This window comes from Salminus brasiliensis, chromosome 22 (assembly GCF_030463535.1).
Source record: "Salminus brasiliensis chromosome 22, fSalBra1.hap2, whole genome shotgun sequence".
NCBI classification, from domain to species: domain Eukaryota; kingdom Metazoa; phylum Chordata; class Actinopteri; order Characiformes; family Bryconidae; genus Salminus; species Salminus brasiliensis.
In genome coordinates, this window is record NC_132899.1 from 32376452 (window position 1) to 32448540 (window position 72089).

General features: G+C 44.0%; 1 protein-coding gene across 1 annotated transcript; it reads left to right on the forward strand.

Moving 5' to 3' along the window:
* Nucleotides 1-13667: 13667 nt before the first annotated feature.
* ngfrb (nerve growth factor receptor b) lies at nt 13668-54364 on the forward strand. Its single transcript, XM_072667257.1, has 6 exons — nt 13668-13812; nt 22112-22253; nt 31608-31979; nt 44992-45241; nt 49303-49466; nt 50850-54364. The coding sequence occupies exons 1-6, from the start codon at nt 13777-13779 to the stop codon at nt 51173-51175; spliced, it is 1290 nt and encodes a 429-aa protein (XP_072523358.1). The 5' UTR covers nt 13668-13776; the 3' UTR covers nt 51176-54364.
* The last annotated feature ends 17725 nt before the right edge of the window (nt 54365-72089 follow it).

Genomic DNA, 72089 nt, shown 5'->3' on the forward strand with positions numbered 1-72089 from the left:
TAGTGGCGAATAGACTGTAGTGGTGAATAGGGTTTAGTAGTGCATGGTGTAGTAGTGTATGGGGTGTAGTGGGTGGCGTATAGGTTGTGGTGGTCTATAGGGCTTAGTGGGTGGTATATAGGGTGTAGTGTTGTATATGGTTTAGTGGTGAATAGGGTGTAGTGGTGAATAGGATGTAGTGGTGAATTGGGTGTAGTGGTGAATAGGGTTTAGTGGGTGAGGTCTATGGTTTAGTGGGTGGTATATAGGTTGTAGTGGTAAAAAAGGGTGTAGTGGTGAATAGGGTTTAGTAGTGTATGGTGTAGTAGTGTATGGGGTGTAGTGGGTGGCATATAGGGTGTAGTGGGTGTATATGTTGTAGTGGTCTATATGGTTTAGTGGTTTATAAAGTGTCGTAGTGGATAGGGTTTAGTGGGTTAGGTCTATGGTTTAGTGGGTGGCATATAGGGTGTAGTGGTCTATAGGGTGTAGTGGGCGGTGTATAGTGGTGTATATGTTGTAGTGGTCTATAGGGTTTAGTGGTTTATAAAGTGTCGTAGTGGATAGGGTTTAGTGGGTTAGGTCTATGGTTTAGTGGGTGGTATATAGGGTGTAGTGGTGTATAGGGTGTAGTAGGTTTATAGTGTATAGTTTACATTGTACATTTACAGACAGGCTGATAGTTAGATATGACATAGGTAAAGGTGATATTAATAGTTATCAGAGTTATTAGCCTCCAAAAATGATGAATTAGCACACACACACACACACACACACAGTGTACAAACATGCTGTTCCATGCTCAGACCCATATCACTGTACATCGACACACACACACACACACATTCCTGTTCCTGGCTTCACCCATAATATTGATGCACTAAACAGCCGGCCTTGATAACTCTCGACTGGTCAGTGTGTGTGTGTGTGTGTGTGTGTGTGTGTGTGTGTGTGTGTGTCATCTCAATTATCGCTCCTGTTTAACCTAAACACACTTTCCTGTTACACAAAGCTTCACTCACCTTCAACTCCATCTCCACACCTGGCCCGTTTCTCCATCTGTCTCTCCATGACCCTCCAGACTGAGGCCTCTACCTTCAGATCAAGCTTCTGGAGCTCTCAGCTTGTCCAGAAATGCATGTCCACAGCTGTCCATGAGGGGGCGCTCGAAGCTTGATTTGTATTTACTGCAGCAATAGTGAAAATGGTTGCCTTGGTGTTGTTAAGCAGTTTCTATGGCATCCCAGGTTGTTGCTTTGAATGTCTAGGCGGTTGCTATGATATCCTAGGTGGTTGCTTTGGTATCTCACATGAATCAAAAGTTTATATTAGTAACCAAAAGAGGCCGTTCCAAATGGTTGCCCTGGTGTTGCTAAGCAGTTCCTATAGCATCCCAGGTTCTTGCTTTGGGATGTCTAGGTGGTTGCTATGATATCCTAGGTGGTTGCTTTGGTATCCCTCATGGATCATCAGTTTATATTGGTAACCAAAAGAGGCTGTTCCAAATGGTTGCCTTGACATTGCTAAGCAGTTCCTATAGCATCCCAGGTTGTTGCTTTGAGATATCTAAGTGGTTACTATGGTGTTCCAGGTGGTTCCTTTGGTAACCCACATGGTTACCAATATAATCTTGTGATCTAAGAGAAACTATAGGCTGTTCTGAATGGTTGCCTTGTCGTTACTAAGCAGTTCCTTTAGCATCCCAAGTTGCTGCTTTGAGATGTCTAGGTGGTTACTATGGTGTCCCAGGCGGTTACAGTGGGGTTGGTATGTAGTGATATCTAGAACTCTTTCTTGCTAAGAATGTAATAACGGGTTCTATAAATCCCTGAATGTTCACTGTAGTGGCACAGGAACTGTAGTGGTTCTCTTAGAACCCACAGGTTATTTATATGGCCTTGATAGGTGGATGCTGTGGTTTCCCAGATGGTTGCGTTGGTGTCCCACCTGGTTTTAATGGGGTTGCCAGTGTGCTAGCAGAACAATTATGTATCAGAGAACAATTTTACCAGACAAAGAACCATTTAAGCATCCAAATGGTTCTATGGATTGTCATGGTTTTACTTAGAACCCTGGTCTTTCCCATCAAATAACGTCAATTTGAATGCTTACATAGTTGCTCTCTATGATGGTACACCTTTTGTAGACGGTTCCTTCAAGCAATCTTTAAAATGAAACATGTATGCATGAAAACATGCATGTAAATGAATGTAGGACCATAAAAGGTTCCACGATTGTTATATAGTGATATATAGAACCTTTTCTCATAAGAAAGGTGTCACCTTAATGGTGTCAGAACCATTTGATAAAAATGTTCTCTATAGAACCATCTGTAAAAGTTCTTCCAGCAATCCGAAGAGCTCTTTAACCAGGCAAAGAACCTTTAAGTCCCAGTGCCTTTGCCATAGAACCCTTGAAGACCCTATTCTTATAGGAAGCATTGTGTTTCGTGCTTGGACCCCTTTGTTGCTACCGACCCTGCGGTGGACGCTGATTGAGGTACCGTAAGTCATCTCAGTTTGTTGACTTGCCACAACTCGCCAGACTGAACGGAAGCTCTGCTGTTGGTGCCGGCCTTCGAGAACTGGTGGAAGCAGCACTGTTCCACCTGAGAGAGATGGAACTACCAAAGAGGGAAAGTGGAGAACGGAACGGAAGTGTTCCAAAGCGGGAAGAGATCTTAAGACTTAAACCCTTTCTCCCACCTGTCAAATCCAATTACACACCCCATCTAACCTACCCCACCCCTACCACAGGTACTCGTGAATCCCACCTGACGTCCTCTGGGGTTTCCTGCATCTTAGCCACACTTCGACGCCACTCGATTGACAGATTTGGTCAGAACCCACTCCAAGACAAGCTGGGATATCCCGCCCAATGGCATGGCTGAGTCAGGCTGCTCCTAAACTGATCAAGATAAACCTCTTGATGCTAATGAGATCAAGCTCCAGTCCAGAGGTAGAGGTGCTATCATACTAAAACATCAGGCCCCAGGCAAGCTTAGCCAGACCCCAGCGAAGGGACCCCAAGGCGAGGGAGGGGACGCCATCTCTTATCTATGCACCACTATGCAGTTCTTCTTGAACCTCTAACTTGCCGTCTGATTGGTGGAGTTCAATTTATGTAGTGTGGCATGGCTAATCCTGGATGCCTGGTCTGAAGCAGGTCCTGGAGGCCTGGATTCCTCCACAGTGTTGCAAACCTGCTGCTCAAAGATCTCCAGTAGTTGTGGAAATCAGCAAACCTGGTCTAAAGGATAGAACTATAGAGGGTATGCCCTGACCTCACGTATCCGTGAGGCCCCCTTTAGTCGGCCTGACTGGCAAAACACATCACCTAGAGCTCTGCAATACCTCGCAAGCCCCCAACATATGTCTAGCAGGTTTAATATCTGGACTCTAAACCCTTTAAACTTGTTACTGTGAAAATTGTTGCGCTTGGGACTGGCTTCAGCCAATGAGAGCGCAAACCGATGGCGGAACACAACCAACCTGAAAAAAATAAAGGTCTCAGTACCCGACCTCACTGACGCTCTCATGGCTGAGCACCATCAAATCCTCATAGCAATGTTCCACAAACTCTCGGTCATTTCCCTTGATTTCGAAAGCAACTCTAGAGGAGCAGGTGTCTACAAACTTTTGGACACACAGTGTCCACTGTCGTCTGCAGCCTTGCTTGTGCCTCGGCTTCTCCTCCAGGCTTCCTTCACGTTGTTTGCAACTCTGGGGCTCTCTGTATCCTTTCTCTGGAGAGTGTTGGCACCACGGCGCTGGGCGGTTTACTGTAAACTGTGAACTAACATCATTGGCTCACTTAGGAAGCGATGAGGGCGCTGCAGGTTTCCTTCAGGCTTGAGTGGAGGTGGAGGACGCCGTCCTTACGACAGGGTGGGAACACTGGACGCTCTGTGCTCCTAGTTATTACAGCCCCTGTGAGCAACCCTTCATCTTCTTTAGCCAAGTTCTTTGAGCCGACCTGTGTGAGCCCAGGTGACGGGTGTGCTGTCAATATTTATGAAAGGGACACTTGCTGATAATAATAATAATTACCAAGTGCTTGCTATGGTATCCCTTATTATTGTTAACTTGCTGCTATGCAGTTGCTATGTTATTCCTGGTGGTTGCCAGGGTGTTGCTATCTATTTGCTATGAAATTTCAGGTGGGTTGCAGAGGTGCTGCAAAGGAGTGGTTGAGGTGACGCTAGGTTGGTTACTATGGTATCCCAAGTAGTTGCAATGGAGTTACTTTGTTGCTGCTAGGGGCTTTCTATGGTATCCCAAATGGTTGCTAGGGTGTTGCTATCTAGTTGCTATAGCATTTCAAGTGGTTTTAAGAGGTTCTGCAAAGTAGTGGTTAAGGTAATGCTAGGTGGTTGCTATGGTATCCCAGGTAGTTGCTTTGCTGTTGGTAAGTGGTTTCTAAATAGTTGCTTGGTCATTGATATGGAGTTACTTTGTTGCTGCTGGAGGCTTTCTACGGTATCCCAAGTGGTTGCTAGGGTGTTGCTATCTAGGTGCTTTAGAATTTCAGGTGGTTTGCAGAGGTCATGCAAAGTAGTGGTTGAGGTGATGCTAGGTTGGTTGCTATGGTGTTGGTAAGTGGTATCTAAGTAGTCTAAGTTCTTGCTGCTAGGTGCTTTCTAAAGTATCTTAAGTGGTTGCTAGGGTGTTGCCATCTAGTTGCTATAGAATTTCAGGTGGTTTGCAAAGGTGCTGCAAAGTAGTGGTTGAAGTAATACTAGGTGGTTGCTATGGTATGCCAGGTAGTGGCCGCGAACATGGATCAACCCCACTGTGGCACAAGGGCAGCGCAGTAACCCAGACAGTGAGAGTACACAAGGGCAAAGTGACCACTGACCACACCTTCTTCCACTGTCACACTGTGTAACAAACTCGACTGTCCAAAACAAGGACCATGAGGGCTCTCCAGGGCTCCAGGCCGGTGATTTTCCACAGTAAATACAGTCTCACCTTCAGCAGTGTTCTTCTCCCTGTGTTTCTATATACACCGATCAGCCATAACATTAGCACCACCACTGCCAGTGATGTACAGTGGTTCCCATCAAGGGCTGTCAGGGGGGTCTGGTATGCTGTGGTCAGTAACTATCAAAATTACTCCAAGGATGGCCGGTGAACCAGCAACCTAAAATTTGGTGATGCGACCCATGAAGGATACTATAGGACGGGCAGGTGGTGTTAATGTTATGACTGATCAGTGTATGTCACAATCGGTGTATATACACTAATGACCAAACTTTTACTGAAATCAAAAAACTTCAAAACGATCTGCCTTGAACGCTGATATGTACTTTATGTGTGTATAGAAATTTAAAAGTGATATTTGTTTTGTTTTTGATTTTGTATTTTTATTTTATTTCAAATGTGTATATATATATATATATATATATATATATATATATATATATATATATATATACACACACACACACATTTTATTTCTTATAAATTATCAATTATATATATTTAGATTATTCATTGATTTTAGATTTTTGCCATTAATGTCATTGTCATGTGTTTTTTATTTGACATTTTCTTTTAGATATTATCTTTTTTTTTTATTATTCTATTATTCTATTTGTTCTAATGCATATAAAAGTAAAGACTTCATTTTTAAGATACTTAATTATTAAGATATTCTCCTTTTTACACTTTGTAGATACTTACCTTATAAAGCAACTGTGATTTATTTTATAAATATCTATGTAATATTTTATAGATTTTAATATATGCTTAAATACCTAACCCTTTATTATTAGTTTCACCAGGCAGTTAAAATGTGGACAACTGTAGATCATCTATACCTAAATAAAGTGTAATATCCAAATAAAGTGAGGCCTGTTTATTTATCATTTATATTACTTTATTGTTGTACTGTACATACTTACATATTAGTTATGCATGCATGCATGCATGTATATATATATATATATATATATATATATATATATATAAGTATGTACAGTACAATACACAAAAACAATAAAGAAATATAAATGATATATACTGTGTATATATATATTATATATATATATATATATATATATATATATATATATATACACACACACTGATATATACTGTAAGATATCAATATGTATTCACTTTTTGTTCGCCCCATTGGGTTTAATGTAACAAGTAATGGGCGTCTATATACACAAATTAGCATGGTGCTAACGCCATGCCTTAATTATCACACACTTTCCTCAGACTGTGTGGAGGTTCCTGGTGGCCACAGATTAATTGAGGTCAAGATATAATATGTGGAGGCCACAAGATATGTTTGTGGCCTCAATATATTATCTTGTGGCCTCAATATGTGAATTGATGACCTCAAAATATTAACTGGTGTCCTCAATATACGCTCATGTGCCATCTATATATTATCTTGCAGTGTCAGTATATTAACGTGTGGCCTCAATATATTATCTAGTGGCCTCAACATAATAATTGGACACTGTATGACACTATCTATTGTCTATAAACATGGAGTAGAGGGCAGACACAGACCCTTTTAGATGCTAGCTACCGCCGCTATTGTTTTTTGCTTAGCAACAGAAAAAACGTGCTAAGGGCAAACGCTGGAAAAATGACAGATAAAAACCTTTATCTTCAACTTTGAACTAATATGGAATTTAATTAAGGATATCAGACGCAGAACTTAGCTGAGGAGGGCAGAATGTTCAAGGGAAGGCTTTTGTGGTTTGAAGGAAAGCGCTAGCATGCTATCAGGGGCTGCCATGACAGCTCAGCGTTTGTCTCTCAAGCTTATGAAGCTTATGAAGACACACACACACACACACTTTCTTCGGTTTTGTCCATCCAAAATAACATTTGAACAACAAACCCGTGGTAAGAAATGCTTTCCTCGAGCTAAATCGGGCCCAGCTGGGAACAGAACCCCAGAGAAACCCTTAGATTTCAGATCAAAGGGCTGTTTAATGGTGTGTGACAGGACTGGGAGCGTCGGGACATTTTTCTCATTTCTGGTGAGTGCGGTTATGTGCGGACATTCTCTGAACAAACAGATGCGGTCGTCCACGTTGGCCAGAACTGCAGGGTTTCACAGCAATCCGGAGCTAATGACAGCAGCACCGGCCTCTCTGCGTCTGTAGAGGGCAGCAGAATCCTACAGGATGTTTTTGGGGTCAAAGCAGCTTATTGAAGTAATACATTTCAGCCCACAAGACAATATATTCAGCCTTGAGGTATTCATTTGTGGCCACTAAAACTTTAGCTGTTGTCTCAATATATTAATCACTTCATATTTTATATATATTATTAATATACAAATTAATATACTAAGTCCAAACCACATGACAATACTATACACGTGCCTGTGGCCTCATTATGATAATGAGTGGCCTCAAAAAATAACATGAACTGGTGGCCACAGATTAATGGAAGTCAAGATATATTATCATGTGGCCTCAATATATTACTTAGTGGTTCCAGTATATTTATGAAGGTTTGCAATAGATGCATTAATGACCTCATGCAGCATTTATATATTATCTCACCATGTCAGTATATTAATTGGTGGCCTTAATATATTATCTAGTGGCCTCAGTATAATAATTGATAGCCTCAAAATATAAATTGGTGGCATCATTTACTCAGAAAATGGTTTTGTGGCCTCAATATATTGTGTATATTGAAAAGAGAGGACGTTTCTAGTGATCAGAGATTAATTGTGGCCACAAGATAAGTTTGTGGCCTCAATATATTATCTTGTGGCCTCAATATATACTCTGTGGTTTTAGTATATTATGCTGTGGCCTCAATATATCATTAAATGGCCTCAATATATTAACTGGCGTCCTCATTATATGATCATGGTGCATCTAAATATTAGCTTGCAGTGCCAGTATATTAATTGGTGGCCTTAACATATTATCTGGTGGTCTCAATATAATCACTGTTGGCTTCATTTACTTATTGTGGCATCAGAGAAAAGACATTTTTAGTGGTCACAGATTAACTGAAACTTATCTTGTGGCCTCAATATATTATCTTGTGGCCTCAATATATCAATAAATGGCCTCGATATATTAACTGGCGTCTACATCATATGGTCTTGGTTCATCTATATATTAGCCTGCAGTGTCAGTATATTATTGGTGGCCTCAACATATTATCTGGTGGTCTCAATATAATCATTGGTGGCCTCATTTACTCATTGTGGCATCAGAGAAAGGACGTTTTTAGCGGCCACAGATTGATTGAAACTTATCTTGTGGCCTCAATATATTATCTTGTGGCCTCAATATATTATTTGGTGGTTTTAATATATTATCTTGTGGCCTCAATATATTATTTGGTGGTTTTAATATATTATCTTGTGGCCTCAATGTGTTAACTTGGATCATGGTGCATCTATATATTATGTGGTGGCCTCTATATAATCACTGGTAGCCTCATTTACTCATTGTGGCATCAGAGAAAGGAAATACTTAGTGGCCACAGATTAATTGAAACCTATCTTGTGGCCTCAATATATTACTTGGTGGTTCAATATATTATCTTGTTGCCTCAATATATTAACTGGCATCTTCATCATATGGTCATGGTGCATATATTAGCTTGCAGTGCCAGTATTTAAACTTGTGGCATCAACATAAAACGTTATGGCCTCAATATATTAATTGGTGGTCTCATTAACTTTATATTGTATACATTACAGGTTAAGATAAAGTTAGATAGATAAGAGGCCCCGACTGTAGGGGGAGCCCAGGAGCAAGAAATGCCCATAATGCTGCTTTAATTGTAAGGGAGGTTGTGTAACAGTTTTCTTTTGGACATAAAAAAAAGCCTTGAACATTATAAGTGACCTCAAGGAGAAACAAATGCTATAGAAGAGAAAAACAGGATATGAGCCCTTTAATCAAACCATCAGGCCTCCACCTGAATGATTAGTGGGTGCCCTCCCTTTCTGAAGAGCAGGAACCTGGTTTAAGGGCAAGTCGTAGGGCCTCAGAGAGAGGAGGTGTGGTGTTTTGGTGGTTTTATGTGTGTTTGAGTCGTTATTAATGTTCCATTACTCTGCTCCAGCTGCCAGACTCTCTCTGCTGCCTCATAGCTCTTAATTCAGCTGAGGATTACAGTAATTACAGTGTGAACAGGATGTGGACAGAATGGGTCCCTATCCTCTGAATGGGAAGTGTGTGTGTGTGTTGAGTGTTGAGGAAAAGGTGAAACTGGAAAAAGCTGTCAAGACTAAGAAAGAGAGAGAAAAATATGCTAAAAGTGATATGCTAAATGAAATATGCTAACGCGTTAAAATGATAAGATTATAGCAATTGCAGCCGTACTAGCATAGCTAGCATATTTGCCACCCAAACTATGCTAGCCAGCCGTCTCAAAATTCAATGACTGCAGTAGCTTATTTAGGAAAATAAAAAAATCATAAAATATAATATCTCATAATATTGACATAGCAATTCACTAAATAATGACTTGGCATCTAAAATCTCAAAATAATGACTTAGCATCTCAAAATAAGGAGAAATAATTCAGACATAATGAGTTCGTATTTCACAATAATGACATAGCAATTCACTTAATAATTATGTGGAATTTTAAAAAGTGAGAATCTCAAAACAATTAACTAGTATCTCAAAATAATGACTTAGCAATTCACTTAATAACGACATCTCAAAACAGCAAGAAATTACCTAAAAAGTGAGAAATATTTTCAAGATAATGAGTTAGTACTTACTATACCAGTGTAGAAAAGACAGACGAGGTTTGTGCTTTTGTTGGATGCGCTGTGTTTTTTTTAGCAGACAGACAACAAAACATATGAGAACAATTTGTGGCCACTAGAAACATAATAAATAATAAATAAATTTGTTGTCTCAATACATTATGTAATAGCCACAACGTAAAATATGCCCGCAAGTTCATTTCCTAGTAGCCGTTAACTAACATACTGAGGCAAAAACATGTTTAGGTGACGAGTTTATGAAAATAATAAAAAATTTAACTATCTGAAATCTAATATACTGAGAGGATGGCATCATACTGTGGCAATTAAATAACATAAGACCCTGAATTATTAGTTCATTGAATAAATCGAGGTCACGACCGAATAACCTGTGGCAACAAATTCATATATTTAGGCCTCGGATTAAAAACCAGATAATGTATCAATATAGTATCTTGTGGCCTCAATATATTGATGAATGGCCTCAATATATTATCAAAGGTTTGCAATAAATAAATAAAATCAGCACATTAGTTAATTATCTCAAGATATGGTCATTTGCAATTTATATATGATCTTGCAGGGTCTGTATATTATTTATATTAATTGACAGCCTAAACAGATACTAGCCCAGTGGCATCAATAATAATTTATGACCTCAATATTTTCATTTAATAAATCACGAGGTCAGAACGGAGTAACCTGTGGCAACAAATTCATATATGTAGGCCTTGGGTTAAGAAAAGGGACAATGTATTGTGGCCAGAAATGGATATATTAATATACTTAATAAACTTAATATATATTTTCCTGTAGTGTGCAGAGCTACTAATATGATATTTAAACAGACATGACCTTGAGCCAATACATTAAGTCACTTTAAGTGGTGTCAAATGTATATATCGAAGCAACAAATGAATGACCCGAGTGTATATGATCTTATATACGATAATAAATCTAATATAATTACATGATTACTTACAAATATATATTCAAATATGGTCTCAATATATTCTCCCATGACCTTTATTGATTAATTATCAATAACTTGTGGCCTCAAAATATTCAGTCAGGGCCTGGGTATAGTCTTCTGTGTCCTCAGTATATGATCTTGTGGTCAGGCCTCAATGCAAAAACCCATTAGCTCATCACCCACTACCTCCTATTGGCTTAAACAGCAGAAGCGGTGGACACTCAGGGTCCTGCAGAGTGGTCTGACCAGTGGTCCGGTGTCCTGTGTGAGTGAGTGTGTGACTGAACCTAGAGGCTGTGCGCTCTGCATGGATTTGGCGCTGTGTTTGTGTGTGTGTGTGTGTGGGGGGGGGGGGGCATGTTCATAAGCATGTGTTTTCCTTTATTCTTGGAACAGGACACTAATTGGAACGTTATGTGTGTGTGTGTGTGTGTGTGCTTAATGCTTGAGTTTGGAAGTGATGCTGGTACACATGGATGTAGTGTGTTAGTTTAGTGTGTAGAGTGTGTTGTGTGTATGTGCTGGGGTTTTTACTTACGCTGTATGTGTGTGTGTGTGTGTGTGTGTGTGTGTGTGCTCTCTTTCCCCCATCTATTAGTGCAGTAATAGATACTGGTAATGAGTGTTCACCCAGAGATAAAAGCCCACCCAGCTCTTCTCCAGCTCTTCTCCTCCCTCTGTTTGGCTCCGTTCAGGTGTGGTGGTCGGGCGGCCCATGGGGTCAAGAGGTCGGCGCCTTCAAATGCTTTGCCTGTGTGTGGCAGCCAGGAACCCTGAAGACAGCAGGTACATCTGGTCGGGCCAATAAGAGATGGACTCACACACACACTTGTTTAGTCCCTGTGGAGAAGTAGTGCCAATAGATTAGGACTCTCTGGAGCAGATCAACATCATGAACCTATCGGCACCATGCTGCCTAATGTTAGGCGTGGGCTAGTGGAGGGGTATAAAGCCCCCCAGCATTGAGCTGTGGAGCAGTGGAATGATGGATGGTGCTCCATCCAATATTTTTAGGATGAGTTAAAGAGTTGGGAGGAGTTGGGGATGATAAGGTGTGTTGCTGAATGCCATCAAATGCCATCCTCCAAAATCTACTAGAAACCGAACAAGCCGAACCAGTTGTGACCCAGTTTTGGCCCACAAGTCGCCCTGGAATGACCATAGTCATTTTGCCTGACTTCGAGCGCCGGAACATCTGGACCAGGTTTGGGCCACAGTAGAAAGGCTGCCAGTGTGGGCCAGAACTCAAAAGATGAGGCAGGAACAGCTGGACCAGGTTTGGGCTACAGTCGCCGCAGTTACCACACTGGTGCTGGTCCATCTGAAAATGTCCCATACTGGAATAATCCCCAGCTGCTGAGAGACTGCACCCAGCACCGAGGCAGTGACCGCTCACTTTCTGGCCAATCAGACCGGATGGAAGGTCAGGGCAAAGTCACAGAAAACGATCAATAGCCCAGCAGTAACCCATCTGCAGACCAGACAGTAACCAATCCCTGACCGTTAACATGGAGAGAGGAGGGGTGTGTGGGTTTGGGGGGGGGGGGGGGGGGGGTTAAGTGAGAGAGGGAGAGTGTTGCAGAAAGAAGGTGAGATAGAGAGAGAGAGAATATGAGGAAGTTGGTCAACAGACTCTGATAGGGCTGCACTCTGCCTCACTCCAGAGTGTCCCACTGTATGGTATACTGTGTTTGCATGTGCAGGGGCTGACTCCGGTACCTGGGCCACCTTATGCCTTTTGGTCTAAAGCCCCACAGGGCCGCTGGCAGTCAGATAGCCCCCCCGGCTAGGACCCCAAAGTTGCGGCCAGTGGAGCAGACGTGTTTCTGTAAAAGTGGAAGGGCATTTTCGCCCTCTGGAGGCGGAGTTTATTTACTGCAGCATGCAGAGTGGACACTGACTGAGCGCTGGCCTCACAGCCCAGTCACTTAACCCACTCCGGGGGTCAACGTTTACAAGAGAGAGAGAGAGAGAGAGAGAGACGCAGAGTAATGAGAGAGAGAGACATAGTAAAAAGAGAGCAAGAGAGAAGAGAGAGAGGCAAAGTAGAGAGAGAGAAGAATAGAGAGATACATATAGTAAAAGAGAGAGAGAGAGAGAGAGAGAGCGATACAGTAAAAAGAGAGAGAGAGAGAGACAGAGTAATGAGAGAGAGCGATACAGTAAAAAGAGAGAGAGAGACACAGAGTAATGAGAGAGAGAGAGACAGTAAAAAGAGAGCAAGAGAGAAGAGAGAGAGGCAAAGTAGAGAGAAGAATAGAGAGATACATATAGTAAAAGAGAGAGAGAGAAAGAGAGAGAGAGCGATACAGTAAAAAGAGAGAGAGGCAAAGTAGAGAGAGAGAAGAAGAGAGATATATAGTACAAGTAAAAGAGAGAGAGAGAGTGAGTGAGAGAGATACAGTAAAAGGAGAGAGAGAGAGAGAGAGGCAAAGTAATGACAGAAAGAGAGAGAGAGGAGGCAAAGTAATGAGAGAGAGAGATACAGTAAAAAGAGAGAAAGAGAGAGAGAGAGAGATACAGTAAAAAGAGAGAAAGAGAGAGAGAGAGAGAGAGAGATACAGTAAAAAGGAGAGAGAGAGAGAGAGAGATACAGTAAAAAGAGAGAAAGAGAGAGAGAGAGAGAGAGATACAGTAAAAAGGAGAGAGAGAGAGAGAAAGAGAGAGAGAGAGAGAGAGAGAGAGAGAGAGACGGGGGGGGGGGGGGGGGGGGGGGGCGGGGGGAGTGGTCGACGCTAGCTCCTGCACTCCACCTCCTTGAACGCGCGCTGAAGCCACTCAGGAGTGAAACGTGCAGCTGTTCACTCTCAGTGCAGCTCTCTCTCTCTCTCTCTCTCTCTCTCTCTCTCTCTCTCTCTCTCTCTCTTGCGCGCGCTCTCTCGGAGGGACTCCCAGACTCTCTCTCTCTCTCTCTCTCTCTCTCTCTCTCTCTCTCTCTCTCACACACACACACACACACACACACACACACACACACACTAGTCCACGAGGAGTGACCCTGCAGGGATGCTAGCTCTACTGTCCAGGGACTGACCGCACTGTCTTCACTGAGCGTTTGCAGAGAAGTGGCCGAGAGACGCGCGCGACGCTGGAGTGCAGACATGCTCGCTGCCGCGTTACCGCTGCTGGTCGGAGTGGTGAGTGCACACCTGTCCACCTGTCCACCTTTCCTCGCCGCCTCTGGACCTTGGTCCACCCCTGAGAGCGAACCCTCCGCGCGCGGGGTGCGAGAGCGCGCGGCATGTCCAGTGTGTGGAGAGAGGGATGTGGGTCAGTGAGACTGCTGCTGCTCAGTTACTGTGCAGGTCAGTGAGTGTGCTGCAGGTCAGTAAATGACTGTAGGTCAGTAAATGTGCAGGTCAGTGAGTCTACTGCAGGTCAGCATGGTGATGGTCTGTAGAGATGATGTTTAGTAGAGATGATGGTCAGTAGAGATGACGGTGGTCAGTAGAGATGATGATGGTCAGTAGAGATGGTGTTTAGTAGAGATGATGTTTAGTAGAGATGATGGTCAGTAGAGATGACGGTGGTCAGTAGAGATGACGGTGGTCAGTAGAGATGATGATGGTCAGTAGAGATGGTGTTTAGTAGAGATGATGGTAAGTAGAGATGATGGTCAGTAGAGATGACGGTGGTCAGTAGAGATGGTGTTCAATACAGATGATGGTCAGTAGAGATGACGGTGGTCATTAGAGATGATGTTTAGTAGAGATGATGGTCAGTAGAGATGATGTTCAGTAGAGATGGTGTTCAGTAGAGATGATGGTCAGTAGAGATGACGTGGTCAGTAGAGATGATGATGGTCAGTCGAGATGGTGTTTAGTAGAGATGATGGTCAGTAGAGATGGTGTTTAGTAGAGATGATGGTCAGTAGAGATGATGGTCAGTAGAGATTATGATGTCAGTAGAGATGACGGTCAGTCGAGATGGTGTTTAGTAGAGATGATGGTCAGTAGAGATGGTGTTTAGTAGAAATGATGTTTAGTAGAGATGATGATGGTCAGTAGAGATTATGATGGTCAGTAGAGATTATGATGTCAGTAGAGATGACGTGGTCAGAAGAGATGATGATGGTCAGTAGAGATGGTGTTCAGTAGAGATGATGGTCAGTAGAGATGATGGTCGGTAGAGATGATGATGGTCAGTAGAGATGATGGTCAGTAGAGATGACGGTGGTCAGTAGAGATGGTGTTCAATACAGATGATGGTCAGTAGAGATGACGGTGGTCAGTAGAGATGATGTTTAGTAGAGATGATGGTCAGTAGAGATGATGTTCAGTAGAGATGGTGTTCAGTAGAGATGATGGTCAGTAGAGATGACGTGGTCAGTAGAGATGATGATGGTCAGTCGAGATGGTGTTTAGTAGAGATGATGGTCAGTAGAGATGGTGTTTAGTAGAGATGATGGTCAGTAGAGATGATGGTCAGTAGAGATTATGATGTCAGTAGAGATGACGGTCAGTCGAGATGGTGTTTAGTAGAGATGATGGTCAGTAGAGATGGTGTTTAGTAGAAATGATGTTTAGTAGAGATGATGATGGTCAGTAGAGATTATGATGGTCAGTAGAGATTATGATGTCAGTAGAGATGACGTGGTCAGAAGAGATGATGATGGTCAGTAGAGATGGTGTTCAGTAGAGATGATGGTCGGTAGAGATGATGGTCAGTAGAGATGATGATGGTCAGTAGAGATGATGATGTCAGTAGAGATGGTGTTTAGGAGAGATGATGGTCAGTAGAGATGATGACGGTCAGTAGAGATGGTGTTTAGTCGAGATGATGGTCAGTAGAGATGGTGTTTAGTAGAGATGATGATGATGGTCAGAAGAGATTACTTTGCTGTTTAAATACATTTTCCATTAAAATGAAATAAAAAAAATCATGATAATAGTTATAAGTACCTAAGAATGAATAATATTGATGACAATGATTAGTAATAAAACACCATATCATGTGACGCAAAACAAAAATAGTAATTATTAATAAAAGCAACAATAAGAGTAATGATTTATTGATGCAATGAAAACGATGGGACACCAACATCGGCCCGTAGTTCCCACACCTGAGAGGTTATGACTTAACACCGGTGTGTTTGATGAGTCAGTTTAACCGAGTCTTCTGACTCTCCGCCTCCAGCCTGACGGGGCAAACACTCCTCCCTCTAACAAGTGCTGGCAGGTCAGGGTCAAAGAGTTAAGTGCATTCGAGTGAAAGGTACCTCCGCCAGTAGCTCCCACACATCTGTGAGTCATTTTTAATAAGTTTAACCAGATCAGTAAGATCCCCTGGTGTGTGTGTGTGTGTGTGGGTGTGTGTGTGTGTGTGTGTTCCTGAAAAACAGGCATTGTGGTGAAAATGTGCTGAAGAAGCAGTTGGGAAAAAAAATCTGAAGATTCATTCAGAAGATCCTCCTCACTCAAATGATTCGTTCACTCCGAACGGTTCACTGATTCATTCTGGAGTGTGGAATCGGAGTGTGGCTCTCCAAGCTCGGCTGAGGTCTAGAGTGAATTTGTTTTCGCCAAGTGATTTCTATGGTGGTTGCTATGGTATCCCAGGTGGTTGCTACTATGTAATGGTACCCACTTCCTAGCTGCTAGACTGTTGCTACGTGGTCACTAGGGTAAATCGTTTATGCTAAAGTATGCTCAGGTGGTTGCTCGCCTATCCCATTTGGTTCCTGTGGTGTTGCTAGGGTCCTGCTATGGTGTTGCTAATCAGAGGGACTGCAAGGTGAATGCAGAGCGGTTGCTAAGCAGATGCAATTTGGCGCTGCTTGTGTGATTGCGCAGCTTAAGCAATTTTTTGGTATTGTTAGGATGTTGCTGGATGGTTGCTATGGTCTTTTTGGCAGTTGCTAGGTGATTGATGTTGGTTTCTTTTTTCATTTTCTTTTTTATGGGGTGTTTCCACACTAGAGCTTTTTTCCCAGACCGGAGTTCGGTAGGCCTTTTCGTGTTTTCGTGCCCCGGAGCTGCCCAGAGAACCAACTGCTGGTCCTCCAGGAATTGGTGGTCTGTGGTTTGACTCCGGTGCGGCCCGCTGCAGGTATGGAAGTCCTGGGTGCAGATTTGCGTGAAAACGCCCCAAGTTGTTCATAAAGGGTTGCAAATATGAATTTGTTTTCTCCAGGTGATTTCAATGGTGGTTGCTATGGTATCCTAGGTGGTTGCTAGTATGCAAAGGTACCCACTTCCCAGTTTCTAGGCTGCTGCTACATGGTCAAATAGAGGGTAAATCATTTATGCTAAGGTATTACAGCTGGTTGCTTGCCTATCCTATTTGGCTCCTATGGTGTTGCTAGGGGGCTGCTATGGTGTTGCTAATCAGATGCTAGGTGGTTGCAGTGCGGATACAATTTGGCGCTGCTTGTGTGATTACGCAGCTTGGGTCCTGGGTTGTTCATAAAGGGTTGCTAAGATGTCCATTAAGGGATGCTTGGGTGTTACTAGGTGGCCGCTACGGTGTCCACAGTGATTGCTATGATGCCCCAGGTGTCCTCACCTGCCTATATGCCAGCTTTCAGAGTGGAGGTCTTGTGGAGTCCATGCCTCGACAGGCCAGAGCTGGTTTGGTGGCACAAGGGGGACCTACGCAGTATCAGATAGGTGGACAGTCCCAGGTTCGTAGGAACGACATCATGAAGGCGCTCCATGTGCGTGTGTGTGCGCGTGCCTTTGTTCCGGACATCCTTCTCATTCTGCGGTCCAGACCGGCGCTGCAGGCTCATCCAGTTCTAGCGAGAGAAACGGAAAGAGAAAGACGACTCCAGCTTCGGTAAACAAACACGCAGAGGTTTGGGCACCCTGCATGGTCAGACCAGGACTTCGGAAAGCATCAGACCCTGCTTCCCTTAAACACTCCTGTAGCTGAATGTTGGGGTGAGGAACCCGGCAAGGTTCAGAAGGCTAGGACGCGGAAGAGGAGTATTTGCTAATGTATCCAGGAAGGTTGCTAGGTTACTAAGTGGCTAATATGGTATTCCAAGAGGTTACTAGAGAGCATGGTATCTCCCGTGGTTGCCCGGCAATTGCTATGGTGTTCCATGTGGGTGCAATGGTATTTGAGGTGGTTACTATGATGTTACTAGGGGTTACTAGGGTGTATAGGCAAGATGCTCACATACGCCAGTATGCTCAACTATGTCCAGCCTCCCAGTGTGTTAAGGTGGACCCTTGCTATTGCGCGGATTGGGAAGTGTGCGTTGGAGCTGCCCTGCCCGGTAAAAGCTGGTGTTAATTCAGTTAAGCCTTTGCACTTGCTGGCCACTTTAATGGAAACACCTACCTTACACTTCCACTCACTGGCCACTTTATTAGAAACCCCTACCTTGTGCTTCCATTAACTGAGTAATTTGTAAATAAATAAATAAATAAATAAATAAGCACAAGGCCGAGAGTGGAAGCACAAGGTAGGGGTTTCTAATAAAGTGGCCAGGGAGTGGAAGCACAAGATAGGGGTTTCTGATAAAGTGGCCAGGGAGAGGAAGCACAAGGTAGGGGTTTCTAATAAAGTGTCCAGCGAGTGGAGGCACAAAGTAGGGGTTTCTAATAAAGTGGCCAGTGAGTGTAAGCACAATGTCGGTGTTTCTAATAAACTGAAGAACCACAACAGGGTAATGTCACCCAGTGCGCACCTTCAGAGTGGGAGGAGTCGGTTTCTGTCCGCCAGGCAAGGAAGCCCTCTGGATGCTTTAACACGCTGTTTCGGTTTGTTGGGGGGGGGGGGGGGGGGAGAAGGTTGTTGACTGTCACTCGAGGCTGGAGCGATGCTGAGGGGGAGCAGGGGAGCACGTGTGTTTGTGTGTGTGAGGGAGAAGGTGCCGGAGGCTGAGAGGGCCAGAAATGTGAGGAATGCTAATTTGAGTCAAGTCTCCGCCTCCGTTCTAGCCTCAGCTCCCCTTTGCTGTGGTTCCTCCAGCTGATTACAACGTGCCTGAAGGGACTGGGACAGATGTTCCATCTCTCACTTCCTCTCAGGAATTTCACCCACAAAGGAGTCAAAGGTGGCTCCTTGCTACACTTCACTCAGAGCGCCAATCACCGTTTATCTTCCACCGTCTTGGGTAACTGCCGTCTGTCATCTGGGGTTAAACGCTAAAGACTTTCTGGATGGAAAAGCATGAATGGACTAGATCAGGAAGGCCATGTTTAGCAAGATTACTGTGCGCTACTGTCAAGAGACCCTGTGCAATAAATCCGAGGCTGTCATCTATGGTACTTCCAGAATCTGATAAAATAGGGACTGTTTACACCTGGCATTAAAATGTGCTTATGGTGGTTGGACTTCGCTTGTCTGCACGAAAAGCCAGGTGGGAACACCCCCATGATTACGACTGGGTCCCTCAAACCTCTTGAGATTAGCTAAACGGCTAACACTATAGCTAATATTCTGGCATGCACTGGATGCTGATGGTGTTTTCTCCTCGGTGTACAGTGTGCCAAGATGTGAGTTCGTCTCCGAAATGCATTTCCACTGTTTCTGGATCTCACTTCCATCAGCTAAGATTACAGCTCCTCTCAGAAGCATAGAAACTTGTTAGCTTTGTAGTTAAAGGTAGTCATCAGACCCTCAGGACCACTAAATGGCTCTTCTTGGCAAATTAGAGGCAGTCCTCATGCAAACATGTTTCAACAAGGTTCGTCATTGAAATTGCCTCCTGGTCTGAGCTACAGGCTACAACTGTGTGAGACACTTATCTGATTATTGATTTGGACATTTCAGAATATTTGGTCCACTTGGTTTTTATGACCGATTTCTGTATTTTGTTGCTGTCCAAAAAACAGAATTAGAAATTCCTAGGACGATTTTTAGACCCCAAAAATATGACATGTCCAGAAAAAAAGAGACATGCCCGGGGAAAAAAAAGAGACTACATGTCCAGGAAAACAAAAAAAAGGACATGTCCAGGGGGCAAAAAAAGAAGAACAAAAGAGGACACGTAAAAAAAGAGTCCAGTAAAAAAATACAAACATGAAATTAGTGTCTCGTCTGTAGATTCTCTTTGTGTAACCAGTCCTTAGTCCTTTTGTAACCGGTCCTCAGTCCTCCTGTAACCAGTCCTCCTCAGTTCTCCTGTAACCAGTCCTCCTCAGTCCTCCTGTAACCAGTCCTCCTCAGTTCTCCTGTAACCAGTCCTCCTCAGTTCTCCTGTAACCAGTCCTCCTCAGTCCTCAGTATCCGAATAGTGATTTCACTGAATCCTCACACCTCAAACAGCTGAAACTTCCTCTTGCAGTCAAGCTCTTTGCAGCAGAACCAAACGTCTGGGATCACTGTCTTTAGAACCCAGACGTGGATTAAACCGTAACTTCTGCCGAAGGCACATCAGGGGACAGCGTACAGACCTATAGCTGGGTTGTGAAATCCCAGCTTCCTCAGTGATTCCCATGGTTTTACATTTGTTATTGTAGCTTCTGGCCAACCACCCTCAAATAAACTAATATGTTCGAGTGCTGCCTGAAGTTCTCACCACTAGCTCAGCAGCTGTAGGCCTGTGAGACCTTCCTCGCAGCTCCTCGCGGACGTCCATGCATATGGCCACGCTGACACCCCGCTGTCTGCAGCCCGTCTGGTAGTTCAGAGTGGTGTTTTCAGTGGAAAGTCACAGCATCTTAAAGGAATAATCGCCGGCACCACAGGCAGGCAGGGAAGCCATTTATTTTAGCTGCGGACCGCTGATCCCCTTCTTAAGCCTAAGTCAATAAGAGTGGCTCGGCTCTGGATGAGAGTTCAGCTGCTTCGAGTTTTCCGAGCTTAGCGACACAGAGAGTCTGCGGAGGTCACGGTGCTGGACGTTCCTCTTCTCACAGCTTGCGGATGCAGAGTGGCTTTATTTTCAACTGTTATTATTTTAATGCTTTTTTATTCGTTCAAAGTTCATTGATCTAGTGAATGAATTTTATATATGAACAATATTTCTGGAGAAATTTTCAAATACTATAATTATAATATTATGGTAAATAATATCAAATTATGTTAAACTAGACTGTCCGTGTTCTAGATATCAGTGCAGGCAACATTGTTGTACAGAAGTGGCCAGTGAGTGTAAGCACAATGTAGATGTTTCTAATAAAGTGGCCAGTGTGTGTAAACACAAGCTAGGTGTTTATAATAAAGTGGCCAGTGAGTGGAAGCACAATGTAGATGTTTCTAATAAAGTGGCCAGTGTGTAAGCACAAGGTAGGTGTTTCTAATAAAGTGGCCAGAGAGTGGGAGCTCAAAGTATAGGGTTTTTAATAAAGTGGCCAGAGAGTGGAAGCACAAGGTAGATGTTTCTAATAAAGTGGCCAGTAAGTAAAAGCACAAAGGTAGGTGTTTCTGACTATGTCGCCAGCGATTTAGCAGCACAGGATAGGGGTTCCTAATAGAGTGGCCAGTAAGGGGACCACTATATCTTCTGGCCTACTTTTTCTAACCCTAGGTTCCTCTACAGTTTTAATGGTCCATGGAAATTCCCACTTGTTTAAAATTAGTCCTGGATGAGTCCAAGAATCCAGTGCCATGAGACTCCCTGTCCCAGAGCGAAGAGTTAAGGGAGCAGACCCGTCACTAAAAGGATCTAGCAGATGGTCAGTGTAAGAGCTGGCTTCCCAAAGAGGTAATAAGGAGGCCTTCCTCCGAGGCCGAGTCCCTCTTGTTTGTACATGTTTCACCATTTTTGTTTCCAGTGGTAGTTTTGGAGAAATGCCCCAGAAACTCGGCTCATCCGTAAAAGGACACTTCGTCCACACCTGCGTGAGCCGAGCTGGGGTCTTGGTAGCTGATAACACTCCTCGTTTCTTCTCCTCATGTGAATGGGCGGGGCTAGACAACTATAGGCTGATTATATGCAGATTATATGCAAAGTAACACCCCCTTTGACAGGCAGGAGGACTGTGAGGGTCATTCCAACAGCTTTTCATCGGTGTATCTTCAAGTAGTCCATGGTGGTTCTGAGGAACACTACTTGGACAAGGAACACTACTTGGACAAGTATTGGGACACCTGCTTATTCACCCTTTCTTCTGACTTCAAGGTTATAAAAAGAGCCGTTTTTGTTTGTCCAGGGACGAATCCATGCTCATGTGGGATTAGGTGGGTTTCAGGTGGGCATTGGGCTCTGAGTGGGTTTCTCCATGTGTTGTTACTGGGACCTAGCTGAGCTTCCCAAATGGGTCCCAATCCTTACAGCCCACCCTAATCTCACATGGGTCAAATCTAAGCCTCTACTGGGATGCGCAGGCCCGTGTCTACCCATGTTTAACCCCTCCTGGTCCCATCACTGATCCTGGTGGGACCCAGGTGGGCATGTTGGACCAACATGAAACCCATGGCAGTTGCTTAGAGGAGCCTATGATTGCCGATGGATCTCCCAACCATGGTGCACCTTTCGCATGGCGGCCTGATGAGGTCAATGAGGTTTCTTCAGTCCTTCTTTTCTCTTTGTCTCTGTAGGTGGCCGTGTTCTCGGCCCAGGAGGTCTGCAAGTCGGGCCAGTACACAGCCAGCGGGGAGTGCTGCAAGCAGTGCCAGCCTGGGGAGGGCATGGTCAAGCCCTGTGGGAAAACGCAGACGGAGTGTGAGCCGTGCCTCGACAGTGAGTACATAACGCATACACACGCAGTTCCGAGCGGCGGTGAACCTGCCACAGCATAATGAAGCACTTGCCTTATTTAAAACCGCAATATCCGACTCCGCCCAGCTTTAAAGGAGCGAGAGAGCCCCCTCCCCCGGTGGAACATTTAGTGGCCAAAGGTAATTAGCTGCTAAAGAGGAAAAGCTTTTGCCAAATGAGACTTGACAAGCCGCTGCTCTTGTCCGCTCGCTGCTCACTGAATTATGGAAACGTTAAAAATGGCTCTGAGAAGGAGCCGTCCCTTACGGTGGGGTCGCATGCTTGTGCAGCAAATAGGGTCAAAGGTTAGCCTGTTAGCGTCTGGGAAGGCTCTGTTGACGCTGGCGTCTCCCACATGTCTGGCTTCTCAGACTGGCCGGGCTGAAGGAGATGAAGGAGGGCGAAAAACAAGCTAGCTCCTGACCCGAACCGAAAATGGACCTTTCTAGCATCCCAGACAGCTCAAAACATGAAGAGGCCCCGCCCCCTTGGTCATCTTCGCTACCCAAACTGGCCTTCATTTCTTAGAAATGAAATTTTAGTGAGAAGTGCCCTGTCTGCTTTGTTGTACATTACAGCAGCCAACAACTACAACGTTTGGTACAGCTAGCGTTAGCATGGAGTAGCAATCACTGTATTAGCGCTCCGGTTTAGTTATTAATAATAATATACCTTTAATAATTAAGTGCTATTTCTAAACACAACATCCATGGCTAGGAGTCCAAGAGAGCGTAATTCTTTTCCTGCGTAGAGAAAATGGCCATCCTTTTCTCCTCATCACTCAGAATTATGCTAGTATCCGCAGGCGTCTGTTAGCTTACATAAACAGAATTAGCGGTTCATGTCGTCCTCCAAGTGTGCTAAGCTCAAGTGCACTGCATTAGCCCCAGTTTGAAAAGAAAGAGTTGGCTGGCTTCATGCAATCCAGAGGAAGCATATGCTAGCATTTCAGCCTTCCAGCACTGATAGCATAGTATGCTAGGTGGGTTCTAGCTAAATGGGCAGAGCTTATTTTAGTCGACTATTGTGGTTTGATTGATTGATTTACGTTAAGTCAAATGAACTATAGCATCAGAGCATCACTTATGACACTATAGCATCCATCTGGCAATCATTTAACAATTCCATAGCAACCACCTGGGATACCTTAGCAACTACCTAGCATCCACCAATATGAATACTCCCATTTTGCAACCACAGCAACCACCTAGGATACCACAGCAACCATTTCGCATCATAACAATTGCTAAGACATTATATCACCCATATGGCAACTTCTTAACAACTCCATAGCAACCCCTTGGAACATCTCAGCAACTACCTAGTAACCACCAAGCAATATGATTGAACCCATTTAGCGTCTACCTAACACGACAGCAACCACCTAGGATACCACAGCACCATTTAGCAACATGACAACAATCGCTAATGACATTCTAGCATCCATCTGGCAACTACTTAAGAACTCCATAGCAACCATCTAGCAGCATTAAAATAACCACTTAGCAGTGCCATATTAACCACCTAGCAACTACATTGCAACCACCTGGTATATCTAGAAAAAATGTTCACCCATGTTCAAATATTCACTATGTAGCCAGAAGTGTCTCCAAGGCAAGTTGGTGAGAGGCTAAGACAAGATACACCCCTCTATTGGCTGTTCTTGTGCCGGCCCCCCCCACCTCAGTCCGTTCAGCCCTCCGAAGCTGAAACTCTAAAAGCAGCGTTCGTACAAGAAAAGGCCAGGCAGGCCGCTTTTCATGAGAACAGCTGCTGATTAATGGATGGACGGAAAGTGGAAGGCAGACATGGGATCATTTACGAGGAACTGTGGCAGCGTCTGAAACCGCAGGACAGAACTGCAAGTGTGTCCGAGCGGTTGCAGGAGGTCTGGGCGTACCTGCGGCTCCTCGTTCAGCAAAACCTCACAGCCCTGATTCCACAACGCTTAGCAGAACCTGTTAGGCTCTTAAAACAGGTATGTGCCCTCCCTGACTCCACAGCCCCGGGCCAAAATACTCCAACGACATGTTAGACGCACGAGTCCCTCCCCTCCCCTGCACTAGCCCCGTCTCCCACCTGTCATCCTCGTCCCTGCCCCTGCTGTCAGTGGAACATGGTGTCCAGAAACAGAACCACAACATTCACAAACCACATGGTCAGGACTATCACACCCAGTGGTAGTGTTGTGTCCAGCAGTTCTCACTCCTGCACTCCTGAAAAAGGAAGGTTCTCTTTAAGGGTTCTCTAGAAAAATAAATAAGTCTGTAGAGAACCATGACAACGCAAAGAATCGAATAGTTCTTCTTTACTGTAGTGGGAAACCCTGCAGAAAGGAGGAGCGTTTAAACAGAACTGTTGTAAAAGAACCTTTGAAAGAACCTTTAAAGAACTTTTAAGAAGTGGATCTATGCTCTTAAATGCGTATGTTCCTTGAGGAACCTTTAGGGGTTCCTCAATTTGAAAAAAGGTGCTTGGATGAACCGTCTAGGACCAATAAAAACTTTTCCTGAAGCTTCCTCGAAGCACCTTCAGAGGTTCCTACACAGGTTCAAACTAAAGAACCTCCAAAAGTTCCTTAAGGAATGTTTTTTTTAACAGTAAGGGCAGTGGTTTTATAGAGAACCAAGACAACTCAAAGAACCATTTAAAAGTCTCTTTACTATGGTTGAAATCCTCTTGTAGATGTTTCTTAAAGAACCTTTTAAATGTGGTTCTATGTAGCACCAAACTGGGTCCATAACATTTGTTTTTCAAAGAACTCTTTTGAATTCTGTAGTAAAGAAAATGGGTTTGTAGAGAACCATGACAACTCAGAGAACCATGTGCATGTTTACGTGTTTTTTCACTTGGGTGGATGTTGTTTTAAAGAACCATTTAAAAGTGGTTCTACTGTGTATGCCACCGTAAAGGGTTTCACTATTCTTAATAATCAAAAAACCATTCGAATGCTTCCATGGTTCTGTGCTTGGTAAAACGGTACGTCTTTATGACGGACAAAGTGTTGAACTGTCATAGAGGGTTCTTTAAAGAACCTTTAAAACTGGCTTCACACAATTTCACTGTTTCAGAGAACCCTTTACTTCAGTAGTAAAGACAATGACTTTATGGACACTCAGACACTCAAAGAACCATCTAACTTTCTAAAAGTCTCTTCAGGTGGAAATCCTCCATAGTGTAGATGTTTTTTTAAAGAACCTTTTTAAAAGGGGTTCTGTGTAGTGCCAAAATTTATTCCACTATATTTTATTTAAAGAACTCTGTAGGACAAATGCAATGGCTGTAGGGAGAACCACAAAAGCTCAAAGAACCAATGGGGAAAACTTGTTGTAGATGTTTCTTTAAAGAACCTTTTTTAAAAGTGGTTCTACTGTATATAGCACAAAAAACATGCTTCCATGGTTCTGTGCATGGTTAAAGGTTACTTCTTTATGATGGACAAAATGCTGAACTTTCGTAGAGGGTTCTTTAAAGAACCTTTAAAACTGGCTTCATACTATTTATTTTTCAGAGAACCCTTTGCTTCAGTAGTAAAGACACTGACTTTATGGAGAACCACAAACACTCAAAGAACCATCTAACTGTTTTAAAAAAGGTTCTTCAAGAGACATCTACACCATGGAGGATTTCCACCTGAATAGGCTTTTAGAAAGTGGTTCTGTGTAGTGCCAAAATCGGTTCCATTGCCTTTAGGAAAAGGCAATGGCTTTAAGGAACCACAAAAAAACTTAAAGAACCTTCTAAATGTTTAAATGGTTCTTTACATAGCTAAGAACCTATGAACCTTTATTAAAAGGGGTTCTACAGTCTATAGCACCAAAAAAGGGTTCCACCATTGTTACTAGTCATAGAACCATTTGAATGCTTATATGGTTCTGTGCATTGTTAAACCATTGTAGAATGTACAGAACAAGAACCTGCAGAGCCTTCTGTTGGAGCTTTAGAACCGATCTGCTCTGATCTTGGCCTCAGTCTGATCTCAGCTCTAGTCAGATCAGGTGGTTTAGATAAGAGCGGGATGAAGGACTTGGAGCACTAGAGGCTGAATGACTCAGACTTGACAGACCTAGTCTACTTAGGAAGAGTGAAGACATGCACACTCAGTCATGCGTCAGCAAATTGACAGGCCTCAGCAAGATGACAGGAGAACACACACACACACACACACACACACATTCTACTATATGTAGCCTGAAAATCAGAGAAGCGGCCTTGTGATCAGAAGGACCAGAAGGTCGCCAGTTTAATCGCCTGAACCGAAAGAACGAAGGCCGAAGTGCCCTTGAGCAACACACCTGACCCCCAGCTGTTCCCTGGGCGTGGCAGCTACCCAACGCTCTGAGCACCGTCCCCCTACTATCCCTCCAACCTCAGTGTCCTACACCCACCTCTAACCCTACATCTTAATATAAATAAATAAAGGTTCTCTTTCTATAGAACCATGTTTGTTACAAAAATGAGGGGGTGTGAAGAACCTTTAGGTGGCCCTTCAACCTTTAAAAGGTTCTTCACGCTCACATATCTCGATGACAGAGTTCTTTCTGGAACCAAAAGCGGTTCTTGTTAATAGACTTAATTTCAGAAGGTTCTCCAGTCGTTTACATTAAGAAAAGGTTATCCAAACCTTTACATTAAGAGAAGGTTCTTCAATTCTGTATAAAGGTTCTTCACACTCACATATCTCTTTACAAAGTTGTTCTGTTATGGCATCATGTGTAGACTTCACCTCAGTAACCCACACCTACCAAACCCCAACCCCCTTTAAAAACATATTGGTGCTACATGAGGTTCTTTGTGGTTCCTTAAAGAATCATGTTTGCTACAGAGACGTGTGAATATGAAGTACCTTTAAATTGGTGAAGAACCTTTACATCAAGGGAAGGCTCTTCAACCCTTTACATCAAGGGAAAGGTTCTCCAAACCTTTACATCAAGAGAAGGCTCTTAAACCCTTTAGATAAAGGGAGCGGTTCTCTAAACCTTTACATCAAGGGAAGGTTCTTTAAACCTTTACATCAAGGGAAGGGTTCTCCAAAACTTTACATCAAGGGAAGGCTCTTCAACCCTTTACATCAAGGGAAGGCTCTTCAACCCTTTACATCAAGGGAAGGCTCTTCAACCATTTACAGCAAGGGAAGGGTTCTCCAAACCTTTACATCAAGAGAATGCTCTTCAACCCTTTTCATCAAGGGAAGGCTCTTTAACCCTTTAGATCAAGGGAGGGCTCTTCAACACTTTACATCAAGGGAAGATTATGTAAACCTTTACATCAAGAGAAGGCTTTTCAACCATTTACAGCAAGGGAAGGGTTATCCAAACCTTTACATCAAGGGAATGCTCTTCAACCCTTTACATCAAGGGAAGATTATGTAAACCTTTACATCAAGGGAAGGCTTTTCAAGCCTTTACATCAAGGGAAGGGTTCTTTAAACCTTTGTACCAAGGGACTTTTTTTGCCACCTTTGTATCAAGGGAATGCTCTTCAACCCTTTACATCAAGGGAAGATTATGTAAACCTTTACATCAAGAGAAGGGTTCTCCAACCCTTTACATCAAGGGAAGGGTTCTCCAAACCTTTACATCAAGAGAAGGGTTCTTCAAACCTTTACATCAAGGGAAGGCACTTCAACCCTTTACATCAAGAGAAAAACTTTAAAAGGTTCTTCACACTCACATATCTCTATTACAAACATAGCTCCTTCTAGAACCAAAGGTTCCTAATGGCACTGTGTGTGGACTTGTCCTCAGTAACCCACAACGAACCCTAACCCTGTTGGTAATAAGCTGAAGTCAAGCTCGCAGATGATCTAGAGTAGACTATGAAGAATGAAGTGTGGTCTGTTTTGGAGCTGTAATTTCAGGCCTTTTTAAGAAGGTCTGGAACATCCGGCCGTGTTTGAGCGACTCAGGGGACACGGCCATCTTCTGCAGGGTGTAAGAGGCTTCGAGAATGGAGCCCTCGGCCATATCTTACGTGCTTGCTTGCCAGCTGGCCACGTCAGCTCATCATCATCATCATCATGATCCCTGATTAGAGTGTCTCCCGTTCCCTGGAGCGTCGTGCGCTCCAGCTGCTAATGGACTTATTAATGAGAGGGGTAAAGTGGCCCGTGCTTGGGGCTTGCTGGGTTTGTCCAGGGGGCTGAGAGTGCCGGAGCGTTTCCTGCAGACGGACAAAAACCATCCTCCCTTCGCCCTCCCCATCGCTCCCTCTCTCCTGCTCTCCACCCCTCTTCCGCCCTCTCCGGGCCATTATCATAATGCTAATCATCAATAATGCATGTGGACACATTATTTCAGGGAGGCTGCAGTGAGTGTGTGCTTGCTGTGTGTGTGTGTGTGTGTCAGTAGCATTGCCGGTACATTAGAGAGGAGCAGAGGTAACATTCTGCCAGTGACTTCTGTTTGTCAAGTGTCCATAAAAGGGAAGCCAATCTGGTAGCTCAGGCTGGCTAGAATTTTGTTTGTTAGAGTGTGTGTGTTTGTACTACTGTCTCTGTGAGGACACAAAGTCCTCACAACAGCAAAAATTGAAAAATGACCTCAAGTGGGGACAGTGTGCTGGGCCTAACTTTGATTTCTGTACAAAGTGAAAAAAGTGAGGCCCAGCAGAGTGTCCCCACATGGGGTCTTTTTTTTTGCTGTTGTGAGGACAACTTTTGCTGTTGTGAGGACATTGTGTCTTCACAGAAATCGTAGTACAAAAACACACATACACACACACTCTAACGAATAAAATTCTAATCAGCCTAAGCTAGAATGTATATGTGTTTTTGTAGGACACAATGTCTTCACAATGTCCCCACAATGGTAAAAGTTAAAAAATTAGCCCAGGTGGGGACATTGTGCTGGGTACTCACTCTGACTTGAGCGCAGACTTAACTTTAGCTCAGACTGCCTAGAATTTTGTTCATTAGAGTATGTGTGTATTTGTACTACTGTCTCGGTTAGGACACAGTGTCTTCACAATGTCCTCACATTGGTAAACATTGAAAACATAGCCCAGGTGGGGACATCGTGCTGGACCTCACTTTGATTTCAGCACAATTTTTTTTTTTTGGAAAAATGACAAGAGCAGAAAGTTCTGCGTCAGATCCAAATGAGGATGAGCATTCGGCAGCTGCTTGGAGGAACCCCTTGGCTGCTGATTGTTGGGACAAGGTTTGAGGAGTCTAATGAGTTTTCATAAGCTTATCATATTTGTCTGCTTATAACATATACATGAACACAGCAATTACTGAGGTTGAAGAGAACCGTATACAGTATTTAGCAGCAAATATACAGTATTTAGCAGCAAGTATTCTGATAAGTGTCAAAGTAGACACATGGTTAGGAGCATCAAAAGTGACGAGCATGTGAGTGCCTATGCAGTATGTATGTGTGTGTGTGTAGGAGTGTGTGCATGAGGTGAACGGGGGTCTTACCTCTGTCCTTGTGTGTTGAGAAGTCTGATGGCTTGGGGGTAGAAGCTATTGCAGAGTCTGGCAGTGATGGCTCAGATGCTGTGGTACCTTCTGCCAGACGGCAGCAGTGAGAAAAGTCTGGGTGGGGTCATCAACAATTCTGGAGGCTTTGCGGATACGGTGCGAGTTGGAAGGGAGAGAGAGCCTGATCTTCTCAGCAGGTCTTGAGAAGCGAAGAATTTTAGTGGTATTAAATTGATGATATTGTGACATCCCTACTACTCACGTAACTGTTCACAGTAACAGACGGTTTGACCAGTGCTGCCCAAACGTTTGCATGCCGGGGTATCTCAGACCTAACCCTACAGCTAAAGGTTTAACTACATTACCGAAAATAAGACAGGGTTTGCACACAGAAGATCTTCCAAAATTGACAACACACACACACACACACACACACACACACACACACAGAGCAACAGCGTCTTGCATAATTTAGTTTTTCATCTCTCTGCTGTCTAAATTCACTTACACAGTTGTGCACTATTGATATCATATTTCCATTTCGCAACGTCAGGGTCTTGCTGGGTCCCGTCTCTATCAAGGTAGACGCAACCAAGAGAACCCTTCTCATCTCCCAAAGACAAAATATTGATGTTATTATGAGTCACAATGATCTCATTTCCAAAATTAAATTTTTTCCCCTCTTTGTTTTTTTTTTGCGCAATAACAGGACGTCCACTATGCTTTTAGAAGCTTCTTTTAAATATAATATTTCTTTTATTAATGGGCCATTAAAACCATCACATGCTGCAATCTGCTGATGCTCTCGCCCAGTAAAGAGACTGAATAAACCCTTTGTGTCCATCGACCGTCCCGCAGATGAACAGCATTCAGATCAACTCAGATAAGACTTGATTTCCCTCGTTTGATAAAGCTGTAAGGAGAGCCATGACCTACGCCATGTCCAGGAACATGGCAAGGCATTTCAAACCATGGGCGCTTGAGTTTTTAAGCAGCTTAAGGGATGTCTTGCAACATGAACTCATGAGAATGCTAACATAACATACAGCCATACTGCTAACATACTAACATTAGATATGCTAAAATGTATATTTTATACATATTTTATACTTATTGGTCTTCACTTGAGACTTACCTGTACTGACTTGGGACTCGACTGGAGTCTTGACTCTAGTGACTTGGGACTCGACTTGGGGCTCGCCTTGAAACTCGCCTGTAGTGATTTAGGACTTGACTTGGCACAACGACTTGAGACTTGCCTGTAGTGATTAGGGACTTGGCTTGGCACTACAACCTAGGACTCGCTTGTAGCAACCCAGGGCTTGACTGTAGCAACTTGGAATGCGGGTTGAGACTCGCCTGTAGTGATTTAGGACTCGACTTGGCACTACGCCCTGGAACTCGCCTTTAGGCGACTTGGGAATAGCCTGTAGCAACTTGGGACTTGCCAGTAGTGACTTGGGACTTGCCTGTAGCGACTTGGGACTTGCCTGTAGTGATTTAGGACACAATTTGGTACTACGACTTGAGACTTGCCAGTAGTGACTTGGGACTCAAATGTACTGATTTAGGACATGATTTGGTACTACAACTTGAGACTTGCCTGTAGTAGCTTGGCACTTGCCTTGAGACTCGCCTATAGTGACTTGGCACTCACCTGTAGCAACTTGGGACTCGACTTGAGTACAGGAGTCTGTACTTACTGCCCATACTCACTTCCCAATGCTGCTCGACTAGCAACCACCTTTTTAATAAAAATGGTCTGTTACATCAAAGGGACCAAACCAAAATGGTAAATTTTCTTGTTAGCTTTGTTAGTATTGGGTGTCTGGTGTAAATTCGTTGAAATGTAAACTTTCCCACTCACTCTCTTCCTCTCTCTCTCTCTCTCTCTCTCTCTCTCTCTCCAGGCGAAACGTTCTCTGAGAACTTCAGCCACACGGAACAGTGCCAGAAATGCACCCAGTGCACTGGCCTGCTGCGTATGGAGACGCCCTGCACGGACGCCAACGACGCCATCTGTGTATGCGACTACGGCTACTTCTTCTCGCTGATAACTAGTCGCTGTGAGGCATGCACCTGGTGTCCCATCGGCTCTGGAGTGCTGCTGCGCTGTGAGCCCGACCGCAACACGGTTTGCGAGTCATGCCCGGAAGACACCTACTCCGACCAGGACAGTGGCCTGGACCCCTGCATGCCTTGCACCGTGTGCGAGGAACAGGCTGAACTGAGGCACTGCAGCCCCGTGCAAGACACCATCTGCCAGGATTGGACATTTCCAGGTAGGCCACTAGGTAGTGCAGGGAGGGGCAATTCCGATTCCGATACCCCTGGGATGGAATACTCTGCACTGCCATTTATACGATAGTGTGTCTGGTGCTGGCATGAGTATCAGGCACAGTGGTGTTGCCAGGGTTTTTACGCAAGTCAGTGCCACTGTAAGTTGTAGGACAGTAAGTCCCCCATCCAAAAATACCCAGCCAAGGGTGGCTCTGTGGACAGAAACTAACCACTGAGGAAGGGCTAGGGTGTGGCTACCGCAGTCTACGTATCAACAGATGGGCTACAGTCTCTAGTTGCAGACCAGCAAGGGATTTGTTTCTAATAAAGTGGCCACAGGGTGTAGCGGAGAACAGAAAACAGCAGAGGAAGAGCGAGAGATGGTTCTAGCTGCACTTAGCCAGTCATAAATCGTAAACTCAGCGAGTAAAAGGCACACATTGTGTTTTGCCGGGTGAACTGTCTGCTGAACTCCGACTTGTGGAGCTGGCTGCACTTTAGCTCTGAGTACAGTATGGAAGAATGTTGACCGAACTCCCTGACACTGCGCATCATTGTGCTGACTGGACACTTCCCAAGCACCCCAATGGTCACAGGTCAGGGGGTCAGTCCCGTCTTCCCCTCCGCCCCCCTTTGGTTGGTCCACTACACTTGCCTTTTTCATCAACCCCTCCCTCTATTTCTGGCCCGGCTGGAGTAGGTCATCATAACACGTCGTATGAATGCGGCTGGTATGTTGGACGTGGAGCCTGCAGGCAGCGGGTCGCTAAGGGGGGGTGGGAGGGGGTGAAGATTGCGCTCCATTCAGAACACTTTTCACTGCATGCTTTCCAAAACCAATGCCATTGTGAAGGCAAGTCAGCAGCGAGGCCTAGCTGTGTCGGCACTTGCTGGCCGAGTAATTGGCCGTGCTTCATGTCCTGCGGTGTTGCTCTTGGGTTTGTAAGTTGCATTCCAAAGCATATTGTTGGGTGTCATCCAGACCAGAGGAAATGGAAGACAAATCAATACGCTGTCCGGCAGTAGTGGACGTCGTACTGCGATAGTGGTAGTTAGTACTGTTAGCAGGATGAGCTACCTATGGGAAGCAACAGGGCAGCATTTGCAAGGCTACCAGACAACTACTTTTAGTAATATTTAATAGAAATGCTCCAGAATGACCTGAAAAAGTCTGGTTCCAACATCTTTCATTTAAAGTTAAGAAGGTTATTACCTCCTCCTGTAAAGTTGCCATTTTGGAAATTTCCTACTATGAAAGTTGACATTTCCATTGTATTTAGATGCGCAAAATCCTACTTAATGCGAAGTTATCAACTGGTATTGTTAACAGTGCCAACAATGCAAACCTGTGACAAAAAAGTGGGGCATATTTTTGCTGTTTTTCACTTTTTGACATAATGTAAACAGGGCAGTTGTTGATTTCTATATATGATTTCTGAATTTCATGATGAATGGACCAATGGACATTGACTATCTGCAAGTACATGCAGTAGCAGATAATAATAAAAGCAGACATCTTATAATCATAACATTATTTAACGGACAAATCAGTGCCCATTTGTTTATTGTTCTTAGAGTCAGTGTGGCATTAGTTCTGCCAATATCCTGCCTGTGGGTTTCCATTTCCCGTCCCATTATAGGCTTGTTATCACAAATGCGCGAAGACAAACGTCTTGCTGCAGACTCCAACGGTGCAACAGGTAGTAACTGGCAACAGGCCTGTTGTGACTCTGACTGTGTGTACACTTGATATAACTGACACATACTTGGGCAAAGTTCAGGCGGCAGATCGGAGTAAACAAACCAAAGGAAGCAGTTTAAAAGCTTGTGACAATAAATAATAATTATTTCTTCAGTAGAACTTTGGCTCTTCTCCAAGCTACCATCAGCAAGCGCCAAACAGCTGCTTTGATGAGTGTGAATTGGTCGTTGGCAAAGTTTCCTCGTACCCGTTCTCCTCCAAATGTCAACCTGACTTAATCCCACTGATGCCAAACCCAAGAGCGAGAGGGGCGAGTCTTCCACCCTAGACCCAAACGTCTGGCAGGGGCATGTGCGTCTGATGTTTAACTGACAGCAGATTCGAGAAGATTGGCATCCTGACCCTGTCCGACCCCTCTCGTTCTAATCTCAGTCCAGAGGTGAAGGGCCAGGGGTTGTGGGAGGCTACTGTGGGCCGTTGCCTAATGAAGGAAGTGATAGGTCAGGCTTGGGTTGATTTTGTCTGTAAACACAAAGTCACAAAGTCTTAAAGCTAAGTTGTAGGTCTTGAAAGTTAAGTCTTCAGCGGAGAAGGTCTCTTCAGAAGGTAAGAAGGGTTGCGGGGTTGGTGAGACGGGCTGAAAGGGTCAATACAGATAATAGTGACCGGAATAATGTCATCATGGCTCGTGCCTTCGCTCGTCTTTGGAGGTCGTTCAGGATTTTGATGCTAGCCCTTTGCACCTCCTTAGGGCTCAGAGACATGGCGATACGTGCCACAGTCATGTACTTCTTTGTTTACATTATGATGTCCAAATGTTTGAGGACACACCTTCTAATGAATGCATAGAAGTACTGCCAATAGAATAGGGATCTCTGCAGGAGCAGATCAATAAGGGTTGGAGCAGTGGAATAAGGGTTGGTGCTTCAGCCAATGCTTTTGGGGTGAGTTGGGTGGAAGATTGTGAAGTTGGGCCTCACTAACGCTCAGAATCAAGCCCTCACAGCAGTGCTCTTTCAGAATCGAGTAGAAAGCCTTCTTCCTTGGACGACAGAGACAATTACTCCAACAGAAGCAGGACAACTCTTTTTTAATACCCATAAATTTGCAAGAGGCAACGAAAAAGAGCAGGTGTCCCAATACTTTTCTCCACATAGAGTACAGAGTTTTATAGTAGTACATGCTAAGGACATGCTAATCTAGTACGTAATGTTGGCTGATAATGTTAACCATATGTCTTAGGGACTTAAAAGGGCACCAGATCCTGAGAATCAGCGTACGACTGAAGGGTTGTACCACAAAGATGTTTTGGCTTTAATTAGAGTTTTAAAACGTGTGGAAACATCTGACAGCTCTATCGTTCTGAACAAACAGCGCTATAAATGAAATAACGCTAAACTAGGCAGAAAAATGCTCCCGGATGAGAACGGAGAAGGCTGCTTTTCAACAGATTGAAAGACCTTTTCATTGAGATGCCACAAGACAATAACCAGCAGGCCCGGACTTGGCCGTTGGTAATTTGCCCATTGGGCCGGTCTTGCGAGGGTTGGTCGTCTCTCCCAACCCCAGTCTTAGATCACCTATAAAAGTACACTATTTACCCAAAGCCTCTCTAACGAATGCACACAGCTACTTTAAGTTACAACTGCTGCTGATGTGGATGTGCAAATGCACACACAAACACACACAGCTTGTCTAGTCCCTGTAGAGAAATACTGCCAATAGAATATTACTCTCTGGATCAGATAAACATGATAATAATGCCAGGCGTGGGCTAGAGGAGGGGCATGAAGTCCCCCAGCATCGAGCTTTGGAGCAGTAGAAGAACTGTGTGAAGCTCCATCCAATACTTTTGGATGTGGTGATCATCCAACGTTCTGACCTCACTAACGATCTTATAAATCACATTCTCACAGCAATGCTTCTCCAAAATCTAGTGGAAAGCCTTCTTCCCTGGACAGTAGAGACAGTTACTCCAACAGAAGCAGGATCAACTTCTTTAATACCTTTGATTTCGGACAAAACAGTTCATGTCCAGGTGTCTCAAGAACTGATGACCACGTACTGCTAACCCTGGTAACAGGTACTGCAAGTGTAAGCGCTGCGACGGTCTCTGAAATATCCATCCCAGTAATATATCCATCCCACGACGCCTCAATCTTATTGATGTCGGCCAAAAGGATCACAATATGCTAATATCTCAGAGAGGTGCAGAGGATGTATCGTACAGCCGTAGGGACTGTGATGTAGGCCTAAGCTCTCCAGATGCAAGAGTGAAAGCAGACTGAGGGAAGTAACTTTTTGAGAAATGGTTTTGACTCATCTGGTCAGACATCCTCTTGGTCTTTGATGTAATGAGAGATTGGAAGTGTGTGTGTGTATGCAGTACGGCCCAAACACAGGAAACCATTTGGGTTAGCGGAGGAGGCAGCGCGAAAGTGGTGCGTAATCTCATTAATAAAGGGATCAGTTTCAGCTCCTGCTGTGTGTGTGTGCGATCGAGACAAGTAGAGGCTTCGCAGCCAAGAACGGTCATTCAAGGATCTCCATCACCAAGAGAGGCACGTCCTGGCAGGATCGAACCCCTAATCTATACTGTAAATACAGCCAGCATCCACTTTATTTGTGAATCCCCAGCCAGGTGTGTATCTATAGACTGTTGCTTCGCAGTGCGTCAGTTTCCCTCCTCAGAGGACCACTCCGGACACGACAGTATGTGTGCGGTGCTGGAAGGATCAGTCACAGTGGTGTTACGGGGTCTCTTTAGAGTCATTGCGTAGAAGTATGATTATAGCCTAGCTTCTGCATGCAAACCATCTGGTTTAGCGGTTAACACATATGCTAGGGGCAGTGTGCACACACCCATCCGGAGTGGTGGCCAGCCACTTTAGCAAACAGTGAGGGTAAAGGGTACCTCAGCCATGGACCTTGAGGAAGGAGAAAGTCCTCTTCCTAAAAAAAGTCTAGCCTCTGCAGGGAGCAGTTGTCGGTTAGGTACCTTGCTCAAGGGTACCTCAGCTTTGAACGTTGAGGAAGGAGAAAGTGCTCTTCCTAACGAAGCTTAGCCTCTGCAGGGAGCAGTTGGTGGTTAGGTACCTTGCTCAAGAGTACCTCAACTGTGAACGTGGAGGAAAGAGAAAGTGCTCTTCCTAACGAAGCTTAGCCTCTGCAGAGAGCAGTTGGTGGTTAGGTACCTTGCTCAAAGGTACCTCAGCCGTGAATGTTGAGGAAAAAGAGAGTACTCTTCCTGAAGAAAGCCTAGCCTCTTCAGGAAGCAGTTGGTGGTTAGGTACCTTGCTCTAAGGTACCTCAGCTTTGAACGTTGAGGAAGGAGAAAGTGCTCTTCCTAATGAAGCTAAGCCTCTGCAGGGAGCAGTTGGTGTTAAGGTACCTTGCTCTAAGGTACCTCAGCTGTGAACGTCCTGGCCCCTTCACTTCCCCTGCCCCTTCACTGCCCCTTCTGTTGACAAAGCCCGATTCTCAAACCTTTAGGCCATGCCTGCCCCACATCTGTGTCACTGCTATGTTGAGAGTGAGTCTGCCACCCAAAGACATATCCAGGCAAGCATGGCTCTGTGGTCAGAAAATGGGCCAAGGCATGCAAAGTGGTCATCAATGGAGGGATTACAGTCTCTTTCAGCAAAGTGGAGATACAAGGGAGCTTGACGGGAAGTGTGCAAGACCTCAAGAACTTAGGAAAGGAAGGAACCGGATGAGGGACTAGTATCCTGAGATTGCGCAGTGATGAACTTCTTCGGAGGATCAGGGAGGGAGCAGGACACTAAAGTGCTTTTGACCAAAGTCATTGTGATTAACTATGTGAGCTTCTCGAATTCCACGTCCCGTATGTCACACAGTTATCACATCAGGAGACTCTGAACATTAGCAAGAACACATAGAGCCATATTGTTCCCCTGTCGAGTTATCGCGGCCAGAGCTGACCCTTCGCCTTTGGCCTCTGCCTAAGACAATGCGAGCCTTGTGACCAGAGATCTGGTCCATGTTCTAATGTTGGGGTGCCACTCTCTTGCTCAAGCCCTTTCTCCCTGTTCTACCCACCCCATGTCCGACACAATAAACTCCATCCAGATCCCAGTGTGGCAATGGCCACCTTTTACCCCATCGCATTCCCAAGACAGAGCTCCAGGCCCAAGGGTCCAGAGGTGAAGGCCGGGCGTGTGGCCCAGCTCGTGTCGTCCCGTTTACCGCCTCATAAATTTGCCATGTGTGATGGCCCCTTCGCGCTTGGTCCTCTGGGGAGGGCCGTCCATTAAAAGGGGTTGGCATTTCCACCCCTGCGGTCCCTCTAGAATTCCCCATGTGGAACGCGGCATCCGTTTCGAGGAATGCTTACTCTGTTCTTTTGTGGGGAGGCCTCCTAGAATGGCCTTTCAGATGCATGTAGCTTCTGTCTGTTCTCTTATCTTATCTTCTCCACAGTGACCCATGAGTTGAGAGTGCCACGACTTCGGTTGTGGGCAAAAGCTGCCAATGCATGACATCATCGACACGGCATCAGTTTGGGGATGAACAGATGCATTATTGTGTGGCATTTCTTTTACAAGTTGTAAAATACTCTGGCATCTTCTTAAGCAGGGGTTCTCAAAGTGGTCCTCAGGGATGCCACAAAAGTCCACTTTGACCTGACCATGGCCTGATATGGTAAATCTGAAGACATTAAGTAAGCCCATATCTTCCAAGCTAACACAAGAACTAACTCTGTCAGGACATGGTCTGGAGAATTATTCTGGGCATGCCATGATGGGTACCCTAGGTGGCATCCTTCTGCAAATCCACCAGGAGGTCTAGGACAGTTTGGAAGTGGGATTGGGGTCGGAGGAGGATTGGAGGGAGTTAAACTGGGCAGGAGCCATGTCAAGGGGAGGCTAATGAGGAGGCTAATGCACAGCAGGTGTGTGCCAATGCCTCCCAAAAAGGCATAATGAAGATCTGGCGGCTGATCCAGACGTCTGTTGTGAAATCCCTTGCTTTAATGTTCATATGGGTCCCAGATTGGCCTGATTGCCCTGTTGGCTGTGTTGTAGTGTTCTGAGGCCAAGTGGTTTCAAATACCATGTTTTTGGTCATCCATTCATTCACAGGTCCAAAGCTGGACTTCCTTCAAACTGTCCAGCTCAAGCGCCTGGTTGAAAGCAGCTTTTGCATATCAGCCTTACACATTAGCACTGATCCAATCTGGAGGCTGAAAGCGCTGACTGGGGATCAGATTTCCTGCTGGTGGATTCTGACTGCAGATACCACAAGATAACATCCCCGGCTGATCCTGGACCATTAGTCCAATGTTAGCGCTCCGATTAAACCCGAGGCTTTGTGAAATCCATCTTCCAGCGGGCTTCACACATTGCTTACATGTGTGTTAGCTAGCAACTATTACTACTCTTTTAACATGAGCATTTAGAAACCAACTTCTGGACAATGCTGTGGACATCTTGTGGGGGCCAGTGATGAATGGGAGAAGAGGGGGGCTGAGAGGAGGGAGGGCAGAAGGACATGGTTTACTCAGATTGCTTTACAGTAGTAGTAATGAGAATTGGGGTCAATACATCTGCAACACAAATATTTTATTCATTATCCACGCCCAACAGCGTACCGACCCTCGTCTTAGGCATCAGGCAGCATGGTCATAACCATTTGGGGTAAAACACTTTCTGTGAGGGAGCTTTTAAAAGGCGTTAAACATCAGCGTCAGACGTCTGGTTCCCTTCACCACCACTGCTGTGACTGCTGGTCGCTATTGGTAACCAGTGTTACTCTGCCATTTTCTTTAGAACGGAACGCTTCACACCGAACCTCTCAGGGTGGGTTTGTTGACATCGTAGCTGTTGAATCATGCCCTCATTTTAAAATGCTGGTAGAGTTCCCCTTTAAGTAAACAGAGATTTACACGTGCACTCAACATCGTCCAGTCCTTGTCGAAGAAACTGTGAAGGACCACGTGTAGGTAGGAGGACAAGAAGAAGAGAAGACGGGGGTAGGGAGGGAAGTGAAAGGGGAGATGGACATGCTGTATGGTGCAGATGGGATGGATAAGAGGAAGAGAGAGAGAGAGTGCGCGAGAGTGAGCAGATGTAGAGACGCGAGTGCGGTCGATAGGAGAGATGGAGTTTCTCTCCTGCCCTATCAGGTTTCTCGGCCTGACCTCTGCAAGCGGCTATCACATTCTGCTGCAGAGAATGGTTCCTCACACACACACACACACACACACACAAACACACACAGAAGCATAGCATACTCCCCTGCCCTCTCTGGCGTGACTAGGCTTGCTCTGGCACCGGCGCTACACTTCACTCTCTCTAAACCAAACAGACAATAATAATGATCATTTGAGATGATCATTTTTTTAGCATCACCACCTTGAAGCCCACCGCACACCTGCTTACCCTACGCGTACCCTGTGTGTGTGTGTGTGCACGCTTCAAACACAATAATACGATATAACTGAGGGATTACCGAGGCCTGTACTTTTCCCCTGGTTAACAGCTGCAGCTCAGAGGGATGTGTGATATTATGCAAGAAATAATTAGCCGGGAGATTCCAGTGCGAAGGCCGGGGGCAAGGAGGTGGGGTAGGGGGTTCAGTGTACTCCTACTGATAATACACTTCCTGCGTCCTGTTTTACTGACATGACACATCTGGACAGATGTGAAACTGGACAGTTTTAGGCTAAATAACACCGGAGTCACAATAGGGAAACGTTCAGAATCTGTTCCTCTTTTATTTCGTTCACATTTGTTTACTCATACTTCAGCCATTTCTGATGACAGCCAGTAAAAACCACAGCCTGACAACCTGGAAACACCTGAGGGCCGGTGTTTCCATTCAGAATGCTGTGCAGTCCAGTACTAGGCCTAGGAACTGCATAATTCTTATAACTGCAGAACCTGCACATTCATTTCAGACACCTACAGAATTTGATTTGCAGATACTGAATGATTTAACACTGGATACTGAGTATTTCATAATAGATACTGAATCATTGGTAACAAATGCTAAATCATTCATAGCAGATACTGAATCTTCTATAATAGATACTGAATCATTCTTAATACATACTGAATCATCCATAGTAGATACTGAATCATCCATAATAGATACTGAATCATTCTTAATACATACTGAATCATCCATAGCAGATACTGAATCATTGGTAATAAATACTAAATAATTTATAGTAGATACTGAATCATTCATAATAGACACTAAATCATTGGTAATAAATACTAAATCATCCATAGTAGATACTGAATCATCCATAATAGATACTGAATCATTGGTAATAAATACTAAATCATTAATAGTAGATGCTGAATCATCCATAATAGATACTGAATCATTGGTAATACATACTAAATTATCCATAGTAGATACTAAATCATCCATAATAGATACTGAATCATCCGTAATAGATACTGAATCATTTATAGTAGATACTGAATCATCCATAATAGATACTGAATCACTGGTAATAAATACTAAATCATACATACACACATATATTTACAACCCCATGTCTAATGCTGAGGGATGAAGGGGGATAGGAAAATAACTTTAAGGAGGACCATAAGGTCCAATCAGCACAGAGTTCATTGACTTGTATTGGCCTTAAAGGCGCATCTTTTTTGAAAATGGGAAGACCATATGGTCGCTAACGTGCAACTCACTTAACAGTAAGTTCCCTTAATGCATTTACCATGGCTGGGCACTGAGCCTTGTGGGGGGTTAGTAACTTTGTAGACCACACAGTTTATACCATGACCCATCAGCCCCGTTTTTGAGGGGAAATCCTCACACTGGCCCTAAAGGCCCAGCTTGTTTAACTCTGAGGGACTGAGAGAGGTTGGAGCTTAAGGTGGACCATGAGGTCCAGCTCACTTAACAGAGGGGTGGACCCTAGTTTTGAGCCTTATGGCCTTCTGCTTAATAGAGAAGGGCAGTGACCTCTCTTTCAGGATGCCGGCCTCAGCTGGGCGCTACAGCCTCGCCTATCAAAGCCCCAGAAACAGTTGTTGTTGTTCACGCCGGGCGTTGTAGCCCTGTGCCACACCTTCCTGGTGAGGACTCGGCACGGGTGTCACGGCACTGAGCTCAGAGGAAGGAAAGAAGGGAGGCGGAGGACGGCGCGGGTGAGCGAGCTGGCCGCAATAAAAGAGCAGCAGCGCACTGGAGAGATGGGAAGAGATAGTGGTTGGGCGAGAGAAAGAGAGAGAGAAAGAAAGAGAGAGAGATACATAGAGAGGGTAAAGAAAGGAGGGGGTGCATTTTGGACTCAACAAAGAGGATATCTGTCCATAGTGGTGTCTGGTGTCCCTTCTCCTGGGATTGAGAGTGTGTGAGTGTATTGATATGTATGGGACTTGGAGCGGGAACAGGGAGTGGCCGTATCTCTCTCTCTCTCTCTCTCTCACACACACACACACACACTCACTCACACACCCCAGCATGTATAGTGAAAGACAAAGTGTCTCAAGTGCATCCAAAGGCCAGGCCGGACAAGGTCCGCTTTGTTCCGCCGCACAGATTTCAAAGTTTCAAATTAAATAAATCCGACATTTTTGAACTCTGTAAAGATCAGCGTCTCCCTGCTTGTCTGCAACAGCGTCCAGCTCAGTACCGGCTCCAGATCTGCTCACGGGGGAAAAAAACAGCTGTTTCTTGTATGTTGGCCGGTATGGGTGGATGGTGCAGGTTTGCCAGAGGTCAGTTCTATCGTGCTGTCCTTAATAATTAAACGAGTCCACACCTGGGTCATTTTCATTATTTGGAAACCAAAAAAGTCCCAGAAAACAGAACATGCCCTCGGAAAACTTAAGAAGTCAGTGACTGAGATGTAAACAGTCTTACAGAGAGAAATCTGGTGTGAAAGACTACACTGGGGAGAAAATGACCAACTCAGATCTTTTTACAGGGGTTTTTAATGGAACCAGGCATCGGCCGCCGCAACTATGCAACAAATCTAGACATTTTTTTAACTATTCAAACTAGGGCTGGGCAGTGTGGTTACATTTTATGGGAATCGTGAATGATTTTGTTATTGTGATACGAGCAAGCACATCAAGGGCATCATCAGTGCTTAAAGAACTCTGCAATTAGAGAGTTAAAATTTTAAATATTATGAGTCTGATGCCACGAATGCTTTTTGTTCTGCGTGTATCATGAAATTGTCTTTAAAAATCGTGATGTAATATTTTGACCATATCGCCCACCCCTAATCCAAACCCACCTGCGAACCTATAAGTGTCTTCTCAGTCTATATGCAGTAAAGATGATGGTACAATCGGGGTAATTTTAAGAAAAATATAACATCCACAACTTTTCTTTGGGGACTATTTTTTTCCTGTAGAACACCCTTCATGTATCCCTCCACTATTAACATATTTAAATAAATGAAAAAAAAAAAGCATTCCAAAAGTATACCTTTAATCTGAGTGGGCGGAGCTAATCTGCTATAGCCTGAATAGATGGATAGATCTAATTGCATCGATTTTCTAAATGTACCCCCCCCCCACACACACACACACTCCCCCCCCCCACTCGTTTGTCCTGGATCAATAGCAGCCACGCCCTGTGGTCCCTTTTCACTGGCCAACCCCCTCTCCAAAACACCCCCCAGTTGCACATACACTCACACACCCTGGGGCCTCTATGGCCGGAATATCTAATGATCCTCAATGTGTCCGCCCATCTGTTAAGCCGAACAGCATCCCCCCACATCCCGTAGCCCCAGGCCTGGCCTGGCTTACTAGCTCTTTCGTTCAGACTCCTTCTTTCTCTCTCTCTCGCTCTCTCTGTCCTACCTCCGACCCTTGCCCCAGTTTAACGTCCATTAGGCCCGACTCAGGACAAAAGTGTGTTTATTATAGCTTCCAATCCAATCACGTCTAATTCAATCTGCAGGACCATTTCTCAGTCTGCCTTCTCGCCGCTATAGTGCGGGGACCAAATCAAGCAGTCCCGATAACATTGTTTTCTCCAGACCCCTTTCGGAATCGCCCGAGGCCTAATGCTGCTCTCAATTGCTAATTTGGAGTCAATTTCAGAAACTTTCTCCGAAGATTAAGGATAATAGAGCAGACGGAGGAAACTCGATTTAAAGCTTCGCTCTCGTCCTGCCCACCATTAAGTTTGCTGGACAGATTTACCTGCAACCCCGTTCATCTTGGGCCTAGGCTGGGAATAGAGTTTGGGATTGCAGGCGGAAAAGGAAGAACTGGCAGAACTGGCCTACTGTGAACACCACACATGACCATATGTAGAAAAGTGTGTAAACATAGGCTCCAGCCCACGTTATTAGACTCTCCTACATGGGACTCCCACCCACTGACCACTTTCTAAGCTCTACCCACCACACAGGCCTACCAGGGGTGGATAATATCAGGCTGTAGCCCACCCTTTTTTCGTGGACAGTTTGCCAGCCAACCAGCCTCTGGTCCACTAGTCGTCCATCATTTTCTGATCGCAGAGCAGCTGTGGGCTGGAAAATAGCACCCAGTGACTTTTTAACACAGCAGTTATGAAGTGTCATTCCCCTGTAATGGCCTCGCAGTTAGACAGTAAGAGGCCTCATCATTTACTTTATAAACATGTCAGCTTGAAATGACTGGCATGAGCTTTTAATAAATAGTCCTACTCAAGCACTGCTTGGTTGGACTTGTGTGTTATGAGTTCCCGGACACACGAGTTGCCGATCTAGATAGCCTTAATAAAGAATAAATAAAGAACCACTGGCTGGTATTTACCAACCAAGAGCAACTCTGCCTTAAAGGAGTGCTTGGTCAAAAACAATCAAGTGACCATGACTGACCCTAGATTCAGTCAATCAGCCAAGACATGTTTGGTATCTGATGTGTGCTTCTTTAGTTTGGAATAGAAGATGCTAGGCTAATGTTGCTAACAAACACTGGGCTTAGACCGTCATCAATCTAAATTTTTACAAAATTGAAACAAGATTCATGGCACATCACAAGTTTGTCTGTCTGCAGGACACAAATAACAGTCCCAAGATGAGATTGGTCAGACAGTCATTGTTAACAGTAACATTGTTAGCAATGTTAGCCTAGCATCACCCGTCGCAAAAGCAAAAGCAGCTCACGTCAGATACCCTGATAAATACGTCTTGGTTGATCGACTGCATCTGCGGTGAGATAGCTCTATTCTAACTGGCCACTCTGTGTTGTGCCACATTCAAAAGCTATAACTTGAATCTAAGTGGGCGGAGCTATACTGCTATTTCTTACTGCTAAGTCAAAGCAAAAGTGACTTACGTGTGTCTTTTTTTGTTTCTTCTCTCGCAGATGGGAATCCTCCGAACGCCACCAGCTCTCCCATCTCACCGGAAGAGCTGTCCCCCGTCCCGTTACCGGACATCTTCACTACGGACGTGCCGATAGATGAGACCACGGCTGAGACCACAGACAGCATGGCGACAGTCGACCCGCATACGAAGAAAATTGGCATCGGCTTGAGTGACAAGCTCATCCCTGTCTATGTCTCCATCCTGCCGGCCGTGCTGCTTGGCATTGTGGCCTTTATCATCTTCAAGCGGTGAGGAATGAGAGGGAACCGAGCCAAAGGTCGACTGGCTTGATAGGGGGCTGAATTTGGGGAAGCTGACTGAAGTTTTCTTGGGGGACTATTTAGCGTCAAATCGCACTGCATGTATCCCTCCACCATTCATAGATTTAAATAGATGTTTTAGGCTAAGAATTTCTATTCGTTAAGGTACTGTAAGAGAGCTTTTAGCACCCCCATGGCCGTGGCACAAGAAATAAGCAAAGGTCAGCAAAGGTCAAACCTTTTTATCAGACCCAGTATTTCAGGAAATGGTGCGATGTACAAATAGGAAGAAAAAAAACCCTGAAAAGCTTTTAACATCCTGAATAGTGGGGAAGCCTGCCAAGCTGCTCTCCTCTCGGCTATTACTCTCACAGAGAGAGCGAGACAGAGGAGAAATCTGAGCCATGTCACATGTGCCTTGTTCATTATATACAGTAAGGTGAGAGAAGACAAAGAGAGACCCTTTATCTGTTCAGGAATCAGAATGCGTTCGAACAGAGGCGTCTCTGTCGAACGCGGGAATGAAGCAGTTGGAGATACTCGTCCTGCGCTCAGCCCAGAGGATCATGAGATATTCACTGCTTGAACACCAGCGGGCCACTCTATTTTTAAACGAGGTCATCTGGTTCTTCTCAACTGGAGGCACCGTGTGTGTTGTCCCCCTTCTTATGTTTGTGTAACATCTTCACCAGTTATGGAGTAAGCTCCCTTAACACCAAGAGAATGGTTTCTCATCTTCTCACGGTCTGCTGTAGCGAAAAATGCTACTCCAGATGCTGTCAATCAGCCAGGGGTTGGGCAGGCAGTCTTCGTGGTGCTACTTGATAGGGTATGTTAGTCTTGAGGGACCCCCAGGTTTATTATTCCGTTATTAAACCTGTTATTACTGCAGAAACTACTATAGCACATATTATGGAGTCCCACAAGGTTCTGTTGTAGGGTGTATGAATAAGGAGATAAGACACCAAACTTTGGACAACTTGGCTGATATTTGAGGTACCGCAACATTGACACTGAAGCCTTATATGCTGTTGGTTTACTCCATGCTGCCAAAACAGTCACTCTACTAGACCTCTAGAAGATGGCATCCGTGGTATCTTGCACCAAGACGCCCCGGCAGATCCTCAGCTCTTCTTCTTCTTCAGCTTCTTCTCATGGTCTGCCATGGTCTTCAAGCGATAGATCAGTGCCAAAAAATGTTACTCCAGATGTTGTCAATCAGCCAAGACATGCTATCAAGCAGTGCATTAGGCAAGTAGTCTTCATGGTGCTACTTAATGGTACATTATGCCTTGAGTCAGCACAAAATCAGCCTTTTGAACCCTGGGTTTATTATTGTTATGAATCCAGTTATAACTGCAGAAACAACTATGAATTATATGGCATATTTTGTGGAGTCCCACAGGGCTCTGTTGTAGGGTCTACTAGACCTCTGACAGCGATATCCAGGGTATACGCTGTGTTAGTCTTAAGCAAAGCTAAGCAAACCTCTTGGTTGGACACCAAATGTCAATGACGTAGACATGAAATATGATGACCTAGAATTTCATTTGGCCCATCACGTGTCATCAAAACTCCCTCAACAAGATCTCTAAAGGTGGTATCTGGAACCAAGGCATTCCAGCAGTTTTTTGTGGATTACTGATGTGAAATAGCTGGGGTTTTGGGTTTCTATAGTAAGCATGTGTTGATTAGCAGGTAGGGCCAAAGTCTCCAGTAATAGTTCGTCTGAACACTGTGGTTTAAACAAAGACTTGGAACTGGACTGGGATTAAAATAGCCAATACCCGATTCATTAAAATATGCCTGGATCGGCCCCAATTGGTGTAAAAAGGAAAGTGACTGCTCTGGAGCGAAGAAGGGTCTGTTGGCACCCATAGACAGGCTGGGGCAGAGGCATGAAATATTTAAAAATGTGGTTGGAGGGCCTGACATTGACCCTCTTTCAGCGCTCAAGCCAGAGAGACAAGCCGAATACATTAGCATGTATTGATCCAGTGATCTGAGGCTAAAATATCATAATCTGTTGTACGAGGAGGAAGACTCACACAGAGAAAAACCTAAAATAATCCTAGAATTCTTAGATTCTTAGCATTTTTCTTATCTAAATTCTTATCAGCCTTATGTTAGTATGGTAAGCCGCAGATGGCTAAGCAGTTTTTGTATAAAACTAGATTAAACAGCTAGTTGGGGCAGTGAGGTGATTTCTGGCAACCTATGTGTTCAGTTTCACTCAGCTGAGAAGCTAATTTAGCAATTATTTAATTATTCAATATTAATTTAATTCATATTTAGCAATTAATTATTCCAAAAATGTTAGTACTAAACTGTATATTTAGCTGCTGTGGTCTGGACAGCAAGTGTTTAGGAGTTGAGGAGCTAATTTTGCAATTAGCAACTAAATCTGTTAACACAGACTAGCTAACATACTAGAAATTCCAAATATTTACAGACTTTTATTTTAGTACAAAACTGTAGTGTTTCGTGTTTCAGCTTCTCTCAGCTGATGAGCTGACGAGCTAACTTCACGATTAGAAGCTAACTAGGTTACCACAAACTAGCTAGCTAACAGAGAGAATAAATATTACAAATACTTACAGATTCGCTGCAGGACAGTGCAGCATATTTACCCCAAAAGTTCTAGTACAAACCTGTATGTGCAGCTGTTGTGTTCAGGACAGCAAGTGTTTTGATTGTCAGCTTCTTGCTGATTAGCATGCAGGCTACAACCGGCCTACAGTAAACTACAGTGTACTACAGTCTCCTGACAGACTGTGTGTGCTGTCTCTGTCTCTTATTATTTTGGATGAGACAGCTTGTGCTTAGATACGGCTAACGTTAGCATTTCCATTTTGGGTCGTCAGAGCTGCAGGCACATTTCTCTGAAATGAATGTAATTTGGTTTTGTGATAATTAGCCAACAAAACCCTAGTGTGTGTGCACCTTTATAGCTAGTGTATTGTATAGTGTAATGCTCTGGCCATGATCCAGCAATACCCTACAATCCAAATTCATGTCTATAACCTTTTATGAAGGGTTATGTGAAGGTTCTTTCCCAATTTAAAGAAATGTGAAGTAAGGACTGGAATGCTGCTAACTGCAACTTAGGCGGAGCTGCACAAGACCTCTGCCCAGAACTGTGTAACAGGAGAAGTGCAGTTTATCCGCATGAAGCCGTACCCAGCTCTGACGCGTCGGCTAGCAGACGTCCATGCCGGCCATCATCACACTGAAGTGATGTGGGGTGAGAGTGCAAGCCATCTACCCACCCAGATAGAGCAAGGCCAGTTGTGCTCCCACAGGCTCCGGCTGCTGATGGCAGGCAGTTGACCCTGCTTTTGTTGGAGTCTCTACTGTCAGGGGGAAAAACTCACTTCACTAGATTTTCTTAACATTGCTGTAAGGGTTTGATTGCATTCAGCTACAGATACAGTAGTGATGTTCAGGATCTTACGGATGATCACCACACCACCCCATCTCCAACTCATCTCCAACTCATCCCAAAAGCAATGGATGATGCACCAACCATCATTCCAGAGAACACAGTTCCACTGCTCCACAGCTCAATGCTGAGGGGCTTTATAGCCCTCTATCCCACCATTAGGTTCATCTGGTTTATCTGCTCCAAAGAGTCCTATTCTATTGGAAGGGACTACACAAGCTGTGTATGTGCTCACGCATTAGCACATCTGTGTCAGCAGTGGGTGCACTTACAGTAGCTGGAAGTTTGTTCATTAGAAGGAGTGTCCACAAACATTTGGACATAGACAGACAGATGAAGAGATGAATAAAGAAACAGACAAGCAAATGGATAGATTTGTTATTGCCCCCTGAGGGGACATTTGGGTGCAAAAGCACACAGTACCTGATCAATACACTCAATTACACACACTGGCACATACACCCACACACAGTGCGCGGTGGTGGTGGTTATGGGGTGGAGTTGTGTGGGGTATGCCCCAACGTCAAACTGGACATGGATCATGAAAGGGAACCGTATTTTCTAAGAGTGTTTCCTTATATTATGTGTGTGTGTGTGTGTGGGACAGGTGGAAAAGCTGTAAACACACAAACAAACAGGAGGGCGGCAACCGGTCAGGCACAGCCAACCCCAGCCAGACGCCGTCACCCGAAGGAGAGAAGCTGCACAGCGACAGCGGCATCTCTGTGGACAGCCAGAGCTTACAAGACGGCCAGGGACTACAACACACAGGTACACACACACACACTTCTTAAGTTCTGCACCCTACAGAGCTTTTCTTAGTACGATCAAAAAGCTCCATTACAACTTTCACTGAAGTTCAAAACATCTGCAGGTTTGTTCCATTAAAACCCTCTGACACTAAAATTGGATGCAGGAAAGGTTTCTTATGATGACTCTCATATTAGTGCAGGTGTTGCTGCATGGTAGAACAGTGCACCACCGCTCCAGAGTCTCCTAAATCTTCCTGAAGATCTTCTGCATCGCCTCAGACTGTGAGAAGACTTTGGTATCTTTTCACAGTCTTCTCCTGATTTGTGGGTATCAGTTACTACAATGTACTGTAACAAGTTCTAGGTAGCTGCTTGGACATGCTTATGTGAGGCTCACATGGTTGGAACATGGGCTAGGTGGTTTCCAGGTGGGCATGGGCTCAGAGTGGGTTTGTCCATGTGTTGTTACTGGGACCCAGTTGGGCTCCCCATCATTGCAATCCACCCTAATATCACATTTGTCCCATCTGGGCCTCATGTGCAGTGTGCAACCCAGATGAGGCACATGTTTAACCCATTCATGGTCCATGACTTGAAGACACCAGATGGCGCTCTGAACACCGTGGTTAAAACAAAGAACCGGAACTGGATTGGGATTTGAATAGTCGATATCTGATTCATTAAAATATGCCTGGATCAGCCCTGATCCCAGTCCACTCGATTGGATGTCCCTCTAAAATAATACACTATTCTTTCTTAAAATGTCAAAAAGACAGTTACGTATTTAATGCTAAGCCTTTTGGAGATCTCGCTTAGCTATTCTCACACTGACTGACATGTTGACCAGGAATGCCCAGAACTTTACATGCCACTGTGTCTGTTTGTTGATGTTGAAGTGTTATTTTGGGTCTCTTGCTGCTGAACCCATGTAACCCCGGTTCCCGTGTGTTCTTCCTAATAGCGGTTCATAAACAAATGGGCTGTGACCAAATATGGTCACAAACATTGTTTACTGTGGTGGGCCCGATTTATTGGCCTCCTGACTGGAATGCACGCCACTGTTTAAAGGCTTCACTATAACTTTGCTATTAACAATTATGAATTAGATACCACAATATATTTTTTAATGTTTCTCAATTTTTAGAGATTTGAGATTTTTTTTAAACAATTAAATGAAATTTAATAAATACTGTAATTTTCTATGAGAAAGACACTTACTGTGACCCACCAGTGTTTGTCTATGGATATTGCACGACTGTGTTTTATACCAGTTAGAAATAGGTGTGACTGTAACTGAAACTCAAAGTAATAATCAGCAGGGGTGTCTACATACTTTTGGCCAATCTGTGTATATAAATTATTGATTGGCAACGCATGCATCTGCTTTGCTCTTCTCTGCCAGTGGTGAAAATGGACTCACCCCTTACGTTGCCTCTGCACGCGTGCGAGGAGGTGGAGAAACTGCTCAGCCACGGCTGCGATGGCGACGAGGGCACGGGGGCCATGCAGGAAACTGACTGGTGCAGCCTGGCCGGGCTGCTAGGGTACGAAGAGGAGCGCATCGCCTCCTTCAGGCAGGAGGAGAGGCCCATTCAGGCCCTGCTGTCCGACTGGGCCAGTCAGGATACGGCCAGCGTAGACACGCTGTGCACCGCACTGAAGAAGATCAACCGAGAAGATATCGCCCAGAGCATCATGCTCAAGCCCACCGCCACATCTGCCGTATGAGGGAAAAGCACGCACACACAGACACACACACACACACACACACACACACACAAAAAAACACACACATACTCCTATACTCTTAAGCCATAGCTCCAAATCACATCTGTGCCGCATACCTTGATGTATACTATGGTATACAGCCCATAATGCTAACGTGCTAAAGTGTTAACGCCACGTGCCACAAGCCTCTCAAACCTGAACCTAGGCTGGACTTTGTAATTACTCCAGTATTAGCTACTTCTGTTTGCATGTGCCTTTTGTTTACCCAACAAGCCTAGAATGTGTCATTAGTATCATTTAAACCCCTTGACCCCATCAGTTCCTGGGCCTGGATGGCAAGGGTCCAGCACGGAATGGTGCCATTTAGGCAAAAAATCTGAGTTCCCTAAAAAAAAAAAAGTTTGCTCAAGACTTCGGAGTGTGTGTTTTATGGCAAATCGAACCAAAACATGTCCCACTTAGCATTGTTAACATTTTCCCAGGCTAGCATTGTTAGCAATATCAGTCGAGGACAGTGCATTATACAGTATTTTGGGCGTCTGAACATCATGGAATCATGTCCATGCATAATATCTGGACAGTACTGTGTGTCTGACTGATTTAATGAGACTAGAACTGGTGTGGCCATCTTGGATCTGGGTTGATGAGCCTCGCCTAACTTTCCAAGCAGGAAATCCGACTTGTGTGTGGGTTTCAGTTCCAAAATTCCAAATTTTCTACTTGGAATGCGGAAAATCTGACGTTCCATTTCAAACTGAATGCAGCATTAGCTCATGGCTAGCACTCTAATGTATAAGCTCCCAGCTTGTGTGTTAGTTCTACTGAACCTTAAACACTTACATTTCTGAATTTTGTGATCACCAAGCTGTGCTGGACTCTGACCGAAACTGATGACCCTTCTTGTACTGTCTCCTGTCTTTTGTCAAAACAAGCCTGCATTATCTAGTAATCCATTTCCATACAACATATAAACAGCCATCATTGCCATCTCCAGTACGATATGTAACTCATGACCCTCAGCTTATCCCAGATACAGTAGCTTACATGTCTGTCTGTGAGCAAGCCGGGTGTTTCTCGGACTGATCTGTGGTCAACAAATACTGTTAACATGCCTTCGACAACTTCAACTCACCACTTGGACTTGGACCACTTGCCTCCATGATACAGAAACAAGGAGCTAGTTTTTCCACTCAGGACACAGTCAGCCTCAGATAAGCTAACCTCAGTGAGCTAACTAGCTACCCTTGTAAACAACGTTTTTAAAGAGAGTCTTGGACGTAATCTGTGTACATTTTTAATACTTTTCTGGAAAAACAGTGAGCTTTACTTTAGGCCTGAAACTGCTGTACTCCCCTTGTTTTATTGTTGATGCTTGAGGTTTAGCCTGTAGCTTGTGAACTAGTAAGCTAGCAGGGTCAAGTAAGGTATTAGCGTTCATGTATGACAAATGGTGTTGTTTGCAACTTAAAGCTCAGTCTAAGCGTGGGAAATCAAAGGTAACAGGTTTGAAATATGACATTCTGCTTGAGGTTTAGCCTGTAGCTTGCTAACTTGCACAAGTCATGTCACTAACTAGCAAGCTAGCAGTGTACGTAAGGTATTAGCCGTCATATGTGACAAATTAAGTGGTTATCCACTTAAAGCTCAGCCTGAACGTGGAAAATCAAAGGTTACAGGTTTGAAATACGACATATTTCAAGTGTTTTATTGCTATAACAGATTTTTCGGTTTATTCTGTTCCTCGAGCCACCATTTAGCCTATCATCATTCATGTGCTTACTTCACTAAGCTAGTACACCAATGAATGGGTTATTACGCTGACGTTCCCCCGCAGGGAAATGGCGAGGCCAGGTTGACGAGGGCATGTTAAAACAGTAACCACTTTCAGCACGGGAACTTCTCTGCCATCCATCATAATAGTCATCTCCAGTGTCGCTTTGGGAAACTCGTTACTCCGTCCTCTCTTGCAGACGAATCCGAGGGCGGGGGCGTTGTATATTCTGTAAAATATGTCAGAGATGCCATGTCACTGTATGCAAATCAGTAATGGATGACATGTCGCCTGGAGGCTAAGAGCTTTCTGTTTGGCTACAGAAAGCTATCTGAGGACGAACTTTACCCCGAGAAGCTTTGACCTCTGTAGGGGTGAGGTCAGATTATGCAAAGAGAAAGCATGAACGTGAAATCAATGCACATAGGTTCATATGCACATAGGTTCATATCCCTTTGGTCACCCAAAACATCGCAGTGCTAACGCCTTTATTGTCCACAACATCTGCGTCTACATCACTATAGTAACCATCATTAAAGGGGCACTCCAGCCGACAGCGAGCCTTTAATATGTTATTTGTTATGATATGTAATAGCCTATAGCGCAAAACTTCCTTCACGATTATGTATCACTTCTGTGTTTTTGTCACTCATTGTTCCATCACTACAATACCCAGCATGCATTTCATTTTAGCCACATTTGTCATACAATCACTAGGAGCCTTTCTACATTGACTGAGCAGCTACTGATGAGACCAGTAAAATAATAATAATAATAATAATAATAATCATAATAAGCTTTCAAACAGCCCGCCCCTTTAATATCCACTTCATAAGCCCCTCCCACCTTCAAGATACATCATCAGAAGGTGGGGTTTAGCCTTGAAACTGTTAAATATTACTGTGGAGACTGTTTCAGCACCCCTGAAGCAGCAGGTAGGCATGTTCACAACATTTGTAGTGATGGTGACATTCTCTACGTTGGCCATAGTGTCCCTTTATCATTGCCCTTAAGCATTTCGTTGACCGTTTGCCCTGCCCGCACCAGAGAGAAAGCACGTTACAGGGAATTAGGATCCCGGTGGTCCACCTGAAAGCTGAGAAGTGTCCTTTCCCCTTCATGTTTTTTAACAAGAAGGTAAAAGGATACTGGTCACTACCTGCCCAGGGTCATCACCATGACAAAAGAACTTGGTCATGGAGTCTGTGACCTAGATAGAGTGTGACACACACACACACATACACACCAAAGAAACAAGCACAGCCGCACACACAGTGAACTGGTGTCCCGTATGAGCAATTCAGGTTAATTTAAAGTGACTCAAACGAAAGCTGTAACGAGCACAGGAAATAAGACCCGTCCGAATTCACTCAGTGAAATATGGAATGCATCATGCCGTGATTCTCCGCCAACCTTTAAGCCAATCTGAAATCAAACGGTTGGGGGGGGGGGGGGGGGTGAGGGTTGGGGTATGGAATCGCAAAGGTCTGTGAAAGGGCGACATAAATGACTCTTGACGGGTTAATGGCGGTATCGCGTACTTAACAAAGGTACAAGGCACTTCTTCGGGGCGAGGCTGGACGAACATGAAGACCAATTATCCAGGGGGTCTGTACATTCTCAGGGGTCATATACATGACACTGTCCAAATGTTGCATTTGTTGCCTCTCCAAAGGTTACATGCATTGTTGTACTGCCTACAAATGAGGCCTTATCAAGTATCGTGGTTTGAAGGAACCACTAGTTAGGCTAAAACCAGAAAGTCTTCAATTACATTCTAAACATATTTCTTTTATCTCCTAGATTTTGTTTAGTTCAACAACTGCCAGAGTTCTTGGGCTCATTACTTTACATTTACAAAAGTGTTCCAGCTTAAAACTGTTGTTTTCTATGTGTGTATTTAGCGTGCAATGCAAGATTCTCGGAGTGCATATTTTATCCTTAGCAGTTTCATAGGGGTCCACATAAATGGTGACGTCCCACATAGATAATATATAAATAGCCACGACTTAGTGAGATGTGGGAACTAGGTCCTAAGTCATGGCCACAGCCTAAGACAAGATCAGGTTCGCACACCTTATTACGTAGTGGCCACCAATTAGGATCTTGTTCCCAAACATACTTAATAAGGTGTGAGAACCAGATCTTGTCTTACTAAACTGTGGCCACGCCATAGGATCTTGTTCCCACGCCTTTCCAAGTTTAAGTTGTGGCCACTACTTAGTAACATGTGGGAACCAGATCTTGTCTTAGTGAGATGTGGCCCCGACTTAGGCTTAGAAAGGCATGAAAACAACAAGGTCCTAAGTCATGGCTTAGAAAGGCATAAGAATGAGGTCCTAAGTCATGGGCAATACTTAGTAAGGTGTGGGAACCAGATCTTGTCTTACTAAACTGTGGCCACAACTTAGGATCTTTTTCCCATGCCTTTCTAAGCCATGACTTGTTTTTATTTATGCAAGATGTCACCATCGTAAGTATAGTCACTGCAGTTTCGAGACTTTGGAATCAGTTATGCAACCATTAAAATGTCGCTCAGGAAGACTTGCTTTGGGCTAGCATAGCCACTGATGGAAAGGCTCAGGAATAGAAGTACATTTCATACAGCCTTTGACGGTCTGCCCCAAAGCTCCTTCCACCTTTCAGATACATCATCAGAAGTGCATTCTCATAGTGTTCAAACAACAAAAAAAAAACACTGCTAGATCCCACAGCAGATAGACTTGATGTTGTTGATTTGTTGAGTAGGCATGTTTACAACTGGGTAGATTTTTTCGGTTTGGCTGGAGTTCCCCTCTAAAGATACTGTAGAGGTTTGTACAGTAGCATTCTGCCATCTTGGGATAAAGCCAGGTTTTGCAGAGGCAAGACTGATTCTCTCGACTATAATAATGGGATATGCAAGCACATTATAAAATGTCAAGCTTGTAATGAAGGTGTTCTTCCCTTTTCTTACGGAGGAGGGGGGTGTTGTAATTTTTCTTATTAAGAAGTTTTATGTCCAATATTGTTTTTTATTGTATTTTTTTCATTGTTTATATGTTTTCCAGGTTAGATTGTAGCACTTAAGTGTAAATATGTATTCAGTATCACAAGTGCCTGAGAGAAACGTCAGGTCTATGTCGTGTTCCATTCTTTCTGTTTACCTTGCGTTAATAATCTGTCGGCTTTCCAAGTTACCGCTAAGGCATGTACTCCTAAGCGTGACTGGCTAGTGTTTGGTCACGACCGTTTCCGTACTAAACGCTGTAATCAATCCAGTCCCAGCCTTTGGACAATCTGCCATATCTGTCCAATATTTGTTTTGCGCTTTTGTTGATTTTTGGTCAAGCTGTTTTCTTAAATATGTCACTGTTGGATATCGCAAGGGCCTAGTGCCCCGCCAAAGGGTCTACAAAAAAGGGCACACTGCTTTCTGACAATCATTCAAAGAACCTGGACGCAAAGGGTTTACGTATCCGCATGTGCGATAAAGGGTACGAAGGATGGGTGGGTCAAGCTTAAATTTTGCGCTCAGGAGAAGCAGCGTGATCGAAAAGGGAAGGAAGGATGGACAGGTCAAGAAAAGGCGGGAGATGGAAGAAGAAGGAGGAAGTGGAAGAAGAAACATCTGGAGAACGTTCTAAAGAAGACAACGTACAAAACTGAAAACCTGTGAATGTTCCTTGTATTTACTAATATGTACGCTGTATCATATAAATGTGAATTTGCTAGAATCCCCACATCTGGTTCGATGCAATTAGACTATTAAAAACCATGAAAATGAATAAACTAATTCAGATTACAACCATCATCCATCATCCAGATGTGATTTTTCCATTTTTTTCCCAGTAGATTATTTCTGCATTATGCCATAAACACCAACCAGCCACTATATAAATGCCACCTCCTTGTTTCTTAATATCATTGTCCATTCTATCAGCTTTACTGACCATACAGGAGCACTGTGCAGTTTTATAAGTCCAGACTGTATCAATCTGTCCTGCATACTTTGTTAGCATACCCTGTTCTTCAATGCTCAGGACCCTAAGGACAGACCACCACATAGCAGGTACACACTACTAACACACTCACCACCACCATGTCAGTCAGTGTTACTGCAGGGCTGAGAATGACCCACCACCCAAAAACTACCCACTTGCTCTGTGGTGGTCAGTCCTGTGGGGTCCTGACCTTTAAGGAACAGGGTGAAAGGAGGCTAATGACAAATTATGCAGAGAAACAAATGGATACAGTCTGGACTTCAAGGACTACATAGTAACACTATGGCGCTACCCAAGATCTCTCGGCTCCAAGTGGCTCAGTGGTCTTCTTCTATGGCCCATAGGGCTTAAGTTAAAATCCAGAGCCACACCCCTTTGCCATCAGTGGCAGGAGTCTGGGAGGTCATCCAGGGCAAGAAATCCCAGCTTAGCTCTTGACCAGCATAGTGTATGCTATCATTTAGGTTTGATGGGCCAGCTGATCTATCCAACTTGCTGGTCCTACAAGCTGATCGTCAAGCTGGACTTACTAGTTGACACGTTTGGTGTCAACTAGTAAGTCAAGGGAAGGGTTATTAGAAACATCAGTTGGGCAAGGCTAGGGTAGAGCAGGAAAGAAGGCCGGTCTCGTCTGCCAAAAATTCAAGGTTTAAGGTACCGAGGTTGCAGCGGCCTCACTGGCGAGTCCGAGACGAATTTGTAGAAATGTGGTACAATATGTCACAACCAGTTGACTTTTCTGAGGGTGGATATTTTACGAGGTGGAGTCTAAAGCTATCAATCACAAAGGAACACAGGTGCATTGAGATCATTCCACGGTGTCAGAGGGACAATAGTACAATAGTATGCTGTGGCTCAAACACAGATAGAGGATAGGGGCTGTCACTCATCACCTGCCTATAATCTGCAAAAATGTGTGTGTATACACAGTACTGGGCAAAAAGTCTTAGTCCACCTAAGAAAATGACATGTAAAGCTGTTTATCTGGTCCCCTTACTAGAACAAACAGCATTGAGCAACATACTCGTTGGTCAACAGCAAAGACGCCACTGTTGTGGACACCTATAGGCAGGTTTATTTTGGTCTGGAGCTGGTCTGGTAGGGGTTAAACCAGTACAAGATCAACATACAGTAAGCCAGCACTCCTGGCCAAACTATCTGTTACTGTGAGTAGCTGAGGGAGTAAAATATGGACTGGATTTCCAAGGGAAAGGATTCTTTTTAAAAAATCTAAAGTTTGGGCACCCGGCATGGCCAGTACTGTGTTTTTTGTACCTAGTCTTCACGAAAAAGGATTCTAGAAGAGACGATATAAATGTGGAGACCGGACACTGGTTGAAACATGAATGGAAGTTCTTGTAACGTTCAACATGGCATCACTTTCTAGATGCCTTGCCAAAAAAATGGACCAATCAGCTTGCTAGTTACGCTGCAAGTGTAGCCCCCATATTCTCATATCTTATCAGTATTAAAAAATATGGCTTTGCAACAGTAATCTGATTTAGTTCCCAGTATCTTGGTCTCTCCCTATGCATAGAGACCAGATCCTGGTCTCGTCTGACTGGAAATGACTGCCCGGCGGCATCACAAACATGCCCGCAGAGTGAACAGACTTTCAGTGATGTTTAGGTCATCATTGTGAAGGCCATGGACAAAAGAAACAAGGTTTTCTTGGTCTCCCAGACCTCAATTTGACCTCCACTGTTCCTGGTAACAGCCATTTCTTAATGACATTAAGCATCAGTTATTTAAATATTCAGAATGCTCGGCAGCTGCTTAGAAGATCCCATGGCTACTGATTGTTGGGACAAGGTTTAAGGAGTCAGAGTATTTATAAAGCTTTGAAATTTGCATCACCTGACCCACCTTTCCTAACAATCAGAATTAGAAATACAATGACTGAGAACAACCCATAGTGCTAACACTAGGGCACTAATTAGCACAGTGCTAATTAAGGCTATTCTAATCTAATGCTTTACCACTATGGCCCGGGAATTGCAAGTTCGAATCCTGAGCCATGCCCCTTTGCCATCAGCAGCCGGAGCCAGAGAGAGCACAATTGGCCATAATTTCTCCAGGTGGGTAGATGGTGCTCTCTCCCCTCCCCTGACCGGCACAGGTTTCTGTTAGCTGGTGTGGTGGACCTAGGAACCAGGCGCATGTCGGCTGCCATGGGAGGTCACATCGATTGCAGTAGAAAAGATGTGGTGGCTGGCTTTGCATGTGTCAAAGGAGATGACACAAAAAAAACTAAAAAAAAAACTAAAATAATACACTAATGTTCCCCAACATGTTTACGCCATTTTGGACAGCAGTTTGTCTTCTATTCACTTAACTATTCACAGTACCAGACGTTTTGACCAGAGTGCTCAATGTCCGGCATGCCACTTTACTGTATGTTTACATCGCTTAGCTTTATTGCTAATTTCTGTACTTCCATTTTTCACTAGGCCCCATTCCTAGTATGTCCCAATGCTTTCTGGTGTAGATATGCCTGGGCCATACACCATCCGCCCTGCCATGGACTACTGGCACGATAACAGGAACAGCCCTAATAAAGAAGACTGAGGATACATGCTAGTGCCTCAGGCTCCCTTTTGTTCCACCCTTCTGTTATAATAACAGCGCCGAACAAAAAGCCGCGTCACAGGAGCCAAGCATGAGGACACCTTCAGAAAGAAGGCAATGGCTGGAAAATTACATTGTGTGTCACTGTGCGTTATGTGTTGAAGGTAGGTGGTCAAAGCGGAGATGCACCATGTCCAAATGTTTGTGGACACCCCTTCTAATGAATGCATTTAGCTACTTTGAGGTGCACCCAACCATGCAAATAAACATGAAACTATTGGCACCATGCTGCCTAATGCCAGGCGTGGGCTAAAGCCGTGGAGCAGTGGAAGAACTGTGTTCTCTGCAATGAGACCAGTATGTTTGGGATGAGTTGGTTAGGATGAGGCACTCTTGTCATTGAAAGCAATCAAATCCTCACAGCAATGCTCTTCCTTCAAAATTTAGTCAAAAGCCTTGCCTAGCCTTCCCTAGACAGTAAAGGCAGTTACTCCAACAAAAGCAGGAGAATCTTTTTTTAATACCCTTGATTTCAGAAGAAACACTTAATGTCCCAATACTTCTGTCCTATCTAAACATCATTACTTCTTATTATGTCTCTAAAAACGTACCCCAGGGTCAGTGCAGTGGGAAACTAGATATCCCAAAAATATGAACAATATCTCCTCCTCTAATTCAACTGGAATCAGGGATCTCCAAAGGAGAACCATATTCCCACGCTCTCCATGTACAAAGCGTCCGGTCATCCCAGTGGAAGCGCCTCAGAGGAGAGACAGAGATCTGACAGAAACCATTCGCAGCTGAGAGACATGAATGGGACATGAGGGGAGCTAACCAGGGGAGATACTGTTATCTGCATCACAGATATTCCCTGGAGTAGCTGGGACAGCTAGGCTAAATATGCTCCGCTAAAGTGGAGACTGGAGATTTTTGGCAAATAATGAGGCATCTTTTTTATTTAGACACAAATACTGTTAACAAAGGCTGTTAATGCAGGGTTAGCATTGAGTCAATCTTTAACACTTGAGTCAACACAAATATCTTGTCCCCTCCTGCTCAAGCGCCAATTAGCATGATGTTAACAGACTGTTGGCAGGGTTCTTCCAACTCCTCACAAATAAACATGTTTTGCGTCTTCCACCCGTCCACCTGAGGGCTGTACTAGACATCTACTTTCCATTGAAGCAGAAGCCTTTAGCAGATGCTCTTCTCCAGGACGACTTCCAAGAGGGCTTCACTGTTTACTCAGAAAAGACCCTTAGCTAGTTTCTTTCGGCTAAGCTCTCTGAGGGTCTTCAGTCTGGGTTTGAAGACAGCGAGCGACTCTGCCGTTCGGACACCCAGGGGGCGTTCATTCCAACACTTTGGCGCCAGGACAGAACAACAAGCCTGGGCGCTTCCAAGGGTTTTAAGGGATGGTGGGTCAAGCCGAGCCGTACTTAAAGCTGGAAGCTTGGTCAGACTGGTGGTCTAGCTTAGTCAGGTTCATCATGTTTGTATATCAGCTCAACCAAAGTCCAACAAAAACATACCCTATGCTGGTCAAATGTTAAGCTTGACCTGGCCAGGCTGTTTTTTCCCCCCACTGTTTTGGCAGTGGGAGGACTTTGTATACCAGCCCTGGAGAACCTGCTAAGTGTAAAACTGCACTAGCTATGCTAACTACCTCTATAATTGTGAATATACAGTTTGTGCTAGGTGAATTAGCATAGACTTTTGTAGCTGGTCACACAGGAGAGCCACATTTACATTTACATTTAAGGTATTTAGCAGACACTCTTATCCAGACTAATAATTCAAAGATCCTCTAATCTTCTGGGTTTGAAGACAGCGAGCGTTGGACTCTGCTGTTCGGACACCCAGGGGAAGCTCATTGCTAGCTGCTATGCTACAACTTTGCCAACTGCTGCCAACACTTTTTTTTGGCCGGGAGCGAGCGCAGAGTGCAGCACTATGCTGCTATAATTACGCTCATTTTTCTGTCAGAGTTAGCTCTGTAGTGAAGACGTGTTGAAGAATCCCCAGCTGAGCACTAACACCGAGTTGACCTCTGGTTCTCACAGCTCTGCTATTGCCTCTGAGGGATTGTGGGTATTAGGAAAGGTGTTGACATCGAAGACCTTTCAGTCCCTCTGTGATTCCGTGGCTCAGGGTCAACAAGAAGGTCTCCTCTCAGCAGATTAAAGCACTCTGTGTGGGAGAAAGCGAGTTAGGAAAAGTTTGAATAAAATTTAAGTTAACCTCTTTATTTAGCACTCACCCCAGACACAGTCAATCACCCAAGACAAATGTGGTATCTGACGTGCTTTTTTTAGTTTAGAATAGGCTAACGTTGCTAATAAGCACTGGGCTTACACTGTTACCAATGTCATCTCTGTAAACACAAACCCAAAATCTTCATTTATTTGCTTGAAAAACTATAGAAAAATAAGCTATTTGGTAAAGCGTTATGGAAAGACCTTGTTTAAAAGTCGCCAAGTAATGTATTTTGCCGAGTATTTTCAATCAATGTATAAAACTGAAAATATTGGCCCTTGGCTGCTAGCAAAAGTTTTTAAGACTGTACACAGAACGTCCAAGTTGCCACAATGTGCGGTCAGCCAGTTAAAGAGACAGTAGTAGGGTTTGGGGTTAGCTTTTACCCTACAACCTGACCACTATCGTGAGCATTTCTTTCGGTCCAACCGTCACGCCTATCCCCGCAGCGACGGTTCCTTCTGTTGGCTGTTCTCCAGCAGTCAGCCTCGCTTCCATATTTTAACGAAGTAGCCACTGCCTTTAGCCTCGAAAGCTCTAGCAAACTTAGGGTATGGCTAGGCTATGGAAATGTTGGTGGTTTCGGAATTTCCAGTTTATTTAGTAACAAAGCGTTTTCACCTTTTCAGTAAGTTAGATACAAGTGCTACAATAAAAGTTAAACGTTTGAAAGATTTAGCAACAGTAATTGAGGGAGGGGGTCATTTCTTTTGGGGTATAAGGAATTCATTAATCAAGATAGAGCTCATGAATAGTAAAAAGTGAAGCGAATGCTGACATAATGAACAAATATGCAAATATTTATTAGAAGTCAGATCTACACATGTTCTTCTGCTTCTCTCAGGAAAAAGAGAGCCTCCACATTGGCCTGGCTGTTCCATTTGCGGATGTTGTTGATGGTGATGTTATGCAATCAGTGCTGTAGTACTCAAGCCAGTCAGCAGCTGGTTTGCATATGTTAAAGAACCCCAGACGACCTAAAGTCATTAACATGTAATGTCTCGTAGCAAAAGTACCTTCTTGCCAAGCTTATGCAACACTAAATGTAGATACTTTGGAGAAGCCAGAGCCAGAAAGTGATATGATCTTCGGATTGCCTTCTTGGTTTTAGTGATTTTTTTCCTGGTGGCTGCTGTAGGACAAATAAAAAAAAAAAAAAAAAAACTAAAAAAAAAATGTGTTTTATTGCCACACATGGACTCGCTGTTGCATAATCAATGTGATTACCAAGAGATTTTTTTTACATGGTAAAAAAAATCACTCACATCAAGGCCTTTTGGGCGGCACATGATCTCTTGGGTGCTTCCATCCATTAAATATTTGCGGTCAGAAGCCAAACAATGAAAGTCTTAATTGTGCATGGCACCCTTGGGGTGGGGGGCATGCTTTTTTTTATCCGATGCCTTCTTTGACTTCCTCGTTAAACGTTTTTAGGAAAGAATGCCACTAAAATGGAACTGAAACCAAGACTTTTTATGGTGGCGGTGGCCATTTTTCAACACACGATATAGTTTTCCGACCACATTTCGAGGTCTGAAGGATGAAAAAGCAGTGAAATGGGCGGGTCTGGAATGATACGACTCAGTCCAACAGTGATTGCTGGTCCCTCAGGAAACCCACAACTGCAAGACTCTTTTAATGCCTACTTATGAGCATAGCCGCGGGAAGTAGGGGTGCTGGCAGGGCTGCAGCACTCCCTGTTGGCACTAAGAGTATAACTGGAAAATACATGTAACTAAATAAATATATATTTTTAGCATTATTTTAAAAATAATTTATTAATAAGTATTGGGACACCAGCTCATTGATTGCTTCTTCTGAAATCAGGGTTATCAAAGAGAGTTCCTGCTCAAAGAGAGTTCCTACTTATGCTGGAGTAATCTCTACTGTCCAGGGAAGAAGGTCTTTTACTAGATTTTGGAGGGACATTGCTGTGAGAATTTGATTGCATACAGTGACAAGAGCATTAATGAGGTCAGAATTTTGGATGATCTCCCCCACCCCATCCTAAACTCCCGAACTCATTCCAAAAGTATTGGATGAGGCACCACCCATCCTTCCAGAGAACACAGTTCCATTGCTCCACGGCTAAATGATGTGAGGACTGAATCTGTGATTTAACCGATGAGAGCCAACCTGGCGTCTTTAAGGTGGTAGTAACTTCAGGCTCCGGGATTGGGCTATGAATACTCGCGCAGTGTGTAATGGTGCAGCGAGTGCCTCGTTGGATGTGTAGAAAATGTCATGTTAATGATTGGCTAAAAGGAGTGACTGCATTTGGTCCATAGTGTGAAGGAAGTAGCAGGTGTATGGAAAAGTACAGTGATGCGGGTCTACCAGCAGTGGCAGAATCTGAGAATGAAGTCTCATGTTTTGTCGGGGGAGAAAATTACAACAATTTTGACCAAATTTGAAATAAGTTGTGTCCAAAAGTTTCATGATGAATGGACTACCAAAAATGGCCCAAACGGACTTTGAAGTAGCATCATAAACACTTCAAAATTAGCTACAGTTAGCATGCTAATCTCCTGATGTAAAGATACCAAAAGCTGTAAAATGGACACTCCACCAGCTGAACCAACACCAGACCAACACTTGACCAGCAAAGACTACGATAGAACAGCAAAGACTGCTTCTAATAATAATAATAAAATAAAGTCCCACTGAACTAGTGTTAGCCTAAGCAACAGGTTAATTTCCACCATTGACAGACTCCACCCACCTTTCATCCTGAAACACTCAGAGCCATACGGTCACCCTTTTGTTTTTCTTTACGGCCTCTGTTTTCTTTCTTTGTTTTTGGTAGCCAGGTTTTTCTTTTACCTGCAACACGATGCTTCTCTCCCAACCTGCAGCCACTGCTCACAATGACAATTCACACCTGGGCGGACTGAACCACTTAATGTAAATAGAAGGGGGGGATCAGGCAATGCAGAGGCTCTGGATGTTTACTTTTAGAAAAACAAACAAAAAAAGAAAACGTATTAATGTTTATAATAAAGTTTTCATGTTGCTGAAATAAAAAAGGGCCACTGTAAATCACATGTTCTAAGAATTGTCCAAGTATCTAACTATCTATCTATCTCCCAGATATTGAGACCACAACCCTGTAATCAATAATCCAGTGCTTTAACCACTGAGGCCTGGGTATCAAACCCACATCCCTATGATTAATAACCTAGAGCTCTAACCACTGAGAGTCATGTACCGAACCCACAACCCTGTGATCAATAACACAGTGCTCTAACCACTGAGACTCAGGTACCGAACCCACAACCCTGTGATCAATAACCTAGTGCTCTAACCACTAAGGCCTGGGTATCAAACACACATTCCTATGATTAATAACCGAGAGCTCTAACCACTGAGACTCAGGTACTGAACTCAGAACCCTGTGATCAATAACACAGTGCTCTAACCACTGAGACTCAGGTACCGAACCAACAACCCTGTGATCAATAACACAGTGCTCTAACCACTGAGACTGTCTGCTATGAATTCCCAAGAGCTAATCGGAATTTTGCTGGGTTGCTCGCTAACATGACGCATCACACTATAATAAATCATATCCCTGCTTACAGCCTTTGTAAATATGATGTTAACCAAGTAATGCGTAAAACTAACAATCGTAAATTACCCTGGAGAGCGAATTAGATTGCTGCTTTCCACCAGGGAGCGCTTTGCCAGATTTTACTCTTGGCTCCAGAGTTTGAGGAGAGATTTTTCCGGGCAGCTCCATCAGAAACTCAGCGAGCTGCTTAGTGTTGGCCAGAGAGTCATTACTGTTTTGACACTGTGTAAAAACGCCAGCTTTATTATTATTAGCAAACTCGTGGAGGAATGTTTTCTATTAGGAAATCCACAGAGGAAATGCAGATTATTGAATTGTGGGGATTAAACACACAAACACTGACCACTTTATGAGCTCCACCTATCTCACTGCAGGTCCACTGCAAAGGTGTTCGGTTACAGACTGTAGCCCGTTGGCTACAGTCTTTCTCAGCCCAGCACCCTGCTGAGAAAAACAGCTTGGCCATGGTTAAGCTTGTTGACCAGGGTATGTGTTTGAGTAGGATGGTCAAGCGTGACCATGCTAGTCAGTAAAGGGTATGTTCTCACTTGGATGACCAGCTTCTCAACCACCTTCACTAAAAGCAAAAGCTGGTTTTAAGCTGGATTTTTCAGCAGGGCAGTGACAGGGTGGTAAATGGTTCTGGTAATTGTTTGAAAATGGTCCAACGCCATGCCAATACAAATGCTGTACTGGTTTACGGCACCATGGCGTTATCACTTAGCTTAGCACAGCTGTGTTTTTTGAACTGTACTAAGAATTCTTTCAGTGTCTTGCCAGACAGGGTTGCAGTTCTCTCTGGGTCCTCTCAGTGTACAGTTAGTTTGCTAAAGAGACTGTAGTAGGTTCTGCTAGCTTTTAGCATAGCACCTGGCTAGCACCTGCTTGTCTTAGGCTAGCACCGGCTTTCCTGCTGAGTGATGTTCTCCTTCAGCCACCACACGAATACTTAGATCAGCCCAGATCAGAGTGTCGCTTTACGAGTAGCATTAGCTTTTAGCATTTTTAACTTTACGTCCATGTTCTCCTGAAGTAGCCGTGGTGTTTTGTCTCTATCAGCTTTCGTTATTGTTCTGGGATTCCGGAGATGAGTGTGATGATGTGTAAATAGAATAAGTCAAGACTGAGTTGTGGTGGAATTGGACCATTTGTTTTGGTTCTTAACTAACTGAGGTCCTAGTTGTTCCTATTTTGTGAACCACCAAGCCAGAAAATAGCTAACTAGCTAACTGCTAACACCAGCAAGATGGAGGTAGGTGGAGGTATAGGTCTCTGAAGTGGTGGATGTTGAGGGTATATTTGCAGAACTCAACCATCCAGCTCTGGTGCAAAGCCTGGGAAAGTGAGTCTGAGAGGGAATTACGAAGCTGTCCGAGGGGAGAGATGGATCCTCAGGGCTCAGGGGCTGGGGCTCTTCCCTCCCATCACTCCGCCACCAGTGTTTACTTTTCTTCTCCATGCTAGGTAGCTCTCTCAGCACGTCAACACCCATAACCTTTAAAGCAACAATGGCGGAGGAGACATGGGGCTAATTCATTAGCGTGAAGGTGGATCTTTCACCAGAAGGGGTTGTGAAGGGTACGGGATGAGGAGTGGCGCAAACCGACACGAAGCATGCTACAACAGAAGCGGCACGATATAGACAAAAGTATTGGGACACCGACTCGTTCACTCGTTTCTTCTGAAATCAAAACTTTTAAAACTAGTTTCTCCTGCTTGGAGTAACTGTCTCCACTGTCCAGGGAAGAAGGCATTCTACCAGATGTTGTAGAAGGAGCATTGCTGTGAGGCTCTAATTGCATTCAGCAACAAAAGCTCTATTCCCAGCTCTCCAACTCCAACTCCCAAAAGTATTGAATGGAGCTCCAGCATTATTCCAGAGAACACAGCTCTTCCACTGCTCCACAGCTCAATTCTGGGGGGTGTTATACATTTACATTTACATTATGTAAATACCCCTCCTCAAGCCCACAACTGGCATAATTTGCCACTGTAGCTGCAAAAGTTCAATTAAAAAGAAAAGCAAGTAAACCTGGATGAGCCAGTCTATGAAATGTGCCTGAAAACAATGAGCCTTAGTTAGCTGGACGTTCCTGGCTTCACTTCAATGTACATGGGCCATTGTTGTTGTTTTTTTTGGTAATTTGGATGGAACACTGTTGAGTCCAGCTGCCTTTAACTCGAGCAGATAATCGCTGGGTTCACTCCCTGTTTGGCCGTTTTCCTAAAAAAAACTTCAGAGTGTTTGGCCACTCTCAATGCAATGTCACTGCATACCCTCTATTTCTGCTTTTTGGGGCGAGTCATTAGGGTAAGTACTAAACACAGCTTGCCCGGTCATGTCAGACATTGAACAAAAATATTTGGACATTTCTGCACACGCACACACAAAGCTCCACTAACGTTACATGCATGGCTATGTTTTGGTAGATCTGTGATAAGGCTCATCTCTTTTCAGCTGTTCCATTCACCCATTACGAGCTTTAGTACTAGAAGGAGTGAGAGCTGGAAAGAGACTCAAGGACATTAGCATTTTCCATGGACTTCCATTTAATTTTGAGAAGGTTGGGGATATTTTGGAGATTTTGGTAGGTTTTGGTAGTTCAAGGCTAAAAATCCAAACATCCCAACAGGGAAACTATATTTGGTGTTAGGAGCATTTCCACATTCTTACAGCTCCATGCGATCCTTCGTGAAGTAAAACGAGAACAGCCATGCTGTCTTCCTCCCTCCAAAGAGGCCTCAGACCCCTGTAAACCTTTTGCCTGGGTCTTCTGTGCTGGTAAGACTGGTTCAGGATGAAAGTAAACGCTTTCCGGTATGTCCTGTAAATAAAGGAGTGATGTCACTCTGTGACTCCAAGCTTCAGAGGCGGGGGGGTCGGGTTTCAATCTCGATAGCCATTCCTGGCTGCCCGGTGTAAATATTGCTGCATGCCCAGATGGGGTCGTGTTAAGGGAAAATCTCCCACCATAGCCAGTGATAAGAACACTATTGTATAACGGACAAGAATAGTGTCTGTATAAAAGAGAATTGTGGGAACAGGAACCGGAGCGCAGGGAGCTGTGACCTGTTGGCTAACACATGCGAGAGGAATGTGAGCCACCAGCCGGGATAAATACTCGGTACAAAAAGTTAAAAGCGGACGGATTAGGTTTGCTCTTAGAGGTCGACCCCCTCCCCCCCCTTCAGAGTCCGTTTTCCCAAAAATCTTTTGGATTTAAATGTCCTGTTTTTTGATGAAAATGTCCTATACATTGTAGCCTCTCGGTTGGTCATCCCAGCAGGCACCGGATGTCAATGTAATGTCAAAGTCGTTACTTTTTTTTGGAAACTAGGAAAACAAAGTCAAATTGATGTTGAAACCCAATGTTGTACAGACGTTCAAGTTTGACAGAGAATCAAAAAGTCACATGTCCATCAAAAACCACATTGGATTGACATTAAGGTCCAATGTTAGATGCTGAGTTTTGGGTTCCCAACACCAAAAAAACTCCCAACATATCGACATCTAACACCATAGGAATAGATGTTTGGGTTTGGTTTCCATAGCTCACAATTAAATTCAGGACCAGAAAGTAAAAATCTATACCAGGGTTTTGTTCCAGCAACACTACCAATGCAGTTGAAACACAATCCTGCGACAGATCTTTACTTTTTGGAAGACATAGGATTTTGGTTATTTAACATCACAGCACACACTACCAGGTCAAGAAAGCATACATCCACCCCTTGTTTTCTTACATCTGTTTGTATTTAAAGATTCTCAGATCGCTTTTAACTTCTAACTGCGACATATATCAAGCTCGACAAGTGGTGGAAAGATATGGTCAGGTTGGCCACGATGCCCATACCAAGGTTTTGTTTGGAGGAGTAAAGGTGAACATCATTCAACCCCAAGGATAATGTACCAACTGTTAAGCATGGTGGCGGTAGCATCATGCTCTGGGGTTTGTTCGCTGCCGGTGGATGGAAGCAGACATTATGAAACCAGAAATAGTTGGTTGTTCCAACAAGACGATGACCCCAAACACACTTTAGAGGTGGGATTACCAATTCTGCTAAGATGTGTGGTCAAATACCAAACCAGAAATCTGCCAGAACCTTCTTGATGGCTACCGAAAGCGTCTGGATAAGGCCTGGGTGCTAAATCTGAGCAATCCCACGGCAGATTGAATTATTAGTCAATTGACTCTTTGTATGTATGATATGAACACAGACTTTTTTTAGCAGGGTTGCCATCCTCACACCCTCCAGGAATCCCCCCTTAAGCCTCCTTTTCCTCTTTGGACTTTGGAGGATTGTTACAGTGGGAGGAACTGCAGGTAAACAGGAGCAGTGTGTGTGTGTGTGTGTGTGTGTGTGTGTGTGTGTGTTTTTGAAGTGGATTAACCCCCTGTGTGTTTGTGTGCACTCAACTGTGTTACTGGTCAAACACACTCGCAGTGCTCCCCCCAGGCTCAGCGGCGGGTTGAAGCCTGTTCTGTCGTGTGGTAGAACACCACAAGCCTGCGGTTCTGAAAGAGGTGTTTTTGTGCTCTTATCACAGGTGAAACTGGTTGGTTTAGTAACAGTGTGGTTCTCTGATTAATGCGGCATGACTGACGGAACATGCCTGTGTTTATCTGTCTGCTCTTTACCGCATATGAATTATAGCTAAATTACCCCAACTAATTACATAAACAGTAGCAACAAATCAGCCTTAACAGCCTTAATAACAACAACAGCAATAAAAGTGTGAAGTAGAATCTTAATAATACTAACATACTTGTAATGTTGCGGTTCGTATTAGCACCAATAATTCTACTACTTTCTATATATTATGTTTTTATAGCACAATTTTAAATAAAATTAAAACTGTAATAATAATAATAATAATAATAATAATGCTACTAAATGTAAAGTATTATTATTACTATTACAAATATTATTACTACTACTGCTAGAAGTAGCAGTATTTGCAGTAGTAATAATAGTAATAGCAGAATTGGCAGTAATAGTAGTAGCAATAGAGTAGTAGTAATGGCAGTAGTAGATGTAGTAGTAGTAGCAGCAGTTGTAATAGCAGTAGTAGTAGTAGCAGCAGTAGTGGTAGTGGTAGCAGTAGTAGTAACAGTAGCAGCAGCAGTAGTAGTAGCAGTAGTAGTAGGCAGCAGAAGTAATTGTAACAACAGCAGTAGTATCAGTAGTAGTAGTAGTAGCAGTAGTAGTAGTAGTAGCAGCAGTCTTAGTAGTAGCAGCAGTAATTGTAATAACAGCAGTAGTAGCAGCAGAAGTAGCAGTAGTAGTAGTAATAGTAGTAGCAGTAGTAGTAGTAGTAGCAGCAGTAGTAGCAGTAGTAATAGTAGTAGTAGTAGCAGTAGTAGTAATAGTAGTAGTAGCAGTGTTAGCAGTAGCATAGTAACAATGTTACTATTGTATTGTACCTGTATCTGTAGAAATACACAGTAGAAATAATGTATTTGTTTTAAATTAAAGTAATAATGTAACAATGTTTTGTTTATTATATATGTATATATGTTTGTATGCAGTATTATACCTATATGTTACTACTGTGTTAGTAGTAGTGGCTATTACAGAAATGGTATAATTATTCATAGTAGTAGTAAGAGTTTTATATCAATGTTTTCATTATGTTATTATTATTTATGTTGTGGTTGTGGCTATTAAATCTTATATTGTGCCAATGGACAGACAGTCAGCCAGGAGGAGGAGCTAAAGGGTTCTGGAAAGAAATGCTCTGGTGCATTTATGAACTACAAAGAGGCCAGAAAGGACAACAGACACAGACATTGGAAGCCTGGAATGCCTGAGATGCTCTGAGACAGTCAGAGCAAGGTTACACAATGGCTTATAATAAAACCCTTATGTACACTGTACATCATGTCTTAGTGTGATGATATTGGGAGGCAGAAGTGTGAACTGTAGAACTGCTGGAGCTTCTTTCCCCATCCTTCTGGCCACTCAGCACAGCCTCTGCAGACTGGCCAGTAATAAAGGTGGTGGCAGCCAAAAGAATGCAGGGATCAGAGTACAAAAAGAGATTATGGAATAAAACATGTCTTTACCATTACGAGCCATCCTGATTGCTCAGGTCACAGGATACTGGCTTCTTACTGGTTCTGAGAATTCTGAAAGCTTCTGCAGGGGGAGGAGCATTTTTATATAAAGTCCCACCATCAACTCTGGAATAACCTTCCAGATAATTTAAGTTGGGACCTTTAGATAAAGGTTGTAGATCCAGGGGTCCATGGACATAGAGAATTGTGGTGAAATACTAGTGTTTCAGGGTGCTCCCATGTCTGTGTTACCTTCTGGTTCTTGCCCTTTAGTTAGGCTGTCATACAGTTGGTAGCCACACTCTGAAAATGTCCACATTCTCTGTACTCCATAAATCCAAACAGAACCAATTCCATCTCTTGACCTTTTTCTAATTTAACGACTGCCCACCTGTCTGGCGTCTGGCCTGAAACTGGAGGTTTAATGTTGTTTTATGTTCTGTTAATCTTTTGCTTCATTACTGGATTCCTGGATTAAACTGTTTTGTAAAAAACGTTGTATTTGATCTATTTGATGATCAGCCCGGCTTCTGGAGATCTGCCCCCCCTAAAGACTGTTCTAACCCTGATTAAACACATCTGAGCATCAGATCATCAGTGTACGTACTTACTGTACGTAATTACTTTGATCAGAAGACAGATCTCCAGGATGAAGGTTGGTATCCACTGGATTAGCTAGGTGACATAACGCTGATATCAAGGTGAG

Bases quoted from the DNA above. Each gene is read 5' to 3' on its own strand.
- ngfrb (XM_072667257.1), top strand. From the start codon at position 13,777: ATGCTCGCTGCCGCGTTACCGCTGCTGGTCGGAGTG. The intron at 13,813-22,111 runs GTGAGTGCACAC...TTGTCTCTGTAG, and splicing joins TACCGCTGCTGGTCGGAGTG to GTGGCCGTGTTCTCGGCCCA. The intron at 45,242-49,302 runs GTGAGGAATGAG...TGTGTGGGACAG, and splicing joins GCCTTTATCATCTTCAAGCG to GTGGAAAAGCTGTAAACACA.